This window comes from Triticum aestivum, chromosome 4A (genome assembly GCF_018294505.1).
Source record: "Triticum aestivum cultivar Chinese Spring chromosome 4A, IWGSC CS RefSeq v2.1, whole genome shotgun sequence".
Taxonomy (NCBI): domain Eukaryota; kingdom Viridiplantae; phylum Streptophyta; class Magnoliopsida; order Poales; family Poaceae; genus Triticum; species Triticum aestivum.
This window is the reverse complement of record NC_057803.1, coordinates 9560316-9632404: the sequence shown is the minus strand read 5'-3', so window position 1 is coordinate 9632404 and position 72089 is coordinate 9560316. Positions and strand designations below refer to the sequence as shown.

General features: G+C 42.1%; 4 protein-coding genes and 1 pseudogene across 7 annotated transcripts; 2 read left to right on the top strand and 3 right to left on the bottom strand.

Annotated features, from left to right (window-relative positions):
• Nucleotides 1-317: 317 nt before the first annotated feature.
• On the bottom strand, nucleotides 318-852 carry LOC123088687 (probable F-box protein At3g22720; annotated as a pseudogene).
• Nucleotides 853-34217: 33365 nt separating this feature from the next.
• LOC123084760 (pyruvate kinase 1, cytosolic) lies at nucleotides 34218-36675 on the bottom strand. The gene is made up of 6 exons (XM_044506257.1): nucleotides 36664-36675; nucleotides 36046-36175; nucleotides 35836-35924; nucleotides 35482-35574; nucleotides 35106-35343; nucleotides 34218-34264 (listed from the first exon to the last, which is right to left on the bottom strand). The coding sequence occupies exons 2-5, from the start codon at nucleotides 36107-36109 to the stop codon at nucleotides 35185-35187; spliced, it is 405 nt and encodes a 134-aa protein (XP_044362192.1). The 5' UTR covers nucleotides 36110-36175; nucleotides 36664-36675; the 3' UTR covers nucleotides 34218-34264; nucleotides 35106-35184.
• Nucleotides 36676-44758: 8083 nt separating this feature from the next.
• Nucleotides 44759-45464, top strand: LOC123081567 (uncharacterized). The gene has a single exon (XM_044504130.1). It carries the CDS (start codon nucleotides 44894-44896, stop codon nucleotides 45140-45142), a length of 249 nt encoding a protein of 82 aa, XP_044360065.1. The 5' UTR covers nucleotides 44759-44893; the 3' UTR covers nucleotides 45143-45464.
• A 2353-nt stretch (nucleotides 45465-47817) lies between these two features.
• Nucleotides 47818-48339, top strand: LOC123081566 (uncharacterized). The gene has a single exon (XM_044504129.1). The coding sequence runs from the start codon at nucleotides 47927-47929 to the stop codon at nucleotides 48173-48175; it is 249 nt and encodes an 82-aa protein (XP_044360064.1). The 5' UTR covers nucleotides 47818-47926; the 3' UTR covers nucleotides 48176-48339.
• Nucleotides 48340-50579: 2240 nt separating this feature from the next.
• Nucleotides 50580-56789, bottom strand: LOC123081565 (putative MO25-like protein At5g47540). 4 transcript variants are annotated; one of them, XM_044504125.1, is made up of 11 exons: nucleotides 56161-56789; nucleotides 55256-55417; nucleotides 54984-55102; nucleotides 54713-54787; nucleotides 54409-54502; nucleotides 54110-54169; nucleotides 53607-53675; nucleotides 53015-53113; nucleotides 51217-51261; nucleotides 51016-51118; nucleotides 50580-50942 (listed from the first exon to the last, which is right to left on the bottom strand). In XM_044504125.1, exons 1-11 carry the CDS (start codon nucleotides 56347-56349, stop codon nucleotides 50851-50853), a joined length of 1107 nt encoding a protein of 368 aa, XP_044360060.1. In that variant the 5' UTR covers nucleotides 56350-56789; the 3' UTR covers nucleotides 50580-50850. The 4 variants fall into 4 exon arrangements, with proteins under 4 accessions (XP_044360060.1, XP_044360061.1, XP_044360062.1 ...); XM_044504126.1 differs by having other exon boundaries at nucleotides 50580-50915; XM_044504127.1 differs by lacking the exon at nucleotides 53015-53113.
• Nucleotides 56790-72089: the final 15300 nt, after the last annotated feature.

The following is a 72089-nucleotide window of genomic DNA, read 5'->3' as shown; positions in this document are numbered from 1 at the left end:
TTACACAAGGTCGGTTACAAAGGAGGAGATATCCATATCCATATTGCCTAGCTTGCCTTCCACGCCAAGTAGAGTCCCATCCGGACACGAGACAAAGTCTTCAATCTTGTATCTTCATAGTCTAACAGTCCGGCCAATGGAGATAGTCCGGCTGTCCGGAGACCCCCTAATCCAGGACTCCCTCAGTGCCACCAGGACCTATCCTTGTTCATGGATGGCGAGGCCACTGGCAGCCCGATGCAACTCTATTGCCCCTGGAATGAGCTGACGGTGAGGACGTAGTAGGCAACCCTACAACTCTTGTTGTCTGGATACTTCTAGAAGAGGACACGGTAGTCGCCCGACGGGCGGTGAGGGTACAGGGCCGCCACACTGCCGCCGGTCAGATCCGGGAGCTGGAGCCACTAGCGAGTCGCCGGATTGCAGATGTAGAAGCAGTGGTTGGAGAGGGAAAGGAGGAGGAGCCCGTCGCAGGAGGCGTGGATGGTGAAGCCACGGCGAGATTTGTTGTAGTCGTCGAACCCGAGGACGGGCCGGCGAGTGGCGAGGGTTTGTCGGATATCCAAGGCATCAACCATGGGGTGGGCGGCGTAGTCGTTACTCCTGGTGCGGAAGAAGACCAGCGGGAGCGATGGCTGGCGGCGGTGGTGGGCCATCAGGAACGCGGCGTCGGAGGCAGCGGCGCCAGGAGCGGCAGGCCGCGCGGCAGCGGAGGAGCTCCTTCGCTGGCACACGGACAAGGATTTCCCACTGGACGACCTCGTCAGGGAGGGGGGCAGGGACAGCGACATGGTCACTCCTGCGCCTGCACGGCCTCCTATTCACCAAGGATTCAGTGCCGCCGCCAGCCATCGCAGGCGGCTCGCCGGCGACAATGAATCGTAGGGTTTGACCTGAATTTTGCGGTGATGCGACGAGGCCTGGTGGATAATTGGGCAAAGATGACTTGCACGAATATTAGAGTGCCAACCCATGGTGGATTAAGCCCTCTCACAACTTACTTTGTGCATTTTTAGTTAGTTTTTATTTATTCATTGCCCTAAAGGCTTCTTCAATTGTCTCATCACCTAGGATGATTGTTTACCATTCTCCCTTTGACACTTTAACCAATATTACCATTTTCCCTATCTAAAGAGACGAATCTATGTGTCGGGATGATGTGGTAGCTGGCTCGATGACAACCCAGTCTTCTTCGAAGGAAGGCATATTTAAGCACTATACGTGTGACACATGTGATAAGCAATCCAAACTATTTAAGAAAAAATATATATTGTAATGATCAACTGCAAGAGTTACATGATGAAAGGGGCAAGGATTGTCCAAATTAGGCAGAGAAGTCATGGTTAAATCGATTATCCAAGCCCAACCAACGTATCCTATGAGTTGCTTGCTTTTGTTTCCCCAAAAAACTTTGCAAGAGTCTATCATTGATTTCATTCATTTTATGTACCAGGTCAGGTAGATTCTGGACCCTATCAGATAATTTTCAGAAGGGAACCAAGGTATGTATCTTGCCTGAATCAAAAGTTATATTTGTTCATGGAAGCGTGGAGATTGTGGAACTCTCGGGAAACAAATCAGATAATTATCAGATGGAAACAGAGGTCTGTGTTGGGTCAAAATCAAAAGAGTTTCTATTAGTAAAGGGATTGAGAATGTGGAAACCCCTAGAAGGAAAGCACCATTGATGGAAGGCAAGAAAGTTGAATCATCTGTTTGGATAGTCAATGTTGCGAGGGATAGGAAAACACCTTTTAATGAGATCCTCATGATATATTCTCAATGCTTGGGTAAAGTTAGTAAGGACAAAAGTGATATTTGTTTTATCCCTAACACTCCGAAGTATAGGAGAATTCATGTCAAGCAGTTGTTGGGCATTCCTAGTGAGGCTTTCACGAAGCAGTATCTTGGACTCCCAACGGCAGTAGGGGGATCACCAGTGGGACTTCTGATCATACTGATGAACGATTATTGAGCAAAGATGAATGGCTCATTCGAGAGGAATATGGCATGTGTGGCAAGAGAAACCCTAATCAAATCGGTAATCCTAGTGATTCTGACATATAGTATGAGATGCTTCTTGTTGACTAAGAAGACTTGCTCAAAACACTCCTCGTACATGGCTAGATATTGGTGGACCAGTTCCTTGGATAAGAGATCATTACACTGGCGTGCTTGGGATAAGCTCACAGTACCTAAATGTAAAGACATGATGAGTTCTCGTGACCTGGAATTCTTTAACTTGGCACTGTTAGGGAAGCATGGATGCCGGCTTTTGACCACCCCTGATTCATTTTGTGCTAGAGTGCATAAAGGGAGGTATTTCCCAGACTTAGATTTCATCCATGCTAATACCCCTTCGACTTCCTCTATGACGTGTGATAACCCACAAGTATAGGGCATCGCAACAGTTTTCGAGGGTAGAGTATTCAACCCAAATTTATAGATTCGACACAAGGGGAGCCAAAGAATATTTGAAGGTATTAGCAGCTGAGTTGTCAATTCAACCACACCTGGAGATTAACTATCTGCAGCAAGTAATCAGTAGCAAAGTAATATGATAGTTTTGATAGTAGTAGCAGTAGCAATGGTAACAGTAACAGTGATAGCAGTAATTTTCTAGCAAGTGTAACAGTGATGACAGCGGTACTAACTTAGCAAAAACAATATGGGAAAATTCATAGGCATTGGATCGGTGACTTGTTGGATGATATTCATCATGAGACAGTTATAACGTAGGGCAATACGCCACTAGCTCCAGTTCATCGATGTAATGTAGGCATGTATTCCGTAAATAGTCATACGTGCTTTATTAAAGAACTTGCATGACATCTTTTGTCCTACCCTCCCGTGGCAGCGGGAACCATATTGGAAACTAAGGGATATTAAGGCCTCCTTTCAATAGAGAACTGGAGCAAAACATTAACACGTAGTGAATACATGAACTCCTCAAACTACGGTCATCACCAGGAGTGGACCCGGTTGTTGTCACTCCGGGGTTTCCGGATCATAACACGTAGTAGGTGACTATAACTTGCAAGATCGGATCTAGAACATGCATATGATGATAACATAAGCGGTTCAGATCTAAAATCATGGCACCCAGGCTCAAAGTGAGAAGCATTAAGCATGGCAAAGTCATAGCAACGTCAATCTAAGAACATAGTGGATACTAGGGATCAAGCCCTAACAAAACTAACTCGATTACATGATGAATCCCATCCAACTCCTCACCGACCAGCGAGCCTACGAAAGAATTACTCACTCCCGGTGGGGAGCATCATGGAATTGGCGATGGAGAAGGGTTGGTGATGACGAAGAACGAAGATCCCCCTCTCCGGAGCCCCAAACGAACTCCAGATCTGGCCTCCCGAGGAAGAACAGGAGGTGGCGGCGGCTCCGTCTCGTGGATTGTGATAATTATTTCTCCCTAATTTTTTTTGGAAAAATAGGATTTTATAGCATTGGTTCCACGGTCTGCAGGGCCACCAGGTGGGGACAACCCACCTGGGCGCACCAGGAGAGGGGGGCGCGCCATGGTGGGTTGTGCCCACCCAGGTGCCCCTCTCCGGTAGGTCTTGGCTCCAGAAATTCTATTATTGATATAAAAAATCCTGCAAAGTTTCATTCCACTCCGATAACTTTTATTTTTGCACAAAAACAACACCATGGTAGTTCTGCTGAAAACAGCATCAGCCCGGGGTTAGTTTCATTCAAATCATGAAAATTAGAGTCCAAAACAAGAGGAAAAGCATTAGGAAAAGTAGATATGTTGGAGACGTATCAACGTGGCGAGCAATAATTGCAGGGAGGGATGCATCGAAGGATGGATTGATTACTCAGGTGGACGAAGGATCTAGAATATCTGTGTGGGAGGATAAATGGATCCCGGATACTATATCTATGAAACCAATTTTCAAGTCGGACAATATCATGGTGCAGTTGGTCAGCGATCTGATTGACATTGATAACTGGAAGTGGAAAAATGAGTTCGTCCCTGAGATTTTCCTGTTGTTGGTGCAATAATTTGCCTCCTTATATTTTGGAGATTATTGACAAAAACAGTGAGGGACTAATGCGTTGGCAAGCACACATAGAGATTATAGGTCCCTGGAGTCGATAGGAGTTTCGAACAAACTCCAAAGATAATCTCCTGTGCTGCAGTAAAGATTATCATTGAAGATTATGGGTGACGAAGTTAACCCCCAGAAACTGCTGACACAAAGCAATAATTTCCTACTCAAGTTGAGAAAGAAAGGGATGATCGGGTTGTCACTCTTGCGCTTCAACGGTAGTATTGTCTCCATCTTTCGCCCGCCCAGGGGTTAGGGTAAGGGTTATCTTTACTTGAGGGCACCGAATGTATACAACTTAAGTCATATATATACTTCGGTACCTGGTGATATGTCTCCAACGTATCTATAATTTTTGATTTTTCCATGCTATTATATTATCAACCTTGGATGTTTTATATGCATTTATATGCTATTTTATATGATTTTTGGGACTAACCTATTCACCTAGAGCCCAGTGCCAGTTTCTGTTTTTTCCTTGTTTTAGAGTATCGCGGAAAAGGAAAATCAAACGGAGTCCAATTGACCTGAAACTTCACGGAACTTATTTTTGGACCAGAAGAAGCCCACGGAGTATCGAAGTTGGACCAGGAGAGTCTCGGGCTGCCCACAAGGGTGGGGGCGCGCCCACCCCCCTGGGCACGCCCCCCTACCTCGTGGACAACCCAGAGGTCCACAGTCATACTTCTTCCTCCCATATATACTCATATACCCTAAAAACTTCGGGGAGCACAATAGTTCGGGAGTTCCGCCGCCAGAAGCCTCTGTAGCCATCGAAAACCAATCTAGACCCGTTCTGGCACCCTGCCGGAGGGGGGACCCCTCACCGGTGGCCATCTTCATCATCCCAGCACTCTCCATGACGAGGAGGGAGTAGTTCTCCCTCGAGGCTAAGGGTATGTACCAGTAGCTATGTGTTTGATCTCTCTCTCTCTCTCGTGTTCTTGAGTTGATACGATCTTGATGTATCGCGAGCTTTTTTATTATAGTTGGATCTTATGATGTTTCTCCCCCTCTACTCTCTTGTAAAGGATTGGGTTTTCCCTTTGAAGTTATCTTATCGGATTGAGTCTTTAAGGATTTGAGAACACTCGATGTATGTCTTGTGTGGGATACCCGTGGTGACAATGGGGTATTCTATTGATCCACTCGATGTATCTTTTGGTGATCAACTTGCGGGTTCCGCCCATGAACCTATGCTTAGGGGTTGGCACATGTTTTCGTCTTGACTCTCCGGTAGAAACTTTGGGGCACTCTTTGAAGTTCTTTGTGTTGGTTGAATAGATGAATCTGAGATTGTGTGATGCATATCGTATAATCATGCCCACGGATACTTGAGGTGACATTGGAGTATCTAGGTGACATTAGGGTTTTGGTTGATTTGTGTCTTAAGGTGTTATTCTAGTACGAACTCTATGATAGATTGAATGGAAAGAATAGCTTCATGTTATTTTACTACGGACTCTTGAATAGATAGATCAGAAAGGATAACTTTGAGGTGATTTCGTACCCTACCATAATCTCTTCGTTTGTTCTCCGCCATTAGTGACTCATTGTTGCATGTTGAGGGATAGTTATATGATCCAATTATGTTATTATTGTTGAGGGAAATTGCACTAGTGAAAGTGTGAACCCTAGGCCTTGTTTCAACGCATTGCAATACCGTTTACGCTCGCTTTTATCATTAGTTACCTTGCTGTTTTTACATTTTTAGATTACAAAAACTTATATCTATCATCCATATTGCACTTGTATCATCATCTCTTCGCTGAACTAGTGCACCTATACAATTTACCATTGTATTGGGTGTGTTGGGGACACAAGAGACTCGTTGTTATTTGGTTGCAGCGTTGCTTGAGAGAGACCATCTTCATCCTACGCCTCCCATAGATTGATAAACCTTAGGTCATCCACTTGAGGGAAATTTGCTATTGTCCTACAAACCTCTGCACTTGGAGGCCCAACAACGTCTACAAGAAGAAGGTTGTGTAGTAGACATCAAGCTCTTTTCTGACGCCATTGCCGGGGAGGTTAGGGATCGAAGGTATATCTTTAGATCTTCCAATCGAATCTTTTTGTTTCTTGTTTTAGCACTAGTTTAGTTTATAAAAGAAAATTACAATAAAATGGAATTGAGTTTGCCTCATACGCTTCATCTTTTTAATATCTTTCGTGAGTATGATGGAAAGAAAAATTGTGCCAAAGTACTAGAAGAAGAAGTCTATAAAATTATCGGCACTAAATCTCTGAATGATGAGCATGATTGCAATGTTGTTAGTATGAATTCCTTGAATATCCATGATGCTAATGATATGCAAAGCCACAAGCTTGGGGAAGCTATGTTTGATGAAGATGATATTTTTTGTACCCCCAAGTTTTGATGAGAAAATTTATTGTGATGAAATCATGCCTCCTATTTATGATGATTATATTGATGAAAGTGGATTTGGAGAGGTCATGACTTTATTTAGTGATGAATCCACTATTTCGGAAGAGGTTCCAATTGATTATGTGAACAAAGTTGCTACCTATGATGATTATTGTGATGAAATGTATGCTATAAAGAATAATGATAACCATGAAACTTGTCATCTTGATTTTAATTTTCAATTGGATTATGCCTCACATGATAGTTATTTTGTTGAGTTTGCTCCCACTACTATTCATAAGAAGAAATTTGCTTATGTGGAGAGTAATAAAAATTCTATGCTTGTGCATCATGAAAATAGTGCTTTATGTGATAGTTATATTGTTGAATTCATTCATGATGCTACTGAAAATTATTATGAGGGAGGAATATATGCTTGTAGGAATTGCAATAATATCAAGTTTCCTCTCTATGTGCTTAAAGTTTTGAAGTTATCCTTGCTTTACCTTCCTATGCAAGTTGATTCTTGTTCCCACAAGTTGTTTGATCACAAAATCCCTATGCATAGGAAGTGGGTTAGACTTAAATGTGCTAGTCATATTCTTCATGATGCCCTCTTTATGATTCAATTGTTATCTTTTATGTGAGCATCATTGAAATCATCATGCCTAGCTAGGGACGTTAAACGATAGCGCTTGTTCGGAGGCAACCCAACTTTATTTTTGTTCCTTGCTTTTTGTTCCTGTTTAGTAATAAATAATTTATCTAGCCTTTGTTTAAATGTGGTTTTATGCTTTTAATTAGTGTTTGTGCCAAGTAAAACCTTTGGGAAGGCTTGGGGAAAGTCTTTGCGATCATGCTGTAAAAAAACAGAAACTTTAGCGCTCACGAGATTTGCTGCCATTTTTTATTGGAGAGTGCTATTTAGTTAATTATTTTTGAAGATCATTAAAATATAAATTCCTCACGTCCAGAAATTTATTTTATAATTTTTGAGGTTCCATAAGTTTGTGTTAGTTACAGATTACTACAGACTGTTCTGTTTTTGACAGATTCTGTTTTTCATGTCTTGTTTACTTATTTTGATGAATCTATGGCTAGTAAAAGAGTTTATTGATGTCTACTACACAACCTTCTTCTTGTAGACGTTGTTGGGCCTCCAAGTGCAGAGGTTTGTAGGACAGTAGCAAATTTCCCTCAAGTGGATGACCTAAGGTTTATCAATCCGTAGGAGGCGTAGGATGAAGATGGTCTCTCTCAAGCAACCCTGCAACCAAATAACAAAGAGTCTCTTATGTCCCCAACACACCCAATACAATGGTAAATTGTATAGGTGCACTAGTTCGGCAAAGAGATGGTGATACAAATGCAATATGGATAGTAGATATGAGTATTTGTAATCTGAAATTATAAAAACAGCAAGGTAACGAATGATAAAAGTGAGCGTAAACGGTATTGCAATGTGTTGAAACAAGGCCTAGGGTTCATACTTTCGCTAGTGTAAGTTCCCTCAACAATACTAACATAATTGGATCACATAACTATCCCTCAACATGCAACAAAGAGTCACTCCAAAGTCACTAATAGCGGAGAACAAATGAAGAGATTATGGTAGGGTACGAAACCACCTCAAAGTTATTCTTTCCAATCAATCCGTTGGGCTATTCCTATAAGTGTCACAAGCATCCCTAGAGTTCGTACTAGAATAACACCTTAAGACACAAATCAACCAAAACCCTAATGTCACCTAGATACTCCAATGTCACCTCAAGTATCCGTGGGTATGATTATAAGATATGCATCACACAATCTCAGATTCATCTATTCAACCAACACAAAGGACCTCGAAGAGTGCCCCAAAGTTCTACCGGAGAATCACGACGAAAACGTGTGCCAACCCCTATGCATAGGTTCCCAATGTCACGAAACCCGCAAGTTGATCACCTTAACATACATCAAGTGGCACGTGGTATCCCATTGTCACCACAGATATCCACGGCAAGACATACATCAAGTGTTCTCAAGTCTTTAAAGACTCAATCCGATAAGATTACTCCAAAGGGGAAACTCAATTCATTACAAGAGAGAAGAGGGGGAGGAGAAACATAAGATCCAACTATAATAGCAAAGCTCGCGATACATCAAGATCGTGCCAAATCAAGAACACGAGAGAGAGAGAGAGAGAGAGATCAAACACATAGCTACTGGTACATACCCTCAGCCCTGAGGGAGAACTACTCCCTCCTCGTCATGGAGAGCGCTGGGATGATGAAGATGGCCACCGGTGAGGGATCCCCCCTCCGGCAGGGTGCCGGAACAGGGTCCCAATTGACTTTTGGTGGCTATGGAGGCTTCTGGCGGCGGAACTCCCGATCTATCTTGCGTTCTAGAAGTTTTAGGTCACGTAGGTATATATGGGTGCAGGGGGTACGTCAGGGGAGCCACGAGGGCCCCACGAGACAGGGGGCGCGCCCTAGGGGGGGTGCCCCCACCCTCGTGAGCACCTCGTTCCTTCCTTGATGTGGGGTCCAAGTCCATCAGGTGGGTTTCCTTCCAAAAATAACTTCTCTAGTTGATTTCATTCCGTTTCGACTCCGTCTGATATTCCTTTTCTTCAAAACACTGAAATAGGCATAAAATAGCAAATCTGGGCTGGGCCTCCGGTTAATAGGTTAGTCCCAAAAATAATATAAAAGTAGATAATAAAGCCCAATATTGCCCAAAACAGTAGATAATATAGCATGGAGCAATCAAAAATTATAGATACGTTGGAGACGTATCAAGCATCCCCAAGCTTAATTCATGCTCGTCCTCGAGTAGGTAAATGACAAAAAGATAATTTTTGATGTGGAATGCTAGTTGGCATAATTTCAATGTAATTCTTCTTGCTTGTGACATGAATATTCAGATCCATAAGATTCAAGACAAAAGTTCATATTGACATAGAAAATAATAATACTTCAAGCATACCAACTAAGCAATTATGTTTTCTCAAAATAACATGGCCAAAGAAAGCTATCCCTACAAAATCATATAGTCTGGCTATGCTCCATCTTCACCACACAAAATATTTAAATCATGCACAACCCCTATGACAAGCCAAGCAATTGTTTCATACTTTTGATGTTCTCAATCTTTTTCAATCTTCACGCAATACATGAGCGTGAGCCATGGATATAGCACTATAGGTGGAATAGAATGGTGGTTGTGGAGAAGACAAAAAGGGAGAAGATAGTCTCACATCGACTAGGCGTATCAACGGGCTATGGAGATGCCCATCAATAGATATCAATGTGAGTGAGTAGGGATTGCCATGCAACGGATGCACTAGAGCTATAAATGTATGAAAGCTCAACAAAAGAAACTAGTGGGTGTGCATCCAACTTGCTTGCTCACGAAGACCTAGGGCATTTTGAGGAAGCCCATCATTGGAATATACAAGCCAAGTTCTATAATGAAAGATTCCCACTAGTATATGAACGTGACAACATAGGAGACTCTCTATCATGAAGATCATGGTGCTACTTTGAAGCACAAGTGTGGTAAAAGGATAGTAGCATTGTCCCTTTTAATTATTATTTTATTTGGCCTTTCCCTTTTTTTTATTTGGCCTTTATTTCTTTTATGGCCTTTCTCTTTTTTTGGCCTTTTTGGGACAATGCTCTATTGAATGATGATCATCACACTTCTATTTATTTACAACTCAATGATACAACTTGATACTAGAACAAAGTATGACTCTATATGAATGCCTCCGGCGGTGTACCGGGATGTGCAATGATGCATGAGTGACATGTATGAAACAATTATGAACGGTGGCTTTGCCATGAATACAATGTCAATTACATGATCATGCTAAACAATATGACAATGATGAAGCGTGTCATAATAAACGGAATGGTGGAAAGTTGCATGGCAATATATCTCGGAATGTCTATGGAAATGCCATAATAGGTAGGTATGGTGGCTGTTTTGAGGAAGGTATATGGTGGGTTTTTATGGTACCGGCGAAAGTTGCGCGGTACTAGAGAGGCTAGCAATGGTGGAAGGGTGAGAGTGCGTATAATCCATGGACTCAACATTAGTCATAAAGAACTCATATACTTATTGCAAAAATCTACAAGTTATCAAAGCAAAGTATTACGCGCATGCTCCTAGGGGGATAGATTGGTAGGAAAATACCATCGCTCGTCCCCGACCGCCACTCATAAGGAAGATAATCAATCAATAAATCATGCTCCGACTTCGTCACATAATGGTTCACCATACGTGCATGCTACGGGAATCACAAACTTTAACACAAGTATTCTTTAAATTCACAACTACTCAACTAGCATGACTCTAATATCACCATCTCCATATCTCAAAACAATTATCAAGTATCAAACTTCTCCTAGTATTCAACACACTTATAAGAGAATTTTATTATTAATCTTGTATACCTAGCATATTAGGATTTTAAGCAAATTACCATGCTATTTGAGACTCTCAAAATAATATAAGTGAAGCATGATAGTTCATCTATTTCTTCAAAATAAAACTACCACCATGCTCTAAAAGGTATAAGTGAAGAACTAGAGCAAATGACAAACTACTCTGAAAGATATAAGTGAAGATCAATGAGTAGTCGAATAATTATGCAACTATGTGAAGACTCTCTAACATTTAATAATTTCAGATCTTGGTATTCTATTCAAACAGCAAGCAAAGCAAAATAAAATGACATTCTAAGAATGGCAAACATCATGTGACGAAGCAAAAACTTAGGATCAACCGAAACTAACCGATAATTGTTGAAGAAGAAAGGTGGGATGCCAACCGGGGCATCCCCAAGATTAGATGCTTGAGACTTCTTGAAATATTATCTTGGGGTGCCTTGGGCATCCCCAATCTTGAGCTTTTGTGTCTCCTTAATTCCTCTCATATCACGGTCTCCCTAAATCTCAAAAGCTTCATCCACACAAAACTCAACAAGGACTCGTGAGATAAGTTAGTATAAACCATTGCCAAAACCTTATCATAATCTACTGTAGAAAATCACTAAAATTATTATTCAACATTGCATACTAAATGCCTCTGCATATTTAATAGTCCTATCCTCAAATAGAATCATTAAAGAAGCAAACATATGCAAACAATGCAAACATAACAGCAATCTGCCTAAACAGGATAATCTGTAAAGAATGCAGCAACATCCATACTTCCCTAGCTCCAAAAATTATGAAAGAAAATTCCCACTGTAGTAAATTTATCAGAGCTTAATATGCAAAAGGTTTCAACATTTTATCACATTATGAATTTTCTAGGGAATTATTGCAACAGCAGTAAACTTTCTGTTTTCAAACAGCAACATGTATACTTGTAACATAGGCATAGTAAAGGCTATCAATGCCACTTTTATTGAAATAAAAGATGCAAGACAATGTTCTAAATAACCAGCAAGCAAATCCTAACAAAATAAATTGACACTCCAAGCAAAACACATATCATGTGGCGAATAAAAATATAGCTCCAAGTAAAGTTACCGATGAACGAAGACGAAAGAGGGGATGCCTTCCGGGGCATCCCCAAGCTTAGGCTCTTGGTTGTCCTTGAATATTACCTTGGGGTAACTTGGGCATCCCCAAGCTTAGGCTCTTGCCACTCCTTATTCCATAGTCCATCGAATCTTTACCCAAAACTTGAGAACTTCACAACACAAAACTTAAAGTAGAAAACTCGTGAGCTCCGTTAGTATAAGAAAATAAATCACCACTTCAAGGTACTGTAATGAACTCATTATTTATTTATATTGGTGTTAAACCTACTGTATTCCAACTTCTCTATGGTTTATAAACTATTTTACTAGCCATAGATTCATCAATATAAGTAAACAACACATGAAAAGCAGAATCTGCCAAAAACAGAATAGTCTGTAGTAATCTGGATCAACCGTATACTTCTGGAACTCATAAAATTCTCAAATAAATTTCTGGACCTGACTAATTTATCTATTAATCATCTGAAAAAAGAATTAACTAAATAGCACTCTCCAAATAAAAATGACTGCAGTTCTCGTGAGCGCTAAAGTTTCTGTTTTTTACAGCATGATCAACAAGACTTCACCCAAGTCTTCCCAAAGGTTCTAATTGGCACAAACACTAATTAAAAGCATAAAACCACATCTAAACAGAGGCTAGATGAATTATTCATTACTTAACAGGAGCAAAAATCAAGGAACAAATATAAAATTGGGTTGCCTCCCAATAAGCGCTATCGTTTAACGCCCCTAGCTAGGCATGATGATTTCAATGATGCTCACATAAAAGATAAGAATTGTAACATAAAAAGAGCATCATGAAAAATATGACTAGCACATTTAAGTCTAACATACTTCCTATGCATAGGGATTTTGTGAGCAAACAACTTGTGGGAACAAGAATCAACTTGCATAGGACGGTAAAACAAGCATAACTTCAAAACTTTAAGCACATAGAGAGGAAACTTGATATTATTGCAATTCCTACAAGCATATATTCCTCCCTCATAATAATTTTCAGTAGCATCATGAACGAATTCAACAATATAACCAGCACCTAAAGCATACTTTTCATGCTCTACAAGCATAGAAAATTTACTACTCTCCACATAAGCAAAATTCTTCTCATGAATAATAGTGGGAGCAAACTCAACAAAATAACTATCATGTGATTGAAAATTAAGATCAAGATGACAAGTTTCATGGTTATCATTATTCTTTAAAGCATACGTGTCATCACAATAATCATCATAGATAGGAGGCATGCTTTCATCATAATAAATTTGTTCATCAAAACTTGGGGGACAAAAAATATCATCCTCATCAAACATAGCTTCCCCAAGCTTGTGGCTTTGCATATCATTAGCATCATGGATATTCAAGGAATTCATACTAACAACATTGCAATCATGCTCATCATTCAAATATTTAGTGCCAAACATTTTATAGATTTCTTCTTCTAGCACTTGAGCACAATTTTCCTTTCCATCATACTCACGAAAGATATTAAAACGATGAAGCGTATGAGACAAACTCAATCCCATTTTTTATAGTTTTATTTTATAAACTAAACTAGTGATAAAACAAGAAACTAAAAGACTCAATTGCAAGATCTAAAGATATAACTTCAAGCACTCACCTCCCCGGCAACGGCGCCAGAAAAGAGCTTGATGTCCACTACACAACCTTCTTCTTGTAGACGTTGTTGGGCCTCCTAGTGCAGAGGTTTGTAGGACAGTAGAAAATTTCCCTCAAGTGGATGACCTAAGGTTTATCAATCCGTAGGAGGCGTAGGATGAAGATGGTCTCTCTCAAGCAACCCTGCAACCAAATAACAAAGAGTCTCTTGTGTCCCCAACACACCAAGTACAATGGTAAATTGTATAGGTGCACTAGTTCGGCGAAGAGATGGTGATACAAGTGCAATATGGATAGTAGATATGAGTATTTGTAATCTGAAATTATAAAAACAGCAAGGTAATGAATGATAAAAGTGAGCGTAAACGGTATTGCAATGTGTTGAAACAAGGCCTAGGGTTCATACTTTCGCTAGTGTAAGTTCCCTCAACAATACTAACATAATTGGATCACATAACTATCCCTCAACATGCAACAAAGAGTCACTCCAAAGTCACTAATAGCGGAGAACAAACAAAGAGATTATGGTAGGGTACGAAACCACCTCAAAGTTATTCTTTCCAATCAATCCATTGGGCTATTCCTATAAGTGTCACAAACAGCCCTAGAGTTCGTACTAGAATAACACCTTAAGACACAAATCAACCAAAACCCTAATGTCACCTAGATACTCCAATGTCACCTCAAGTATCCGTGGGTATGATTATACGATATGCATCACACAATCTCAGATTCATCTATTCAACCAACACAAAGGACCTTGAAGAGTGCCCCAAAGTTCTACCGGAGAATCACGATGAAAACGTGTGCCAACCCCTATGCATAGGTTCCCAATGTCACTAAACCCGCAAGTTGATCACCTTAACATACATCAAGTGGCACGTGGTATCCCATTGTCACCACAGATATCCACGGCAAGACATACATCAAGTGTTCTCAAGTCTTTAAAGACTCAATCCGATAAGATTACTCCAAAGGGGAAACTCAATTCATTACAAGAGAGAAGAGGGGGAGGAGAAACATAAGATCCAACTATAATAGCAAAGCTCGCGATACATCAAGATCGTGCCAAATCAAGAACACGAGAGAGAGAGATATCAAACACATAGCTAATCGTACATACCCTCAGCCCCGAGGGAGAACTACTCCCTCCTCGTCATGGAGAGCGCCGGGATGATGAAGATGGCCACTGGTGAGGGATCCCCCCTCCGGCACGGTGCCGGAACGGGGTCCCAATTGACTTTTGGTGGCTACGGAGGCTTCTGGCGGCGGAACTCCCGATCTATCTTGCGTTCTGGAAGTTTTAGGTCACATAGGTATATATGGGTGCAGGACGTACGTCAGGGGAGCCACGAGGGCCCCACGAGACAGGGGGCGCGCCCTAGGGGGGCGCCCCCGCCCTCGTGAGCACCTCGTTCCTTCCTTGACATGGGGTCCAAGTCCATCAGGTGTGTTTCCTTCCAAAAATAACTTCTCCAGTTGATTTCGTTCTGTTTCGACTCCCTCTGATATTCCTTTTCTTCAAAACACTGAAATAGGCATAAAACAGCAAATCTGGGCTGGGCCTCCGGTTAATAGGTTAGTCCCAAAAATAATATAAAAGTGGATAATAAAGCCCAATATTGCCCAAAACAGCAGATAATATAGCATGGAGCAATCAAAAATTATAGATATGTTGGAGACGTATCATTTATAAACCATAGAGAAGTTGGAATACAGTAGGTTTAACACCAATATAAATAAAGAATGAGTTAATTACAGTACCTGGAAGTGGTGTTTTGTTTTCTTTCGCTAACGGAGCTCACGAAGATTTTCTTTTAAGTTTTGTGTTGTGAACTTTTCAAGTTTTGGGTAAAGATTCGATAGACTATGGAATAAGGAGTGGCAAGAGCCTAAGCTTGGGGATGCCCAAGGCACCCCAAGGTAATATTCAAGGACAACCAAGAGCCTAAGCTTGGGGATGCCCCAGATGGCATCCCCTCTTTCGTCTTCGTTCATAGGTAACTTTACTTGGAGCTATATTTTTATTCACCACATGATATGTGTTTTACTTGGAGCGTCATTTTATTTTCTTTTGTTTTGCTTGCTGTTTGAATAAAATACCAAGATCTGATATTCTTAAATGTTAGAGAGTCTTCATATAGTTGCATAATTATTCAACTACTCATTGATCTTCACTTATATCTTTCGGAGTAGTTTGTTGTTGCTCTAGTGCTTCACTTATATCCTTGTAGAGCACGGTGGTTGTTTTATTTTATAGAAATAATTGATCTCTCATGCTTCACTTATATCATTTTGAGAGTCTTTAGAACAGCATGGTAATTTTCTTTGGTTATGAATTTAGTCCTAATATGATGGGCATCCAAGAGGGATACAATAAAAACTTTCATATAAAGTGCATTGAATACTACGAGAAGTTTGATACTTGATAATTGTTTTGAGATATGAAGATGGTGATATTAGAGTTATACTAGTTGAGTAGTTGTGAATTTGAGAAATACTTGTGTTAAAGTTTGTGATTCCTGTAGCATGCACGTATGGTGAACCGTTATGTGATGAAGTCGGAGCATGATTTATTTATTGATTGTCTTCCTTATGAGTGGCGGTCGGGGACGATCGATGGTCTTCTCCTACCAATCTATCCCCCTAGGAGCATGCGCGTAGTACTTTGTTTCGATGACTAATAGATTTTTGCAATAAGTATGTGAGTTCTTTATGACTAATGTTGAGTCCATGGATTGTACGCACTCTCACCCTTCCACCATTGCTAGCCTCTCTAGTACCGCGCAACTTCTGCCGGTACCATAAACCCACCATATACCTTCCTCAAAACAGCCACCATACCTACCTATTATGGCATTTCCATAGCCATTCCGAGATATATTGCCATGCAACTTTCCACCGTTCCATTTATTATGACACGCTTCATCATTGTCATATTGCTATGCATGATCATGTACTTGACATTGTATTTGTGGCAAAGCCACCCTTCATAATTCTTCCATACATGTCACTCTTGAGTCATTGCACATCCCGGTACACCGCCGGAGGCATTCATATAGAGTCATATTTTGTTCTAAGTATCGAGTTGTAATTCTTGAGTTGTAAGTAAATAAAAGTGTGATGATCATCATTATTAGAGCATTGTCCCAATGAGGAAAGGATGATGGAGACTATGATTCCCCCCATAAGTCGGGATGAGACTCCAGACGAAAAATAAAAAAAGGAGAAAAAAGAGGCCATAAAAAAAGAGAAAGGCCCAAATAAAAAAATAAAAATAAAAAAATGAGAGAAAAAGAGAGAAGGGGAAATGCTACTATCCTTTTACCATACTTGTGCTTCAAAGTAGCACCATGATCTTCATGACAGAGAGTCTCCTATGTTGTCACTTTCATATACTAGTGGGAATCTTCATTATATAACTTGGCTTGTATATTCCAATGATGGGCTTCCTCAAAATGCCCTAGGTCTTCGTGAGCAAGCGAGTTGGATGCACACCCACTAGTTTCTTTTGTTGAGCTTCCATACATTTATAGCTCTAGTGCATCCGTTGCATGGCAATCCCTACTCACTCACATTGATATCTATTGATGGGCATCTCCATAGCCCGTTGATACGCCTAGTTTATGTGAGACTATCTTCTCCTTTTTGTCTTCTCCACAACCACCATTCTATTCCACCTATAGTGTTATGTCCATGGCTCACGCTCATGTATTGCGTGAAGATTGAAAAAGTTTGAGAACATCAAAAGTATGAAACAATTGCTTGGCTTGTCATCGGGGTTGTGCATGATTTAAATATTTTGTGTGGTGAAGATAGAGCATAGCCAGACTATATGATTTTGCAGGGATAGCTTTCTTTGGCCATGTTATTTTGAGAAGACATGATTACTTGGTTAGTATGCTTGAAGTATTATTATTTTTATGTCAATATTAAACTTTTGTCTTGAATCTTATGGATCTGAATATTCTTGCCACAGTAAAGAGAACTACATGGATAAATATGTTAGGTAGCATTCCACATCAAAAATTCTGTTTTTATCATATACCTCCTCGAGGACGAGCAGGAATTAAGCTTGGGGATGCTGATACATCTCCAACGTATCTATAATTTTTTTATTGTTCCATGCTATTATATTATCAACCTTGGATGTTTTATATGCATTTATATGCTATTTTATATGATTTTGGGGACTAACCTATTAACCTAGAGCCCAGTGCCTAGTGCCAGTTTCTGTTTTTCCTTGTTTTAGAGTATCACAGAAAAGGAAAATCAAACGGAGTCCAATTGACCTGAAACTTCACGGAACTTATTTTTGGACCAGAAGAAGCCCACGGAGTATCGAAGTTGGACCAGGAGAGTCCCGGGCTGCCCAAGAGGGTGGGGGCACGCCCACCCCTGCCTCGTGGACAGCCCGGAGGTCCACCGACGTACTTCTTCCTCCCATATATACCCATGTACCCTAAAAACTTCGAGGAGCACAATAGATTTGGAGTTTCGCCACCAGAAGCCTCCGTAGCCACCGAAAACCAATCTAGACCCATTCCGGCACGCTGCCGAAGGGGGAACCCCTCACCGGTGGCCATCTTCATCATCCAAGCGCTCTCCATGACGAGGAGGGAGTAGTTCTCCCTCGGGGCTGAGGGTATGTACCAGTGGCTATGTGTTTGATCTCTCTATCTCTCTCTCTCTCGTGTTCTTGAGGTGATACGATCTTGATGTATCGCGAGCTTTTCTATTATAGTTGGATCTTATGATGTTTCTCTCCCTCTACTCTCTTGTAATGGATTGAGTTTTCCCTTTGAAGTTATCTTATCGGATTGAGTCTTTAAGGATTTGAGGACACTTGATGTATGTCTTGTGTGGGATACCCGTGGTGACAATGGGGTATTCTATTGATCCACTCGATGTATCTTTTGGTGATCAACTTGCGGGTTCCGCCCATGAACCTATGCTTAGGGGTTGGCACATGTTTTCGTCTTGACTCTCCGGTAGAAACTTTGGGGCACTCTTTGAAGTTCTTTGTGTTGGTTGAATAGATGAATCTGAGATTGTGTGATGCATATCGTATAATCATGCCCACGGATACTTGAGGTGACATTGGAGTATCTAGGTGACATTAGGGTTTTGGTTGATTTGTGTCTTAAGGTGTTATTCTAGTACGAACTCTATGATAGATTGAATGGAAAGAATAGCTTCATGTTATTTTACTACGAACTCTTGAATAGATAGATCAGAAAGGATAACTTTGAGGTGATTTCGTACCCTACCATAATCTCTTCGTTTGTTCTCCGCCATTAGTGACTCTTTGTTGCATGTTGAGGGATAGTTATATGATCCAATTATGTTATTATTGTTGAGGGAAATTGCACTAGTGAAAGTGTGAACCCTAGGCCTTGTTTCAACGCATTGCAATACCGTTTACGCTCGCTTTTATCATTAGTTACCTTGCTGTTTTTACATTTTTAGATTACAAAAACTTATATCTATCATCCATATTGCACTTGTATCACCATCTCTTTGCCGAACTAGTGCACCTATACAATTTACCATTGTATTGGGTATGTTGGGGACACAAGAGACTCCTTGTTATTTGGTTGCAGGGTTGCTTGAGAGAGACCATCTTCATCCTAGCCTCCCACGGATTGATAAACCTTAGGTCATCCACTTGAGAGAGATTTGCTACTGTCCTACAAACCTCTGCTCTTGGAGGCCCAACAACGTCTACAAGAAGAAGGTTGTGTAGTAGACATCACCTGGTCCAAGTCTTTTGACTACAGTCGAGAAGAATGAAGATGGAGAAAACACGTAGTATTTTCTTTCATAGGTCTTTTTTCTCTTTCTTGAGTCATAGTGTAACATCCCAAAATTCTAAACTTTGGAATGTTATATTAAATAGATAGTTCTGTTTGATTGTTGTGTGTTTGATTGACTGAAAGTGAGTGAATTCGAAACTTTTGTAAGTTAAATGAGAGGGAATAAAATGACTTTCCCAAAACTTTCATTTTTGCATTTATGATCTCCATGAATTCAAATTCTTTTTAGATACAAAACCCTAGAGAGAAGATGACATGACTTCTTCCATTTAAATTAAATGAAAAAGGGTTTTTAAAAGATTTGAATTTCATTTTGAAATATTTCAAATTCAGAAAGTTCAAGCAACTCAATGATTTTCATGAGAGAAGATAAAATGACTTCTTCAAAGCATATGAAATATGAGTTGGAAGTTTAAAAGGATCAAATTTAAAATCCTTTTAGAAATTAGTTTCAATTTGGAGAGTTATTTGGCTTTTATTCAAATTTTTTTTTTCAAAAATAAAATATATGGAAAATAGGGTAACATGATTCCCTACAATAGAAAATTGAATAGAAATAAATTTAAAATCATTTTGGTACTTTTAAAATGATTTTATTGGGTTTTATTGTAGCAGTAGCACTGTTTGAATTATTTAAATGTTTGTGGATTTTATTTGATGCTAGAAAAATGTTCACGTCGTAGAAAATCTTTTTCTGAAAATTTTGATATATAATATGCCTATATAAATTTTAATTTTATTTTCGTTATTCCTTTTTTCCTTCTGTTTCTAGTTTAAAAAAAACAGCGCATGCGCCTGGAAATAACTGTCGGCTACGTGCGCAGCATAATGGCATCGGGTGCCCTATCATTTTTTTCTTCTCTTCTACATGGGTCAGGCCCAGCCAGCCTTTTTTTATTTGACCGAATTTTGTTTAAAAAAGTAACTACAGCGCGCGGCCGGGCCTAACTTTTAGCCCATGATTTTTTCGAATCTCATCTACGTATGTATATGTTTAATTCCACATTGCCTAGTCTTTGATCCCTAAATCTCTTTTCCACCTATAAATATAGACCCATAGAGTCTCCAAAAATCATCCGATTTGGGTTAAATCAATATTTTGGTTTGACTAGATTCATTAAAGAAAAAAATTCTCCTCTTCAGCGGGACTTCTGAAAATTGTCTTCTCTCTCCAAAGTCGTCTTTTCTCTACCTTATAAAGGTATCTTTCTTCGTTTTTTTCTTTTCTTTTTATACTTCCGTAGTTTATTATTTCTAAACTAGTACGGTAGAATAATTAAATTATCAATTAGTCTCTGTATTTATACATTAGACCTAAAATTCTTTTAGCTGTAGCTACCTTTTCTTCCGTAAAACAGCTTGGCCCTGATTTTTCAAATAACTTCTTAATCGTTCATCAAAATTAGATGAAACCAGTGCCTATAGTTTTGTCTTGTTTTCACCGATCCAGTGAACCTGTCACATCAACTTTTTGAAATTTTCAAATTTCAAAATTTGTTCAGAATCATATTCAAACTTATTTTGATCATAACTTGAGTTTTATAACTCTGGTTTAATTGATTCTTTTTGCAAATCGAAGCTTTCGATCTAAACTTTCTGATAAGGCCAAATTCACATAGTTTTGGTACTGTTAGAAATTGTTTTATGTTGCAAGAGTTATTTGCTTGGTTTTGATGTTTTCTGAATTGTCTTCTTCTTTCTTTCCGATCTTTTGAGTGATTGCTTATGTGTGGTTACTATTGCTTGCTCACGATAGATTGAACGGAGTGTGACGAGTAGAACTATCAGGAGTTATGAGTGTGAATCATCTTTGTCAACTGTACAAGGCAAGTTCACACTTTGATCATACTTTTCATTACCAAGTTTTTATGCATTAGTTTCATCCTCAAACATTGCATGGTTAGGAATTTATAACATGTGGGTATTGGGAAGTAGTTGATGAGGTAGGAACCTATTGCCCTTTTATATCAAACCCTTGGGAGTTACTTCTACGCTATGCTTATACTGTCATGCTATGCTCGTAGACGTGGTTTGGTTGAGTGTATCCATGACAGATGTGAGAGTTGTTAGTTAATGGTTAACTTAAGGTGGCTACTTTAACACACATCTGGGTGGATTGGTTGAGGCACCCTGGAGCACCCAGTGGATGTCTGGGCACCTGGAGAACCAGTGCTTGCCCAAGGGGATCCCGGAGGACCCGTGTGATCACCCTATGGAATGCCACCCAGGCTCAAAGGGATCATAAGATTATTCATGCTAGAAACTTCCGTGTGCAGCCACAAGCTATTTTGGGCTCTAGCATAGTTGAGTATATTGCATGACCTCTTTCAGTGGTGGGCTAGCAGATGTAGGGGAAAGTAGGTGTAACTGTCCACCCAGAGTAAAGAGTTAATGTTTCTGAAAGACTGTGTCTCGATCATCCGTTTCTCAAACACCATGTAGTGCGAGAAATCCAACAGAGGAGATCGAGTCTTGTGGGGAAAAGTGCACAAAACTCTGCAGAGTGTACAAACTAATCATGATTAGCCGTGTCCCCGGTTATGGACATCTTGAGTATCTGGTACTTGAATTATTGGTTTGATCTCATCACTTTACTTAATTAATTTGTTGGGTTATAACTATTATTTTGGGATTGAGTTGGAGGAACCTTCTCAATGATTTTTTTAACAAAACTTTGTAGTTACATAAAAATATATTTCTATGCAGTAGGGAAAAATTGGCTTTATGCAAAAATAAACTTAGGGCTTTCCACCAGCCAAATATGCATGTAGTCATAGCTATTATTCATCATTGTCCTATGGCGTGAATTTGCCAGTACATTCAATGTACTGACCCATTGTGGCTGCAACGTCTCATGTTGCAGGATTCTTACAACGAGTAAGTGATACGTTAGGGTTGCGATTTATACACTCAACTTTGCCGTTGGTGTTGATGGTAATCCACAACCTTTGTTACTTCCGCTATATGGATTGAGGTGGTATTATTTATGTTACTTTATACATGTGATTTACCTATGTTATAAATCCTCAAGTACTGTGTGTGTTAGCATACCGATCCAGGGATGACACTTATGCACAGAGACTTGGCCGTTTGAGATCGGGTCGCTACAAGATGGTATCAGAGCACATGTTAACTGTAGGACATGACCCCTAGAAACTGGCAAGCCCATAGGAAATAAATATTTTCTCTACAACTTTATTTTCAAAAGGATCTTTTTCCTCTCTTCTTTTCTGAGTTTTATAAAATATTTTCCCCTTTTAGTTAGACTATACCCATTTCCCCTTTTGACCACGCGAAGATTCGACTGATGAGATCACTCCAAGAAGGACAAGATATCAGACAACAAAGACCACTTCGGAATGAAGAGGATTTCACGAAGCATTATAATAATGGAAACTACAACGGTTGAAGACTCCGAAGACTAGGAGAATTTGAAGGCTCTGTAGAATTTCTAGATTTGTATGACCTAGGAAAGCTACCTTATGGAACTTATTAGACTATTGAAGATGTCAATACCCGAGATCAAGGTGTCGGAGAGAGACCGGAACATGGAGAGTTAAAGACTCGAAGTTTTTGTCAAGAAAACCCTAAGGCAAGAGATATCAATTATGAAATGATAGCTCATGGCAATGACAAGGGCAGAAACACGGTTATCCGTGATGTCATCGCCACTGATGCTATGGTCACTGTGCTAAGTTAAACATACATTTCTTCGGAATGGTTGGATGGTAGAAGGCTGATGGAGCATTTGTCAGCAAAGGATGCAGATTTAGCCTTAGCTGGTGTATCGCCAGGATCTGGAGTATTACATCAAGAATTTTAAGATGGACCTTCAGGAAGCTGTATTTGACAAGGAAGCATTTCGTGAAAAACTCAGGACCCAGAAGCTGAAAGTAGCCAAGGTGGTAGAGCAAAACCTCGAGACACCGGAGATTCGTTAGGAACTGAAGGACAGTAGGACCATGGTTCATGACAAGGATGTTGAAACCTAGAAGTTTGGAACGCAACTCCAGGAATATTAAAGGATGTCATGAGAGACTTCGCATCAACAGAGATGATCTGGCAAAAGAACTTGAGAAGGACAAGCATGATCCGAAGAAGCCATCGGAGACATGAACAAGACTTGAAGAGTTTGGTGACCTTGAAGATTTATTGACCTTAGAAGACCCAACCCTTGTTATATGCCTACGTTAGATGCAACATTTGTGAGCTGTCATTTGTTTGATGTTTTTCCGATAGCCACAGATAAAAGCTGTCTTTACAAAACCATTGTTTGTATTGTGTGCATCCCTCTCTATCTCTCTTATCTCACCCCAAACCCATGGACCCAATAGAGGATGAATGGAGATGAAATCATGTTTCCTGGACCGATAAGTCAATTGGAGACGGATCAATGGATTCAGAACATGGAGGATCACATGAAGAATAACCCTATAGTCAGAAAGGATATGACCCAGCATGCTCTTCAGTGCTTTGATAGAGGTGCTACTACTTGGTGGAGGATGTACCAAACCATCAATGGATGGCAAAGAGCAACCACTTGGAAAGAATTTAAGTTGACTCTGCCAAAGTCTCGGTTTGTGTCCCAGAAATTGAAGCCTGATGTAAGTGATATGAATAAACCTTGTGCATGCAAGCTCTGTGGAAAAATAGGACACAACCATAGAGAACACAAGGGATGAATGCCCTAATTGTGAAGGAAGTCACCTACCTGAAGAATGCCCAACTAGGCAGAATAGTTGTTTCTTGTGTGAAGGGACTACCCACTACCCTGCTCAGTGTCACATTTACCTCGTGGTTCAAAGAACCATCCAACAGAAGAAAGAAGCAATGAAAGGAGCCCTCGTGGAAATTTTAGAAGAACTTATGGTGAAGGAAGAGGTGGAGGACACACCTGAAGAAGATCAAATTCAACCTTGCACCAAGTCATGCTATTCATGTGGAGAAGAAGGACACATCTCCCAGAATTGTATGAATGGGGATCTAGTAGAATTCCTGATAGAGGAAGTAGAGTATGACCCACAGGAAATAGAAGCCCTGATTGGAACGGAAAAGTCCAGGAAGAGAAGTAGATTGGATATCAGGAAGGACCTGAGTCATATCACATGTTTCAGGTGCAAGAAGTCAGGACACTACTTCAGCGGTTGCCCAAAAAGGAAGCCGAGGACCCAAGGAGGCTTTGAAATCACAAGGAAACCTCAAGACTTGTCAGAAGTAATATATTTTCGTTGTAATGAAGTAGGAACACTTTGTCAGAGATTGTCCCAATGAGAAGGAGGCTTGTGCTAAATAGTTGTGTCTGTAAGTAGTAGTAGTGAGAACATTTTTCCTTTATATCGAGGCGATGAGTTGAGGCATGTAATGGAAAAGCAAGAGATTGTAATCATTGGAGAATCAATAAAGTTAGTATCATGGGTACTATTTGGATTTTATGAGTAGTTACTCTGAAGAAATTTTTTGACCATTTTCGAGGATATGAGAAATCTGGTCTATGGAAGCTTTGTGCATTTTAAGGGTGGTAGTACCCTGTGAGGACACTTGACCTCTGGAAAGGATTATGATATTCCATAGAGTGGACTTTGGACAAAATAAGTACGAGATTTATCTCGATATGTGGGATACCCCAAGAATATGAAGGGATGAAGTATTATTGGACGTAAAGGAGGTATAATGTTGGTAATATGGAGCAATTGTAACTCCATGATGATTAGTTTGGTGCCAGTAGAAGGAAGGGAGACAGTAATATTCGATGGAATTAAGAATGCTAGGAAGCTGGATGTTGGAGTAATGATCAGTTACCCCGATGATGAGTTCAAGGATTACAAGTGATGATATGGGCCATAACCCACAGGCCCAAGGACCTGCCAAGAAGCAAGCACATTCTTGCTGAAGGAAAAACCCTGGAAGAAGTTACGATTTTATCGACAGACGATCTTATAGGAGTTTACGCAAAACCTGAGAGTTGTGAAAAAACGATAGATGTTTGATTGTCTTGCAGAATCAATGGATTTATCCGAACTTGGTTCGTCGACAAGAGAAATTCTGCAATGCTTGTGAGGATGACCGAGTGTTAGAATGCGAGATCCGCTAAACCATATACAAGGTAGTGATTTGGGTGCGGGATGGATTGATCACCATACCGACTTACTCTTATTATTCGCCTTGCTATATGGGATGGTAAATCTGAGTGACTTACCCATAGTAGAGCAACGACGATCAAAACCTTGTTTGAACCTTAGAATGGTATGACAATTTTTCCCCTTGTACAAGGCAGTTGTTGCCAACCGTAGGTCATACGGTGAGGTTCAAGCCCAGACCCGTTTTTTGCAGGGACCCAGTCAAATTGTTTGATGACCACCATGAGATATCGATAGTTGTTTAGTATTGGCGCCAGACCCGTCAGCTAAGAAGACCCAGTCTCAAAAGAACCTTACCAAGATGAAAGGACACAAGAATTGAGGAAAAAGGTTAAGCCACTACCGAAAGAGCCCCAAGAAGGAATTATCCTAAAGATCTGAGAAGATCGACACTGCCAACAATGAGGACGGAGTATATGAGTTTCGATGGAACCGTAACAATGCTTCTAAGGGTGGTAGCACCCGAGGCCCCGGAGACGATCGAGGGATTTTGAGAAGACCCCAAACCTAACCTATTTCTTGCTAGCCTCTCCGAATCTCGAGGACGAGATTCGTTTTAAGGGTGGTAGGTTTGTAACATCCCAAAATTCTAAATTTTGGAATGTTATATTAAATAGATAGTTTTGTTTGATTGTTGTGTGATTGATTGACTGAAAGTGAGTGAATTCGAAACTTTTGAGAGTTAAATGAGAGGGAATAAAATGACTTTCCAAAAACTTCCATTTTTGCATTTATGATCTCCATGAATTCAAATTCTTTTCAGATACAAAACCCTAGAGAGAAGATGACACGACTTCTTCCATTTAAATTAAATGAAAAAGGGCTTTTAAAAGATTTGAATTTTATTTGGAAATATTTCAAATTCAGAAACTTCAAGCAACTCAATGATTTTCATGAGAGAAGATAAAATGAATTCTTCAAAGCATATGAAATATGAGTTGGAAGTTTAAAAGGATCAAAATGAAAATCCTTTTATAAATTATTTTCAATTTGGAGTTATTTGGGTTTTATTCAAATTATTTTTCTCCAAAAAGAAAATATATGGAAAATAGGGTAACATGATTCCCTATAATAGAAAATTGGAGAGAAATAAATTTGAAATCATTTTGGTATTTTTAAAATGATTTTTATTGGGTTTTATTGTAGCTGTAGCACTGTTTGATTATTTAAATTTTTGTGGATTTTATTTGATGCCAGAAAAATGTTCACGTTGTAGAAAATCTTTTCCTGAAAATTTTCATATATAATAAGCCTATATGAAATTTTACTTTTATTTTCGTTATTCCTTTTACCTTTGGTTTCTATTTTAAAAAAAACAGCATGTGTGCCCAGAACTAACTGTTGCCTACGTGCGCAGCATAGTGGCATCGGGCGCCCCATCATTTTTGTTCTTTTCTCCTACATGGGCCAGACCCAGCCAGCCTTTTTTTTACTTGACCGAATTTTGTTTAAAAAAAACTACAGCACGCGGCCGGGCCTAACTTTTACCCCATGCTTTTTTTCAAATTTTATCTACGTACATATATATTTAGTGCCACATTGCCTAGCATTTGATCCCTAAATCTTTTTTCCACCTATAAATATAGACCCATAGAGACTTAAAAAATCATCCGATTCGGGTTAAATCAATATTTTGGTTTGACTAGATTCGTTAAAGAAAACTATTTTTCTCCTCTTCGACGGGACTTCTGAAAATTGTCTCGTCTTTCGAAGTCGTCTTTTCTCTACCTTATAAAGGTATCTTTCTTTATTTTTTTTCTTTTTTTATACTTCCGTAGTTTATTATTTCTAGACTAGTATGGTAGAATAATTAAATTATCAATTAGTCTCTGTATTTATACATTAGACCTAAAATTCTTTTAGCCGTAGCCTTTTTCTTTCGTAAAACAGCTTGGCCCTAATTTTTCAAATAGCCATAATTTTTTACTCGTTCATCAAAATTAGATGAAACCAGCGCCTATAGTTTTGTCTTGTTTTCACCTATCCAGTGAACCTATCACATCAACTTTTTGAAATTTTCAAATTTCGATTTTGTTCAGATTCATATTCAAACTTATTTTGATCATAACTTGAGTTTTATAACTCCGATTTAATTGATTCTTTTTGCAAATCGAAACACCTGACCTAAACTTTCTGATAAGGCCAAATTCACATAATTTTGGTATTGTTAGAAATTGTTTTATGTTGCAAGAGTTATTTGCTTGGTTTTGATGTTTTCCGAATTCTTCTTCGTTCTTCCCGATCTTTTGAGTGATTGCTTATGTGTGGTTACTATTGCTTGCTCATGATAGATTGAACGGAGTGTGACAAGTAGAACTATCATGAGTTATGAGTGTGAATCATCTTCGTACAAGGCAAGTTCACACTTTGATCATACTTTTCATTACCAAGTTTTTATGCATTAGTTTCATCCTCAAACATTGCATGGTTAGGAATTGATAAATGTGGGTATTGGGAAGTAGTTTATGAGGTAGGAACCTATTGCCCTTTTATATCAAACCCTTGGGAGTTACTTCTACGTTATGCTTATACTGTCATGCTATGCTCGTAGACATGGTTTGGTTGAGTGTATCCATGACAGATGTGAGAGTTGTTAATTAATGGTTAACTTAAGGTGGCTACTTTAACACACATCTAGGTGGATTGGTTGAGGCACCCTGGAGCACCCAGTGGTTGTCTGGGCACCTGAAGAACCCAATGCTTGCCCAAGGGGATCCCGAAGGACCCGTGTGATCACCCTATAGAATGACACCCAGGCTCAAAGAGATCATAAGATTATTCATGCTAGAAACTTCCGTGTGCAGCCACAAGCTATTATGAGCTCTAGCATAGTTGAGTATGTTGCATGACCTCTTTCAGTGGTGGGCTAACAGATGTAAGGGAAAGTAGGTGTAACTGTCCACCCAGAGTAAAGAGTTAATGTTTCTGAAAGAGTATGTCTCGATCATCCGCTTCTCAAACACTATGTAGTGCGAGAAATCCAATGGAGGAGATCGAGTCTTATGGGGAAAAGTGCACAAACCTCTGCAGAGTGTACAAACTAATCATGATTAGCCGTATCCCCGGTTATGGACATCTTGAGTATCTGGTACTTGAATTATTGGTTTAATCTCATCACTTTACTTAATTAATTTGTTGGGTTATAACTATTATTTTGGGATTGAGTTGGAGGAACCTTCTCAATGATTTTTTTAACAAAACTTGTAGTTAAATAAAAATATATTTCTATGCAGTAGGGAAAAATTGGCTTTATGCAAAAATAAATTAGAGCTTTCCACCAGCCAAATATGCATGTAGTCATAGCTATTATTCATCATTGTCCTATGGTGTGAATTTGTCAGTACATTCAATGTACTGACCCTTTGTGGCTGCAACGTCTCATGTTGCAGGATTCTTACAACGAGTAAGTGATATGTTAGGGTTATGATTTCTACACTCAACTTTGCCATTGATGTTGATGGGAATCCATAACCTTTGTTACTTCCGTTGTATGGATTGAGGTAATATTATTTACATTACTTTATACATGTGATTTACCTCTGTTATAAATCCTCGAGTACTGTGTGTGTCAGCATACCGATCCAGGATGACACTTAAACACGAAGACTGGACCGTCTGAGGTCGGGTCGCTACACATAGGACCACCATATTATTAAGAGGGGTATAGTGTTCAAATTTTTTGTTTCTTTGATGCTAACCTATGATAAGTTGAGAGAAATCTATTTGTGTTCTGAGTAAATACTCGTCGGCCAGAGAAGAGACATCGTTCTTTTGGGCTACGAGAGATTTACTTCAGACCGAGGAGTCAGCTTACTTGTTCCTCAAGTAAAGTTGTCGGGTGCGTTTGAAATACGATCGTTGGAAATGTGCCGGTTGGTCATTGGCTAGTTTTCATGTCCAAAATTGTATTTCCCCCTTAAGAAGGCCACAATTATAAATAGCCACCCACTCCAACATGAATCATTGGCTGCTCCGTGTAATTTGATAGTTTGTTAGAGCACCCCTCTCCAAGAGATTTTAGCTTAAAATCCACTCATGGTAGATATCTAAGTTTAGTACACTCCACATGTTACTCTTGAGAGCTGACAACTCTTTAGATGGCTAGGTGTCAAGTTCTTTGGTGATCAAAAGTAATTGTGGTTCACGAAGACAAAGTATATGAAGGTTTGGAGATCGCCTCAAGCATCTACCATGAGTGATCGGCACAACTTCACAAACTTGTTGTTGAGGAGAATAGGACGAAGAGAGCTTATCTTCTATGTTCAATCACAAGTCCCTCTAACCAGATGTGTCTCTTTTGTAGAAGAGTGAACTGGTCTACCAAATTCTCTATCGCCATCGACCATCACTGGTTTCATCTTAACCTACTTTATCTTCATTTGTTTATCCTCGGTTAAGTTTTGATCATGTGGATTATGTTCAACGGCTGCTCTTGCATTGCTTTGGTAGTTTTCTATAGTGGTCTTGTATCAATTTAGTCCTTTTCCACTGCTGTGTACTAAGAGATTTGAAGTTTACCGGACAAAATTTTAAATATCACATTCATCCCCCCCTCTCCCGCGGGTCGACATATTTCCTTCCTATGCCTGCCACTAGATGTGATGGCAATTTTCAATATTCCAATACGGCACGGTGGGGCGTGGGCTTTTGAGAGAACTCAGGTGTCTACACTATAAAGTCATCATACCTGGCTCTAATGACTCAAAAGGAGTGAATGCTATGGAGGATAGATGAACAGTTATGTAATGTCAGGTGGAAACTAAAGGTGGTGCCAAAAATCAGTGTGTTTCTAATGGAGAGTGACTAAATGAATTCTACCAAATGCTCATTGCATAGATGGCATATTCATGATAGATGTCAATGCAAGCTTTGTTTGGCAATGGACGAGCAGCTGATGCATATATGCACTGATTCACTGTTCACACGCCAAATTCTTTTGGGATGAAGCTCAAAAGTGGTTTGCCTACCACGACTTCACCCGCTTACTTGGTCACGCGGCATTGTCAGCGTCCCAATGTTCTCGGATGGTGATAGAGCAGAGATAGTGTTGATCATGTGGTCTATTTGGCATTCCCGAAATAGATGGACCCACGAGGGCGAACATGTTGATTCTACAAATTCATTACGAACTATTTGAGAAAATTTGGCAATCCTGAAGCTACCACAGGAACATGCACTCACTAGTAGAGAAATGGGTAGCCACAACTTTTGTTGGTGGTACACCATTTCCAACCAACGCCACCACTACTTTTTTCAAATAGTGGTGGCATTTTGCATATTTGGCACGTCACCACAAATTGGCCCATTTAGTTAGTGTTGGTGTTGCCCTTTTTCTAACACACCACAAATCGGCACATTTGTATTGACCGGACAATCTAATGCTTGCGCTGTATTTCTATCAACGTCGTAGGTAATTAATTTAGTGTTGGCATGGTAATTCCTGGTACACCATAAATAATTTTGAATCTTTTATAATCTGGAGTATTTGTATTTGTCTTTTGAGTGTTTTTACTTTAAGTTTGTTTATTGTTTTTAAGTATTTATATAATTCTGACTCTTTTTTAATGTTTTCGAGTCTTTTTTTAAAACTTTTACAGTTTTGAGTCTTTCCATTATTTTGAGTGTATTTATTGTTTTTTAGTTTATTTATTTTGCCTCTTTTTTTATTTTTTAAGCATTTTATTATTATGAATCTTTTACACTTTTGAGTCTTTTTATAATTTTGAGTCATTTATTATTGCAAGTCTATTTATTGTTTTAAGTCTTTCTATTATTTTGAATCTTCTATAATTTTGAGTCTGTTATTTTTTTAGTATTCTATTTAAAAAAAATCTTTTATATTTTTGAGACTTTTATTTTTAGAATATTTTAATTCTGAGTTTGTTTATTGTTTTTACATCCTTTTTATCAAAGGATGCATTCCAAAGCTTGCCACCACATTGTGTGACTTCTGCTCACTTCATTCACTACTATTCATTGAAAAATATTTGGAGACCATGAAAGTTCTAAACAGAGGAGCTAACTGCAGTCCCCTCCACATTTTCTCATCTGGGCTTGGGACCGGCAAAGGCAGTGTTAAACTACAAAACTACTAAACACAAAAAAATTAGCAAACACCACAACCAATTATTCAGCTAAGCAACAAGCCACACAATCAACCAAGGGCAGTATTGGCACGGCACACGATTGGCAATAAATATTCACGCAACATTTTCACAAGATCATAACACAGACATAGTTCAAAATCACATGGAAACACCGCTGAAATCATGCTTGCTTCACTAGCAGAATCACAGCTCACAACTCACAAGAGCACAACCAGAGGTTCAAATTACATAGAAACAAAGAGCATCACACGTAATGGGGATTAAAAATTAAACACACACAAGAAGTACTAAAGACCCAATGAGGGGCCGCGGCATCGAAGACAAAGTAGTCAGACGGCGTCTAATCCATATGGAACACACAACATGGACGACCTACTGACATGAAAATAAAGGTGAATCAAAGAAACTGAACACACAACATGGACAACCTGCTGCATCTAGGAAGTGAAGAGGCTCCATTCTTGAATACAAGTAAAACTGCATATTGTAAACTATCTGATTGTTCAAAAGTAACTAGCTAGTCCTGTTAAAGTAACTAGATAATTGTGGTCGCGGGGCGCATACTCATACAATGAGCTCCTGCAGCCGCATGTCTGGTACAATCTAATCACATCACTCATCTCAAATATACCATTGGCTTCAGTGATGTTATAGTACAAAATGACACTGAAATAGATATACATTGGTACTAGGGTGGGTACAGATAACTTCCACAAGAGTTCCAACACACAAAAATCAGTAGTAAAATCACCATTGGGATGAATAAAATGTACTGCTGCAAACAAAGACATTTATCTCTGAACTATATATGCTAACCATATCTTACAATAGATAATCAATTCAGAAACACAACAAATGCTAGTTAACATCCAAAAGAGGAAAATAGAGGGGGAAACGGGCCACATCTTTAAAAAGGTGCACAAAACCATTTATCATGCATAGAAACTAAACACTACATCAGCTAGATTTCAAGTCTTGCATGCACAAAACTAATTAACAATCTAACCATCTACGTAAACTAGAATGCCATCAGCCACAAAATCCAGAAGGTAAATGCAACTCCCTCCACATTTTCACATCCGGGCTTGGGACCGGCAAAGGCAGTGTTAAACCACACCAATCATCATTCAAGCATACAGGCCACACCATCAAGCAAATGCAACATTCACACACATAGAGTCAAGCACACACAGAGTCACACAAACAAAGAGTCAAGCACACACACAGTCAAGCCACACACAGTCACACACGGTCAAGCCACACACACACACACACAGTCAGGCCACACACACAGAGTCAAGCCACACACACAGAGTCAAGCCACAGAGTCACACACACATAAAGGAGCGCTTGCACACAAGAAACAGACGTGTAGAGTCAAGCACACACATAGAGAGTCAAGCACACACAGAGTCACACAAACAAAGAGTCAAGCACACACACAGTCAAGCTACACACAGTCACACACAGTCAAGCCACACACACACACACAGAGTCAAGCCACACACACACAGTCAAGCCACAGAGTCACACACACATAAAGGAGCGCTTGCACACAAGAAACATACGTAGATAGGGGCACAGATAGAAAGCTAATACATGCAAAGACCGAATTAAACTCAAAAAGCTATAAAGAATTCCATAACTTGAATGAGTAAACCGATCTCTCTAGAGTGGTGAGGGTGATTCTGATCTTCATTCCTGAAAATAGGAAGCTAGTTTTAGAGGCTGATTAAGTGTTTATCTTCATCCCACAAGTTTGTAGGCACATAGACGCATGCTTATTTATTTAGAATTTGGTTTGTAATTCAAATATCATGAGCGTACACATGGACATAAAAGAAATGTTAAATGTGTTCTTGTTCTACTTACTAGAGAAAGGAAGGCATGTAACATGAGCAACATTCTTATAGAAATTTTGGCTAAGGTAAGAGCAACCTTCAACACTGATTCATTTGTAGTGCTAGAAGATTCCAGCCTGCAGGGCAGAGAAACAATGTCAGTACAAATCACCAGGCAAACCAACCTTCTTACTTGTTGGGTCCAAATCAAGGAATTCTAGCTACCAAATAATTCAAGGTGGATGCAAGATGAGACACCTCCAAACATCAGCCTCACTGGTGCACACCAACTTATAAGCTCAGGTATTGCGTTTATATTATACAGAATAAACAAACCAGCCTACCACCAGTCAAGTTCGAAACAATGTACTGATTAACCGAGCTTATGATGACTTGCCAACAATTCGAAAGTGAACTGAAGTCTAGTGTTTATTCCATTTGTAAGTAGAAGATGATGCAAGCAAAAACCCTAAAAGCAAAATTAATTCACTGGCCTGGTGTATGTAAAGCATCCACTTTTCACATATTGGGAATATGCACTAACGCCAACTGCCATTATTCCCTTTATGTTCAGAACAAAGATGTTGATATTTATAGGTAGTTCCTATTTTTCATATTATACAAACTAGGCCATGTATTCTAAAATTGAAAAGAACCACCAAAGAATGGTTAATGTAGCCAACCGATGAAAGCCAGGTTAACTCACCGGGTGACGTGGATCAGCAAGCATGGGAAAGAGGCCTCTAACTATGAGTGATTGTCTTGCCTGCAGGAAGACAATGCAACAAATATGAGTTATAACAGTGACACACTGCCAAACACCAGAGACAAGTCTCGGTCCAACATAAGCAGTGTTGTTTCTTATCGAGCAAAATTCTATAGTACTCATTCCGTCCCAAATTACTTGTCCCAAATTACTTGTCTTAGATTTGTCTAGATAGTGATGTATTAGACACGTGGTAATACATGTTAATTAGTGAATCTTGTTGAACACCACACTATTTCTCATCAGGGTAAATTCTGTAATACATTAGCGAGTCCAGTTGAACAACATACTCCCAATCTTTTGGTTTGTTAGGCACATGCGTATTTTCAGATCAACGATTTGGCCAATGAAATATGAGGTATGCTACAAAAGGTACACCATGAGAAACCTATATCAAATACTAATTTCAATGGTATACTTCAGCATTTAATACATATTTCGTTGGTCAAACTGATGATCTAGAAATATAGGTGTCCCTTATAAACTGAAATGGAGGTAGCAGTAGGAATTATGCACCAAGTAAAAATAAAGGAGAAATACATATCATCAATCTTTTGCTGAGAAAAAAGAAGGATGTTGTATCAAGGCAAAACCATGAAGGTTAAATGCTAAATGAATTTTTTAGCATTACATGGCAAATAATTATGTATTGTTCCTCTGTATTGAGTTGCACAATTGTGCAAGGTTCAGTGTTAGATTTGTCATTAACAAAAACTATAGCCTGAACTTATCTTTCAAAGTTTGAAGATCAGCATGCTAGTTCTGAATCATTATTACCTAGATATAGCACACACAGAAGGAAGTACTAAAAAGGTTACAAGGAAACAGGTTGTTCACATACTTCAAATGCGCTTGTGAAGCTCCACTTCAATTGATTTGTTTTTAGACGAGGAACGGCATGGTGGACCTGTACTTGACAATTAGCCTGCAGATACTCGATACGGCATAATATATGAATCAATTTCCATTAAACTACAAGATGAGGTGAAGCGTCTATAAGAAGAAATACTCTTTTTCTCCTGTCCAGATGAGGTGAAGCAAATGATGACCGAAGCCTTAACTTTGATAGCAGCCCGCACCTAGCAAATATGCAGTGAACTATTTCAGACTTATAAACCCAAGTGTCATAGACTGATATTCAATCAACGGAAGACAGAAATTGTTCCCCTGTAAACACTAACAAAAGGTTGGAAAATCCAAGGTTCCAAAATACGCACTGCAGAGGAAGCAATAGACTCCAAGTGGGTCATGGGTTCTCCCACGTATTTCATGGTTCGCTTGAAGTACAAATCCTGGTTGAAGACCTCAGCCTGTGAAACAATTCATGAAAATATATCACCAAATATGAAGAGAGAAAAGGCAGGAAGGAGCGAATTTCCATTAGATTCCATTAGAGCACCAAAGATATACTTGTTGAGAACACATTTAGGGGCTGTTTGGAAGAATAGTATTTATTTGTAACATTTTAGTATTAAAGTCTGATATAAACTACAAAAGGGAACCTATCAACAAATGCCCTCCCAAACGCCCGTGTTTATCAAGAGAACGTAGACCTCCAAAAGAAAGTTCACCTCAGCACAAATTCTGCCTACTGTTGACATAGTCTCAACTGGATACAACCCACGGAGAGTCTCAGCACTAAGGAGAATGGCATCACTACCTGAACAAAACAATTGTGATTCATGTTACAACTTGTGTAATTATAGTTTGTTTGGGTGCAGTAATGAGCAGTTGTACAGGATCACCAAAGTATAAGATATCTGCAAGAGGCAAAAACTAACCGTCCAACACTGCATGTGCCACATCAGTTGCCTCCACACGAGAAGGCCTTAGGTTGTCCGTCATACTGTCCACAACACGAGTAACAACAACAGGCTTTCCAGCCTTGTTGCACTTGTGCAGAGCAGACTTCTGAAATAAGAACACCGAAAGAACGAATAAAGCAGTACTCAATAGAGACCCTTGATTTTTGTTTTAAAAAGAGCAAATCTAACTAAAGCACATAAAATCACCACCAAGCTTCATGCAAATGGGGAAAATACATGTTAATCCAGCAAAATGCCTTCACAACTGCCAAGGGCACTCACAATGCTTGGCTCTTAGCACGTTATCATAGTCAAAATGCTGATGTGGCACTGTAATAATTAAGAAAGAATGAGAGTGGAGCTATATGTTCATATAGATATGGCTCTTAGCTCGTTTTCCTGCACTCCCTGTTTTCCTATTCTTTAATTTTCTCCACAACTAGGCCACTGAGATGTAAAAAGGATCCATAAACTAATTAAATGCAATATCATTTAGATACGACCCCTAAGAATTGGGGTGATTCTCTCTAATTTTTTCACCGCCTAGGACGACATGTTTAGAGATAATGCATTGCAAAGGTTGAGATAACCAACCTTTTTAGGTGGAAGATCAATTCCAAGGTTTCCTCTTTACAGAATTATACCTCTGCTTCTTCCAGGATCTCATCAAAATGGTTCAAGCCCTGCAAGGAATAAGTAGACAATAGGCGGTAAACAAATCAAAGTTGCTCAGGAATGTTGAAAGAATATCTTGAAATTACCTCTACATTCTCAATTTTGGCAAAAATCAGAGTTTGGCTTAGATCACCTAACTTTGAGAGGAACTCCCGTGCCTATTGCTGGAAAAATACTATCAACATTAGGAACATTTTTCCAAAGTATGAAATGCAAACAAACATGTGATACTATTTCAACAAAATATCAATATAAAAAATTCATTCTGTTGGGAAAGATGGAACTGTAAAGTAGTACACCTAAATATCGACATAATGTGTTACTTACTTGCCGCACATCTTCTTCATGCCTTGTATAAGAAAGAGAGAGGAAGTCAACCTTGTTTTCCCCATTTTTTCATAACCTGAAAGTGATGCACGCTCATAAAGTCATATGATGGGTTACAGCAAGGAGCTCCAGTTTCACGAAAATAATAATTTAACATGTAAATCTAGTCGCCAAGTTAATACAAGGAGCAAGAGAGATTCTTGGGAGGAGTTCCTTACATCTTTATCCCCATCAGACAGGGTGGGCATGTCGATATGGATCTAGGAGCAGTGCAATGTGAAGGCATAATAATCACAAAAAAGTTCAGAAAAAAGAATAGCGCTAGGTCTGTTACCTATGATCAGGTACTAAGAATACCAAAGTTAGATACCAAGCAACAAACAGCAATGAATCATAATAACCATAAACAAACAGCAATCAATCGTGACATATAAACATGTACCATCTCAATGCAACAAACAACAATCAATCGGCCTACATGGTTTTTACCTTCTCAAGGCAATCAATCAAACAACAAACAACAATCCATCTCAAAGCAATCAATCAAACAACAATCCATCTCAAGGCAATCAATCAAACAACAAACAACAATCCATCTCAAAGCAATCAATCAAACAACAATCCATCTCAAGGCAATCAATCAAACAACAGTCCATCTCAAGGCAATCAATCAAACAGCAAACAACAATCAATCAATCATGCCATATGGGAAGATAAGCAAATCATGATAGCAAGAACACCATCAGAACAACCGTAACAGACAAGAACAAGATTTGCTGCATCTAGGATGGGAGCACACACGCCTGCCGGTAGAACAAGAATCAACAGAGGGCAACCAGGGTATCACAAGGGCGCATGAGTTTGAGACCTGAAAATAACTACTGAACAACGCAGGTGATGGAACAGAGGAACGGATTTGACAATGCTCCAATTTCGAAACCAGAACCGATCGTTCCTGCAACCGTCGCCCCGACGCGAACACGAAACGCAGGATCGTCAGATAACAGAAGCGCATGCACAAGTTTCTCAAACAAGAAACATAGGAACCATCCCTTGACCGCGAACACGAAACACAGGGACTTGTTAGCTCGCAAACAAGACGGTGACCCAAACCGACGGACCGCTCGCTTCCTCCCAGAGTCGCAGGGATGGAGAGCCCCGACGAGACGGCCCTAAGAACACGCGGGGCAACGGCAAGGATGAGCAAGAATCAAAGCACACGCGACTCTGAACTGACGATGACGGCGAGGGAGAGGAAATCAAACCAGACGCGCATTTCTATCTAAACGGTCGAATCGAGGATGAGCGAAATCAATTGAATCAGTCAAACGCGCTTCAGAACAGAGGAACCAAGGACGAGCAGAATCGAACAAATCAGAAGTGATTCTTCTATTCTACTCTAAACGACGGACGAATCGAGCGAGGATGAGAAACACAGAACCAAGTGCGAGAGGAGGAGAGGTAGGAACCGAGGACGAACTGCCTCACCGGACGCGAGACGAGGAGAGGCAAGAACCGAGGACGAGTCGCCTCACCAGACGCGAGAGGAGGAGAGGCACGAGTCGAGGACGAGCGCACGCAGCTGGTGCACGACGCCGGTGCCCCCGCCCGCGTCCTCGGGGAGCGGCGCGGCCCCGCGGGTGGAGAGGAGAGGGAGCAGGGCGCGAGCGCGCGGGTGGATTTGGAGTCGGCGGCCGAACGGAGGCCACCACGCGGCCAGGACGGGCCGAGGACGAAGGAAGGAGGCGAGAGGCGCGGCCCGGACGGAGAGAGGAGGAGCAGGCCGGCCAAAGGGCGGAGCAGAGGCGGTGGCGGCGGGCGGAGGCTTGTCCTTGCCGAGGTGCGCGTGGCGTGGCTGCGGATATGAAAGGCAAGTGGGGCGGGGCTGGATCCGGCGGCGAAACGGGAGTTTTCCACGCAGCCGATGCCCCTGCGTACCGTTGCGGTGTGTGTCTCTTTCCTTTTCTTTGTTTCAGATCAGAAGATTGATTGAGCGGTGAAAAAAATGTGTTCATTTTTTAGTGCTGAAAGTAAATGTGTTCGTGTTAGAAACACCTACGTATCCGAGTTGATCGAAAACTCGTCTCGCCCGCTTTAGCTTCTGCCGCTTCCCTCCCCTTCCTCGCCTCTCCTCCCCTCCCGCCGTTGGTGTAGGCGGCGGCGCGGCATTTCTCCCCTTCTGATGGTGTGCGCAACGTGGGATGCGGCATCGTGCCGGGGGCGCGGTGGCAGCGAGTCAGACGGGCGCGCCGGTGGCGTGAGCGGATGGCAGCGTTGCGGCGGCTGTGCGGATTCCGAAGGTGGGTGCTCAGGGTGCTCGATGATCTTTCTTTCAGATTTGATGAATTTTCTTTCAGATTTAATCCAGTGTTTTTCAAATTTGATGAACCTTTTTTCAAATTCAATGAACTTATTTTCAGAAATCGATAAACTTTTTTCAATTTTTGTGAACTTTTTCCCAAAATCGATTAACTTTTTTTCAAATCCAATGATTTTTTTCCAATTCGATGAGCTTCTTTCAAAATCAATTAACTTTTTTTAAAATATGTGATTTTTTTTCAAATTCAATATTTTTTTCAAATTCGTGATCGTTTTTCAAGTTTGTGAACTTGTCTTTCAAAAACCATGGACATTTTTTAGTTCACTATTTAAAAAAAGCTTATTTTTTCAAAAATCAACTGGTTGACCGCGACCGGTCTAACGCGATCAAGAGAACTAGGAAACCAGTCAACCGCTATTTTCTTCTTGAGCTGGCCCATGAGCGGGGCGCATGGGCGCCAAGAAGCTCAACAAGGCGCCCTATAGGAACTCCCCTGGACCCAAAGGGCGGCGGTCTGTTCCCGCTTGGCGCCATGCGCCAAAGCGGTATGGCTTGCGACTATTTGTTTTCTTCTTTCTTTACGGTTCTTTCAGGTCTCGTGCCTTGCACTTCAAGGGCACATCTCCGTAAGATCACCACCTAAATGACAACAAAGCGATGCTCTGAGTAGGTCGAACTTTTTTTTGCAACAACAAGCTATATTGAATTACTCAGAAGGATTACAGTGTGTGTGAATACATCCTAGAGGAAAAGCAGGGGTGTAATTCACCCAAATACTCTTCTATGATCCTCCCTAGCCTATTTGGCACACCTGTGTGCCGCTTCATTTGCTTCTCAGATGATATGGATAATGAAGTAAGATTGAAAACTGGATCTCGCGTCCACATTTGCTTTTCGGTTGATATGGACAATGGAGCCAGGTCTGCTTTTGAAAAATCTGCCTCATTTAGCATACGCACATCTTGAGCATCACTTTCATGATCACCTTGAGATGTTCAAGAGTAAGACGAATGCCATCACGGAGCGCCAAGGCTTTCATAGTGCTTGCATTTTGTGCAAATCAATACCAAGTTGCTTGGTCCCGAAGAACAACTCTCATACTACCATAGCCATCTTGCTGATAATAACTTGCGTCAACATTGACCTTGATGATCTCAGGGCGTATCCAGACCGATTTCTCCCTTGGCTCTCATGCCGTCTTTGAGCCCACTAGCATAGCTAGATCGTGGATGGTACCAATGGCCCATTTGAAGTTCTCTATGCTCTTTCAGTCAAAATTATCCTGCACCCACACAAAATGATAACAGCATGCGGTTCTGAAACTTGTTTGACATCAACAATATCTACAGCCCTTGAATCCGGATGAAGAGAAGGGATCCTGACCAGAAGGAAGCAACGATGTTCAATCGTCTCCTCAACACCACAATTTTCACAAAACAAAATCTTCTTAACATGTCGTTCTTGCAGAACATGGACATGCCACCGACCAAAGAACGCTTTCAGGTTCCATCAAGCACATGGATCAAAAAGACAAAAATCATGAGATCTAGCCTACGTCACTTTGCCAGCAGGCTAAATTGTCAAGCGGGGCCGTAGGCTGTTGGGGCCCGCGACGCTCTGCACTTGCCCTTTGGCTTTGTCTCGAAGCCAAGCCCGAGCGCGTCTTGGGCCCGGGGGCTATTATCGGCGTTCTGGGAACGGGGGTCCCCAGACTTGCCTGCCTGCGGCCCGCAGCGTGGCTCCACCAGCGGCCCTGTACGACCCATCTTCACTAGCAAACACTCAAGACCCTCGCGAGGCGGACGATGCAAGACCTCCTCAGGGGCGGCCTCACCAGGCTGGCTCGCGAGGGGCGGAGAGATCAAGGCAAGGGACACCTCGTGAGGCTTTTGTGATGCAAGCCATGACGACTGGAGCCAGGCGGGCGCCAGCGCACGCAGTGTCCTCATTTCCTCTTTGGTGCTAAAGGGGCAAGCGTAGGCGAGGAGTCCCGAGGCATCATGCAAAGGTTTCCATATTGGTGCAACAAGACCAAGACCAGCAGGACGGCAGGACGGAGGTCACCGTGGAGCCCAAGACGGCGTCACTATCAGAGCCTTTGGCAGGCGAAGACTACTCTTGTCAGGATAGCTTGTACTAGTTGTCTCCCTTCAAATTTGGCCGTTGTAGGATCCCTTCCCGCTCAATATTTAGGAAGAGGACTAGTGCCTCCATAAATAGGACTAGCCACCACTATAGCAAGGGGTGGGGAATCTGAGAGAGAGAGAGAGAGAGAGCATCACTCATCAAGCGCAAGAACACCTCACCTCGCGAGGTTGTTCTTCCCTTGTAACTGTCCATCCTCAGCCCAAGAGGCAATCCACCACACCACACTGGAGTAGTGTATTACACCACAATGGTGGCCCAAACCAGTATAAATATTGTGTCTCGTGTTCTTTGGGTTCGTCGAGTTAGGCCGTGAGATCGTAGAGTGTGCGAGCTAGAGAGGGGGAGAGATCTTTGTGCGCACCCCAGTGTTCGAACCTTAAGGGTTTTGCCAGAACCCGAAATCCGACAGTTGTATTGGCTAGAGCATGCACTTCTACATGCTATCAGAGTCAAGAGGTCCCGAGTTCAAGACCCGGCTGGCACAATTAAATTGCAGCCCACTTTCGGTTCATGTTTAGGCTTGAGGGAGCCACACGTGAGGAAAAGTATTGACATATAATGTGCTGCCTAGTCTCTTTCATTAAATTAGTCTTTTGATTGTATTAGTTAGAGCATGCACTTCTATAAGGGCCATGACGAAGGTGTGTGGCTTCTGGGCGTCGGGGGTCAAGGTGCGCGTCGCGCTGCTCGTCAAGGCCGACATGGTGGCCGAGCCCAAGACCCCGGTCGCCCTGGCAGCCTTCGACGACTTCTTCTCTGCTTGATGAGTGTGAATTAGTAATTCGGAGGAGTTTACCGTGTGGAGTACCTCTCCCCCTTAAGCCAGTGTCATGTAACTCCGATTTGCTTTACTGATTTGCAACAAGGAAGAAGTGTACCTTTTGTACCGCTCTTCGCTTGGGCGGCAACTATGCGTTTTGACATTTTATCTTTGGAGTTGGGCGCTGCTGCTATGTAGGCGCGGGCCCACCGCCCGAAAACCCAAACTGATGCCCTCCGGCCCCGTCCAGTCGCAGTCCCATGTACGTCATGATTCGTACGACTCAGTTGTTTAATTGCTAACCACCGGTATGCTCCTCCATGGACAGCCATGACAGCCTCAGCCCGTCTTCGCAGCGCCATTCCAAGGTCGTAACACCACCTCCCCCTGGCTGGCACCCCGCCACCACCGGTGGCAGGTGGGAGGCGCCGACGGGGTTCGCGGTCGTTCTCCTTCGAAAGACAAAATCAAATTAATGCTGACTGGCGGTGGTGCAGAGTTTGGGGTTCTCGAATGCCAGAGCGATGGCCCCGGAAGGCGAGGCCACATGGTTGGTTGTACGACGAGAGACATGGCGGCAATGGTGGTGTTTCTCCTTGGCTGCATGGGAGCGAGGTGGCGCGGATCCTGGCGGTGGCGGTGCGTCGGCAATGACATCTCCCATATCATGGTGTGGAGGCTTGTTTTGGTGGCGGTGGACCGGTACCGTGGTATCCCGGGTGGCCCGCGTGAGACTCCAGGTGAAGGCTCCGTGGTTCGGCGCCGGCGACGATGATACATGTGTGTGTCATGTCCCTCTTGGGGGCGTTGTTGTGCCCCCCTCTCCGTGTTAGAGCTTTGGGTGAAAACTCTTGACTGTCCTTCAGTCGCGGCGGCGACGGCATGGAGCTCATGTACCCTTCGGTCGCGTCCCTTTGGCATCGGCGGGCGAGCTTGGATCCTATCTCGGGGCTACTTTAGCTCTGGTTTGGGGCAGCCTTGACGGCTTCCTATCCTTTGCACGTGACGTTGTTGACATCACTCTCGGTCCTCGTTGTCTGCAAGCAGGATCAGCGCTCTGCTGAAGAGAGAGGGCAGGGGGTCTTCTTCGGCGACAACTTGGTGTGCGTGGTACATTGATGTCTGGTGGTTTCTTTTGGAGGTGTGGTCTTCCTTCCGATTAATACCCTCAAGTGCTTCTTGATAGGGTGTGGCCACTCTCGCCAGTGGCGGAGCCAGAAAAATTCTTCCAGGGGCAAGTGCTCTTAAAACTGATCGGGGAGGGTCAAACCACTGGAAAAATATACTTTACAGTAAATCATCACTAATTTTGCTCTATTCATTAGCAATTATGCAGCAAATCTATGATGTTAGGGGGCCTAGGGCCCTGTTAGTCCCCTATGCCACCACTGACTCTTGTAATCTTGTTTTATCTTTAATCTGCTTTATAAGAGGACTCCTCACCTTGTATCGGTTCGGTCGTGTTGCTTTGTATATAAAACGAGATGAAAGCCTTTTTTGGGTTAAGACCCAGGAGCCTCTTTTCATGGTTTTGGTCCACACAATGTGTGTTGGCACACATTTCTAGACTTTCATTTGAGAGAATTTTTACACTTGAAACTTACTTTTTTCGGTTTCTACATAAAAATAGGTGCTTCTTCTATCTACAGATAAAAGCAGCCGAGCTCGGGAGCAGAAGCGCCGCATTCCCTGTAATTACAGATATTCCGTATGGCTTATCGTCAAGGCAGGAGACAACAACGTTTCTCTTTGATTATCTCTTGTTGCCACATCAGGTTCTCAAGTTGCTACGACATGGCAGACGTGATAAGCGACCCAGTTTTGCTATGCGAAAAAAAGGTTCTCAAGTTGCTGCAAAGCATCCACCCACCGGCACCGCCCAACAGTATTTGAAAAAGGGGACTCATCACCCGAAAAGTGGCTGCAGAGGCCGAGCTCCACTGAGCTCTATAGATATTTCTCAGTTAAAATACCTTTTTCATAACTCAAAAAATCTGAAAAAATGTTTTCATGTAGACATATACTTGAAGTATACGTGTACAAATTTTCATAAATATATGTATTCATAAGTCATGTATATAAAAAAGACAAAATACACAGATTGAAATAGGCTTTTTCTTTGTTGTATTTGTGTCAGATATTTATCTTTTTTGTGTAGCATGCAAATGATCAAATTAGTTACTGAAAATTTGTACATACTTAAAGAATATGCATATGTATTTGTACAAAAAAATTGGCATTTTTTGAAACTTTTAAATATATTTTGATTTTTTTTTTTTTTTGCAAAACAAGCTCCATGGAGCCCGGTCTTTGCAATGCCACATTCACTCATCACCACCGAAACAGCTGCAGCAGCGCGCGGAGTCGTCAAACAAAACAAGCAAACGGCACCCAGTAATAAACAAACAAAACCGGCGACGGAGAGGCTTATCCGAACCAAGCAAAGCAATCAACACGCAGCGAGAGCTATCCTATATAATACGCACCCCACGGCCAAAGATCCATCCAACCCCATTTCACAGCATCCATCCATTCCAGAGCAATAACAGCTTCCTGACTTCCCATCTCATCGAGTGTTTTTCGATCGGTTGCCAATGGCGGACATAGCGATGCTGGTGGCCGACGAGGCGTTCGAGAAGAGGCTGCAGCGAGGGGCGCCCTTCGCCGGCGCCGGCGAGGAGGCGTCCAAGGGACGGGAGAACTTCGGGGCCGTGACCAAGGTGTGGGGCTCCTGGGCGTCGGGGGTCAAGGTGCGCGTCGCGCTGCTCGTCAAGGCCGACATGGTGGCCGAGCCCAAGACCCCGGTCGCCCTGGCAGCCTTCGACGGCTTCTTCTCTGCTTGATGAGTGTGAATTAATTCGGAGGAGTTTACCGGGTGGAGTACCTCCCCCCCTTAAACCAGTGTCATGGAACTCCGATTTGTACATAACCGTGTGCTTTACTGATTTGCAACAAAGAGAAGTACACTTTTTGAACGGCAACTATGTGTTTTGACATTTCGGGGCTGTTTGGTTTAAGCCCCAACTAGCCCCATCAAAAATTTGCTATGATCAATGTAAGGGCATGACCAAATTTTTGGCAAGTCCTTGTTGTTTGGTTTGTAGCCATTGTACCATCCCCAAAAACTGTCAAAATAGTCCTTTGTGTGGTTTGCAACCAATTATATCGTGGTGGTACAAACATATATTTTTTGCGAAATTAATACTCTTTTCGTCCCAAAATAAGTATCTTGACCTAAGATACTTATTTTGGGACAGAGAGAGTAATTTATATATATTAAAATTAAGATGTAGTTTCCTATAAAAAATTGTAAGAGGCATCCAACAAGAAAAACAAAAACAAAAAAAGGCACGTGATTGTTGTAGCCTGCACTTTGTATGCGAAGAGAGCTGCGTGCGTTTGCTAATCGCAAAAGGACCCACCGATTAATTACTAGCTAATGCAGTTGTAAGTGGCAAGTTTGGAGTAGTTGTTGCGTACTTGCGTGCGACGCCAAAACATTGGCGAAGCTTTTCCGCGCCGGCGGAAATTACACGGGCGGACCACGGGCGCTCGGGGCGAGCCAAATTTTGGCAGCGATCCAAACTACCACCAAATATTGTTGGCTAGCCAATATTTTGGTAGGGTCGACATTGGTTGTAATCCAAACAGTCTTTTTGTTTTTGAAATTGGGCGTTACTGCTATGTAGCGCTGGCCAACCGTCCGAAAACCCAAACCGATGACCTCCGGACCCGTCTAGTCGCAGGTCCCATGCACGGTCACGATTCGTACGACTCAGTTGTTTAATTGCTAACCGTCGGTATGCTCCTCCATTGACGGCCATGACAGCCTCAACCCGTCTCCGCAGCAGCACCACTTCCCCCTGGCTGGCAGCGGAGCGCCCCGCCACCGTCGGTGGCAGGTGGGAGGCGCCGACGAGGTTTGCGGTCATTCTCCTTCTAAAGACGAGATCAAATCTGTGCTGACTGGCGGTGATGCAGAGTTTGGTGTTCTTGGATGCCGGAGTGGTGGCCTCGGAAGGTGAGGCCACACGGTTGGCTGTACGACGACAGATATGGCGGCAGTGACGGTGTTTTTCGTTGGCTGCGTAGGCAGCGACAAGCGAGGTGGCGCGGATCCTGCCGGTGGCGGTGCGTCAGCAATGCCATCTCCCATATCATGGTGTGGAGGCTTGTTTTGGTGGCGGTGGAGCTAGGACCGTGGTATCCTGGGTGCCCCGCGTGAGACTCCACGCGAAAGCTCTGTGGTTCAGCGCCGGCGACGATGATGCATGTGTGTGTCGTGTCCCTCTTGGGGCGTTGTTGCCCCCCCCCCTATCCGTGTCAGAGCTTTGGGTGAAAACCCTTGACCGTCCTTCAGTCGCGGTAGCGACGACATGAAGCTCATGTACCTTTCAGTCGCGTCCCTTTAGCATTGGCGGGCGAGCTTGGATCCTATCTCGGGTCTACTTTAGCTCTGGTTTGGGGCAGTCTTGACGGCTTCCTATCCTTTGCACGCGATGTTGTTGACATCACTCTTGGTCCTCGTTGTCTGTAAGCCGGATCGGCGCTCTGCCAAGAGAGATGGCAGGGGGTCTTCTTCGGCGACAACTTGATGTGCGTGGTACATTAATGTCTGGTGGTTTCTTTTGGAGGTGCGGTCTTCCTTCCGGTTAGTACCATCACGTGCTTCTTGATAGGGTGTGGCCACTCTCGTCAGTGGCGGAGCCAGAAAAATTCTACCAGGGGCAAGTGCTCTTAAAGTTGATTGGGGAAGGTCAAACCACTGAAAAAATGGTTTTTACCAGCAAATCATCACTAATTTTGCTCTATTCATTAGGAATTATGTAGCAAATCCATGATGTTAGGGGGGCTAGGGCCCTGTCTCGGCCATTGACTCTTGTAATTTTATTTATCTTTAATCTGCTTTGTAAGAGAACTCCTCACCTCGTATCGGTTCGGCCGTGTTGCTTTGTATATAAAACTGGGTGAAAGCCAATTTTTATGTTAAGACTCAAAGCCTTTTTTCATGGTTTTGGTCGATACAGTGTGTTTTGGCACACGTTTCTAGATTTTCATTTGAGAGAATTTTTACACTTGGAACTTACCTTTCTCAGTGTCTACATAAAAGTAGGTACTTCTACAGATAAAAGCAGCCTGTAATTACAGAAACTCAGTATGGCTTATCGTCAAGGCAGGAGAGAACAACATTTCTCTTTGATTATCTCTTGTTGCTACGTCAGGTTCTCATGTTGCTACCACATGGCAGACGTGATAGGAGACACAAATTTTGGTATAAAGAGGAAAGTTCTCAGGTTGCTCCAAAGCATCCACCCACCGGCCAACGGGATTTGATTGAAAAAGGGAACTCACCACCAAAACAGCTGCAGCAGCGCGCGGAGTCGTCAAACAAAACAAGCAAACGGCACCCAGTAATATACAAAACCGGCGACCGATCACCCACAACGGAGAGGCTTATCCGAACCAAGCAAAGCCAAGTAAAGCAATCAACACGCAGCGAGAGCCATCCTATATAATACGCACCCCGCGGCCATAGATCCATCCATCCCCATTTCACAGCATCTATTCCAGAGCAACAGCAGTTTCCATCATATCCGAGTGTTGATCGATCGGTACTTCGGTAGCCAATGGCGGACATAGCGATGCTGGTGGCCGATGAGGCGTTCGAGAAGAGGCTGCAGCGAGGGGCGCCCTTCGCCGGCGCCGGCGATGAGGCGTCCAAGGGCAGGGAGAACTTCCGGGCCGTGACCAAGGTGTGTGGCTCATGGGCGTCGGGGGTCAAGGTGCGCGTCGCGCTGCTCGTCAAGGCCGACCTGGTGGCCGAGCCCAAGACCCCGATCGCCATGGCAGCCTTCGACGGCTTCTTCTCTGCTTAATTAGTCATCTTTTTCTTTCTGAAATGGAGTTAATTTCGAAGAGTTTTACCTGTATCTCCCCCCCCCCCCTCCCCTGAGTCAATTGCAGTATTGACTTGTCACCTGTACATAACCATGATGTAGTTTACTGATTTACAAAGAGGAAGCACTAGCTTATATTTGTACTGCACTTATTCCTGAATTGGAGCATTTTTACTGTTTAATTTGCCTTCGAAATTTAGTCCAAAGTCCAAACAAACGAACAACAAGACAATCGACACCGCGATTGCTCAGCAGCTGATTTTTTTTTTCAACGACGCAAGTGAGCCGCATGTACTTCATTAGGGAACAGAACGGAACAAGTTATATGGTACAGGGCAACAAGCCGATCTAGGGCCAACCGAAACAACTGCAAACTGAAAGAGAAGGAACCGGAAGCTAAACGGCCACCAAAACCAAGGCCATACCCAACCCGAACTGACAAAGGACAACCCTGCCTAAAGGTAGGTAGCATGCAGGCCAGCTCCATTGCCTGCAGTCAGATTTTAGCTTCTCAATCGTGGATTTAGAGGGAGATCGCTCGGTTCTTTTCAATTCTCTTGGAATAAGATTTCGTCTCGCTTTATAGATAACCCTTGTGCTAAGCACATAAAAAAAAGGAAAAAGGGAGAGCATCCCACGATCCGTCCAAGCCGAAGGGAGTCACTTGATTAAGAGAAGATGTGGAGGTAGCCACGGTGGCCTCTGGTTTGAAGGACCGCCGGGAAAGAGGAAAACCTTAAGTTGGGACGGTCGTGGGATGCTCTTAAAAAAACAAATAGTGTGATATTGCGGTGTGTATGTTTCACAGTATGAACCTCGATTTGAATTCTTGTGGTAAAGTTATTGGACATATTTTCTAGCTCAACTAAAAGATGGAAGTTTACCTTGCCTTATTCAAAATTTCTTATACTAGGTGTACTCGTTGGGAGAATATAATTAAATGCATCAAGGTTATTATAGTATCAAACTCCTCAATTAAGGCAACCCTTGTTTGAAGTCTAGAGTATGATTCAGTGTGTACTTTTGAGTTTTCCTTAGTATTGCAATTTGGAATGACAGTTTATTTTCGGTAAAATATGATGAGCAAAAACTTACAAACCCTATACATGTGCATCAACTCTACATTGAACAAATTGATGGCACAATTGATTTTCTGATGATTGTCACCAAAGGACTTGTAGATGATATGAATACTATGAATATGAAATCATCATTTCCAAAAAAGCGACATGTTACTTGGAAGAAAAAATGATGATGCAAATAATAATTAAAATATTCTAGCAGTGGAGAATATTCTCTAAGTTCAGTTTTTTTATGATGGAAATGACAAGTACTTCACTAAAGAAAATTGAGGAACATAAGATTTTCAAAAGTATATTTGAGGTCTTCTTTGATCGACAAACTTGAAGTCATTGGATGATGTTGAGCTATGTAAGTGATGCACTAAATTTGCTGAAACTTATTCTTACAGTTGTTTATCCAATGTCTATTTGGATTATTTTTCTGATTTTTTTCTGAATTAAGAATATTGCAAATAACCTTACTAGAGGAGCCAATGTGCGCTATTAGATGTCTGGATTTCTTAGAAATATAGTTTTTTAACGCATCTACATTGCTTATCAAATTAAATTTATACCCATGGTTGTAGTTTCAGTTGAAAACAGTTTCCCAAAATTGAAATTATTAAAACATTATTTAAGATCATCAGCGTCACAAGAAAGATTCTAGCTACGGTATGCATTGATAAAGATCTATTAGAATAGATTAATTTGATATAAACGCTCTTATATTTCTTTATAAAGGGAGTATTTTGTATCAAAAAATGTTAGAAGAAATTCCTTCAAGTGACCAGTGCAGTTGTTTGTTTTGAATCAAAGGGGCTCGCTTTGTTATCTTGCACCAAGGCCAGCCTAGTCATATCAAGACCAGGTCTGAATGTACCTGGGCCATGCCCCCGATAGACTGCTGAACTCTGTTCAAGGATCATTTTGCCATTTCTCAAAAAAAAAAGGATCATTTTGCCATCAGATTGAGAAAAATGAAAAACCTATATTCATTCCAAACTAGCATTATAAATGAAGCAAAGCATAGCAACCAACACGTATGGAGACCAACCATATAATGCACCAAATCCAAAGCAAAGCACATATAGCAACAAACTAAGCTGTGAGATCAAAGCTAGAGAACCGATGAGTTATTGAAGTGCTTGAGACTTAGGAGTCAAGTTTTTTTTTACCTAGTCGCTGCTGCTGGGAATGGCGGACATAGCGTCTGTGGCGGAGGAGTTCAAGGCTAGGCAGCCTTTCGTGGCTTCTTCACTGCTTAATTAGTTCAATCTTTTGCTTACAAAAAGTAACTGTTATCTTCTACTAATGCTGAAATGAAATTAATCCCCAGAGCCAAAGTCAAAGCTATTTGTACATGACCGTGTGCTTTACTGATTTGCAGCAAGAAGTCTATTGCACTACTCTTAAATTACTCAGCAAATCAAATTAAAAGCAATTCCTTCTTTTCTGCTCTGCTCAAGGATGAAACAGGGCAACATGTTGCCCAAAACAGCTAGGCATCCTAATCCAACTTCCCAGTCGGTTTTATGGAGTATTATAATTAAGGCAAAAGAACAAGAAGAAGGCATGTCGACACTGCATCCGATTCTACAGCTTCAAGGCCGTGATGTCGACGAGTACTTGGGCCTTGTCCGACTCGAACACCCTATCCTCTGCATCGATCAGCGCCAGAGAAACCCCTTTAGGATAACCACCTCCGGTTAACTGTGGAGAGATGTAAGTAATTAAGGTGCAAACCTAATTTTTTTTTACCTTTTTCCAGAGTGAAGGCGTTGAGGAACCTGATGATTTTGCTCTTGTTTGCCACCAGTATGCTGATGATGTCACGAGGCTTATTTTTATTTGCAGTGAACAGCTAGACACGCAACCAAGAAACAACATGTTTAGTTTTATATATACATGCAAATTAAAGAAAATAGGTAGGTGGAAAAAAATGGGCACTTGGCATTGTACCTTGAAAATATGAAATGCCTCCACTTGTATAGGTTGGCTTGGATCCTAATGATACGAACAATTGAAAATTACAAGTTGAATAAAGTTTCTCATTTTTCAAAAGCCTGGCTAAGGGCATCTCCAACGCCGACTCTCAACCCGCCCACATACATCCGGACCGCATTGTTCGGACGTGTTGTGCCATCCAACGCGGGCTTGTATCGGTCTTGTCAGTCCGCAGGGCGGTCCGTATGACAAACGTGAGGCGGCGGGGGGGGGGGGGGGGGGGGGGCTTGCGGACGTCTGGACCGCCGCCACGCCCACGCCTAACCGTCCTGTCCCACCAAAACTCCCTCACTCGTCCGCACGCTTCCCGCCCAAAACGATCAGCGCCGCTCCATAGCGTCAATGCCACATTCATGCCCGGCCAGAGCAGACGTGACCTCTCACTGACCGGCATTGAAGCGGCGCACCGGCAGAGATAATGCCGCGCGCGCCGCTTCCTGGTGTACGCGACTGCTCTGCATTCAAACAACACCATGGCCGTCCGTCCGTCCGTCTCCCGCCAACATTAATGACACGCACTTGCCGAAGAACCTACTCCGGCGCCACCCCTCCGTCCCTCTACCGCCTACCATTGCCATTCGCCCGCTATATAAACTGCAGCCTCGTTCATAGATGCATTCATCCTCCTCCGGTCCCTTTCTCCTCTTCCGCACAACTCCCACCATGGCCTCTTCACACTCCAAAGCTCTCTCGAACAGACTATCGCCGGAGCAGAAGGAGATGGCCGCCATTGCTGCCGGCGCCATCCTCATCACCATCGCCACCCTTAGAGGTGCATTGCACCATGATCATCGGCTAGGACCATGATCATTACATGGACATGGTGCAGGAGGAGCGGGAGGAGAAGCCGGGAGGCGCAGGTCAACGCGACCTACAACATCCAACTCCTCCAAGAGTACCAGCCCACGGAGGAGCGGCTCAACGCCGGCAGGCAGATCGCTAGTCCAACCGCTCCATCTGCCAGATCCGCCTCGATCGATGGCTATACCTCCAGCGTCAGGTGGAACTGGAGGCCGCCTGCAAGGAGCTCGACGAGGCGACAAACGAGGTGTGGGGTAAGACCGACATCGCCGGCTCCGCCCCGGCCGTGCCCCGCCGCCACGACCACGAAGCCGACACATCCACCAGCACCTCCGATAGCGAGGAATAGTTCATGGCAGGTTACCACCGCTCTGGTCCCAAGAAGATCACCGCTCCTACCCTCCAGTTGCAGCCAAGCTTGGTGGGCTGAAGATCATTGGCCGATTAGCTGAGGTGGAGGCTGGCAGCTTCACTCCCGGGGGCTCCGGAGGAGGAGCTAGAGAGCGCCGAGGTGAAACTAGAGAAGGCAAAGCTTCAGTTCTTAGGGCTCATGACCGGATACAGGGAACGGGCGCCGACGTTCATTTAGATTAGGTATTATACCTCGAGATTCAGACGAACACCGCTTTTAGTTCAAGTATGTCCGAAATGTAATGAATTCCAACATGTTTATATGAAATCCGCCGTGTTTGCATGAATCTCTTCTGGTTTATATGAAATTCAGTCATGTTTGCACGAATTTGGTCATGTTAGTTCGGATAGTAGTTGAAATGTATGCGGGCAGCGTTGATGGCTGCCTCCCGCATCCGTGGCCGCGGGCTGGCCCCCCTTGTCCACGGACGGATGCGGGAGGAAATTTGCGAGTCGACATTAGATATGCCCTAAGGAAACTTGTAGCGGCTATAAGCATGAGTTTCTATTCAAGCATCAAAATGATAAAATGGCGTGTTACCCTTAAAAGGTTCATTAGAACTATGAGGTTTTCCTTTGAGCTGACGTAACGCAGCATCACTGATGAATTTGTTCTCTCCAATAGAATATCTCCCAATAGCTGAAAGAAATACCATGCAATACAAGTTTAAGGAAAACCATTATCGCTTAGACGCGAGAGATCAAATTGTCGGTGTTAAAAGGTCAATAAGCATAAGCAAAACTATTGTCGATTAAATGTGATACAAAATGCCTTCCTTCCCAAAATATAAGACGCGCATTAACTTTTTTGGTCTTCATTGCACAACTTATGAGTAAGATTTTCACTTTTGTATACAATAAAAACAACAACAACAAAGCCTTGAGTCCCAAACAAGTTGGGGTAGGCTAGAGGTGAAACCCATAAGATCTCGCAACCAACTCATGATTTCACTTAGAGACAAATACCATGATACAATTGATAAATGTTCAACGTATGCATTTCGGTATATATTAATGGTCAAAATCATGCATCAAAGACCATGCAAAGTCAAATGCGCCTTATATTTTGGGAAGGAGGGAGTAGAAAATAAACAATTGGAGATACTGAAGCACAAGTGTAGAAAAAAGTATACCTGAATAGACTGCCTTTTGGTGACATAGTTGGAAGAATGTAGCAATTTCGTGTGAAAATCTGAAAAGAACTGAAATATGATTTGTACAATTAGAATACATGCAGCTTCCCAAACGGAAATTCTCACATATTATGAATAATCATTGGGTCCCCTATCAAAGATTGGTGATTTAGGACAAATTACGTTTGAGATTGGCCTATGAATTCAAGCTTCTATTTCTGTATTATAAACAATGTTCATCTTTGTGTGTGAGTTCGCTTGTGTGCAACCTCATGATAAACCACGTATCACTAGTAGTTTTTGTTTTTGTCAAATAAATGGTAGGCTAACAAAACATATCACAAATATTGCAATTATTAGACCAAGTAGTAAAGATGCATAAGTTGGTTCGTTGAGATTGTCAACAATAATCTGATTACTAGCATCATTTCAGTTTATGACAGGATATGATTATCGAATTAATTTTCTGAAATGTTAAAAATCTATCAACCGGAAAACCTTACCCAATCATAGTTCTTCGTGAAGAATTCAGCTGCTGATGATTTATGCCTTGTCAGGAGTTCCTATTACATGTGTGATGAGAGCAATTGTCATAAAAAACACTACACAAATACTTGATTTGAGAATGCCACCTCGCTGTTCAGATCCAAGTCTATAGATCAAATGTTATAATTGTTCAGAAGACTCAGTGAAGAGACAATTCAAATGAGGATCTACTGAGAGTAAGGGGCTGCTTTTGGGGCTGTCTTTTAGAACAATCCCCTCTAATAGTAAAGATTAGGTTCCAAACTTACGTACTAACCTTAAATGTCTTGAAGGCTTCTGATGATGGACTGAAGTCAGGAAACTGGATATAATCAAAGAATTTCTTCATATGCTGAGAATATAATACATACCTGTAAAATACTATTGAATATTTATTACTACAACAAACCAAAAAAATAACCTTCAAAATCAGTAGTGATAATAGTCATCAAAGCAAATCATGATGTTTGGATAACAGAAATACTATTGTTTATACATAACTTTGTTTGGCCATGAAAACGAGTTACTGTATAGATAGATTCCTTTCTCCTAAGATAATTATATGTAAATCATGGCCATACCGTGCAGCAACTTGGTGGCGTACGCAATCCCTCAATATTGTACTATAATGTATCGCAATGTCCCTGTTATTAAACCTGCGCAAAGGATACAGAAATAGCATGTGTTCAGTTCAAACTTATTATAAATTAACATCACAAGTAAGAATCTGACAAATATGATGAAAAAATAAAGCACTTCTATGAATTATAAATAGTTGGTAATTAAGAGCAGATGGACACAACTTTTGACACACAATCAAGGTGCAAAAAAGGAAGCCGAATGGTTACTGACCCAGCCATTAATATATCCAAAAGATCTTGGTTAACTTCCAAGTAGTCAGAGGCAGGGATCCTTGAATCTACCTTTTGTCTTGCCAGATTTGCAAAAACTAGAGTTACTTCCTTTTGAGTCTGAGAAAAGAAACAAACTTCCACTTACAAATAATTAGAAGTTTAAAAGCCAAATCTATATTAATAATGATAGGATCCAATGTTGTTCCTGATTGGAAAAACGAGGTTTCTATAGGTTGGAAAAAAAAGGTGTCCTGGAATCCTTTAACTTACTTCCAGGTCCATATGTGGAACGCAAACAATTACTAGACGTAAAGTATTATCCTTGAAAAACTCCCTTGTCAATTGCGTACATGCTTCGGCAACAGGATCACCGTCGCCATCTCCATAGAGAATGGATTTCATTGCCCTAACACTTATGCTTAGATCTGTAATCTGCATATTCAGTCAAGTGTAGATTTAATCATTTGACATGTATCATAGTGTCAACTACGAATAAGCTTACTGAAAGAACCAAATGACATTTATAATTATAACTATAAATGCACTGTTCAAACTTAACTTTCATCAAACACAGACCCTCTTATTACACATAAATCAATGTAACGAAAAGGTTGTCCTATCTTGACTTAGTTTATACCATTCTACTTCTGCAGTTCTGCTCATTATAAACATAAAAGTGCACCGCTCAAACTAAACATTCTCACTAGACAAAGAACTCGAGCACGAATCTCGGCTGCCCGCCTTCTTGCTTTCATGCCCACCTCTAATGTCTCAATGCAGCCATGCTCTTTTCAGGCACTCGCCTAGTTTACTCCACTCTAGCGTTGTCACTGAAACACAAATACTAGTGATGTCCTGTTTGCTCCTATATAATCACCCTCACTGAAACACAAATACCAGCTGTTTGCTCCTTTTATACTTCCATAACCCCCCCCCCCCCTAACACACACACAAACTACCAGCATGACCACTACCATTTCTCTGTGTTTTGATATATGTCTACATGCTGATCACAGAGTGAGCAGAGTCGACTGATTTCTAAAAGTTTTGCCAACACCGAACTACTGTGGTCCATATATAATTATATATAGATAAACACCAATATATTTTGCATCTGTTGTTAACAATAAATTAACGACGGAGTAACATAGATTGAGCAGGCAAAGGCGCAGCACCTTTTGTTCGCGCTTGGCTTCTAGTTTGCCGCTGCAGGGTTCCGGATGGTCGGCGATGAAACGGAGGAGGTCGCGCGTGTGTCGCACCAGCTCCGCCGGGCTCCTGGCCTTGGGCCCGAACAACCCCCCGCCCATCCCCCCCGTCATGGCATTGGCGCTGGACACGCACGGCCACAGGCACCCCGACATGGATCGATCTTGACCTGGACGACCGATGGACGTAGCCACCACGGCTGCACGCCGGCCGGCTGGCCGCCCACCGTCGCACAGATCGATCGCTTTCCACGATAGCTCTGCGGTGTCCACCCAGTGATTTTCTTGGCGCTGCCGCTGGTTCCCTGCCGGTGAGTGCGTGGGGATCGGATTGAGAATTAGGGCTCGGGCGGGACACTCCTCTACAGTGTGACTGCGCCGCAGGTAATTCGTCGCCTCCCGGGGGGTGGGCGTAGCGACCGGTAAGTGGCCGGCCTGCGGCGGCGCGGGGAGGAGGAGGGCGAAGGGACTGGATGGGATGGGTAGTGAATCAAGACGAATGGGATGGGATGGAATCGGATCGGATCGTGTTCATTCCATTTTGTGGGAAGATTACAACTGATCGCGTGAAATCTGGATGTTTATCGCGCGGCTGCCTGCGGGTTTGTCTGCATGCACATGCGCTGTCGCTCTGATTTTTATTTTCGTAGTATGGCTATGGGCCCAGGAAGATGACGGGCCTTCGGCCGTAGTTTGACCTCACGGAGTGGTATGGGCCCTGAATTCTAGTCCGGCGGGATCTCCTCATAAATAAAAACTGTCACAAAAAAAAACTGACCCACCCGTGAACAAAATACTAATTTTATACACCAGGAGAAGAGAGGGGAAGCGGAAAAAAAAGTCGAAGCAAAAAAGGACATACCCAGGTAGAAAAACCCTCAAATCCAGCAATATAAACACCCCACAAAAATTTAAAAGGTTACATCAAAGTCCATGGGATTTGTCTTCATCCTCCTGAATGGTCATTATGCCGCCACATGCCGTTTCATCACTCGAGCCTACCTGTTGACAGTCCTACCTGACCAGCGTCCCACAGACAGACCTTCGGCGCTGGAAAAGTTGTACTCCCTCCGTTTCAAATTACTCGTCACAAAAATGAATGTATTTACAACTAAAATACATCTAGATACATCCATATATATGATAAATAGTTCAGAACAGATGGAGTAGATCCAAGAACCAAACGTCCATTATTTTTCACATGTCTCATGACAATACTAAAGGCTACACCGATATGACGGAAACATGGGGGAGGGCCAAACTATAGAAAGACCTAGATGTTGGCAAGCATTCTTGTCAACCCATCTAGTCTTTGAGACCTACTATGCGCCAACGGGTGGGAATAACCACAAATGAAATGATGACACTTTGGCAACGAAGTATCAGCGGTGGCACGCAACACAAGAAACATTTTTAGATACATTAAAACTGAGCACCCTCCTAGCCCTCTCAGGTCATCAATATTTCTAATCGTTGGATCGCCACTTTTAATCATTTTGCCTGTCAGATTTGTCGTTAGTCTCACCTAAATCTCGTGTGCAGACTAACTCGCGCGTTAGGTTGCGTTGAACTTTTCGGGCTGCTGCTCCGGTGGCTTTTTTGGGCGTCTTACGTTTAATTGGGTCTACTGGCCTACTGTGCTTGTACTACCATCATAAAACAAAATGTAAAAATTGCTCGGTTGCTACGTCTGTGAGAGAAAGGAGAAGAGGATCTGGCTGCTGTGAATCCGGAGTGTTGTTGTGACCAAGTGCAGCCACACACCTCACAAATACTTCCTCCATTCACAAATACAAGATGTTCTAACTTTTTTTGTTGAGTCGGATGTATATAAACATGTTTAGAGTGTTTGTTCACTCATTTAAGTCCATATTAGTCCATATTGAAATATCTAAAACATCTTATATTTGTGAACGGAGGAAGTAGTATTTTTGCAGTGTTTTTGACTATTGTTATTTATACTAAATTTTCATTTTTTGTATTGATCAGAACAGAAAGGTTATTGTTGTGTTTTGGTTCAATATATGTATTATTTTTATTTTCATTTTCTATACAAATATACATGATTCAAGCATTGAGAGTATCAAGCGCACCAATGGTTGGAAGAGCTAATCCATCCACTGAGAGCACTGGGAAGCTTTCCACAGGCCCATTGACTAATGCATCTGCTACTTAGTAGTATCAGATATTCCATTCTCTAATGGTATTGCTTATCTCCTTTACATATATATAACTAAGGGAAAATATGACTTTATAAGGATATCATGTTACTGTATCTTGCTTAGAAGTTTTGTCAAGAGTAGTACAATAGCAGTGTCATGGAATGCCATTGGGCTCCATTTTCCTTCCATGGCCACCTTTTGGCACATTGGTTGTCATAAATGTTGGGTTGTAGATTTATGATCCAATTTATGAGATGCTAACAAAATCTTGGTAGACATGAAACCAAGAAAATGGCCAATATCATCTAAAAAAAAGAGAGTGGCCAACATGACATGGAAATTATAGAAGATGACACTTGCCAAAAATGATAAATATTTGGTTCGCCTACATGATGGTTCAGAAGTTCTTTCACTGAAAATAAGATTTTTTTCTTCCAGATCTATATATTTGTAAAGGTTACTATCAATATATTGGAAAAATAGATAGGCGCAGCAACACGTGCCAATTATGATCTAGTTAGTCTCACAACTATGCGTCCGTCCTGGTTCGACCTTTATGGCCTACTCCATGCATCACCAAGAGATTATGTGGTCTTTTGTTGATCTCACGAATCTAGCGGATTCGCGTCTGATGCTTCAGCCTGACTTGGTGATTGGTGGTACCGACTTTGATGCCATGATTGCTTTGGTTTGTGGTTCCCACACTCCATTATTTTGTGCTTCTGATGGTGAGGCGACGAAGTAGTAATTCAACAAGCTTGCATTGCAAAAGGTGTGTCAGAGCAACTTTAATGGGGCGACTCATTTCGTCCGCCCGCGTACGTTTGGGTCGGCGCGGACAAAAGTGGCGGCCCAACGCGCCGACTCAAACGGACACGCGTCCGTTTTTCGTCCGCGGGCGACCCATTTCAGGCTCTTTTTTAGCCGGATTTGCGTCGGCGCGGACACGAGACGGACGCGCGCGCGCTCGCCCTCTTTCCTCATCGGACCCGCTGGTCGGTGGCACATTGGATTCACGCCCTCGCCCGCCTGCTACGTCGCCGACGCCACCGGCCATTTTTTCAGATAAAAATGGATACATAGATAATTCTAGCGTACACAGATAAAAAGAAAAGACCACTACTCGTCGATTTCTGACTCCGACTCGGTAATGTCCTCCTCCGATGTCTGAATGTAGGCGTCAGCATACGCCTTGTCTTCAAAGTCCCAACCCGCTGTTTCTCGTAGCTTCAATTTCAATTGAGTTGTCTGCTTCCGCGAACGCTTGTCCTCCCGATAGGCGGCTCGCTCCCTCCTCCTCGCGTCCCTCTCCGATCTCAATTGCTTGTAGAATTGGCGCTCGTCGACGATGTCCTGCGGGTAGCCTCCACGCCACAACACCAAGGCTTCCACGTCCTTCTCTGCGATGGCGAGGCGATGCTGCCGACTCCGGTGGACACGACGATCCTCGTCGGTGAAAAGCCGCGGGAGAGGCGCCACATCATGCGCCCGCTGACTCGACACGTTGGGAAAATTCATATCCCGACGAGGCCTCAGGAGGCGCCATGCCGCCGCATCATGCGCGCGGGCCGCCTCCTCTGCGGTGTCGAAGGTGCCGAGGGCGAGACGTTTCTCGCGAAATCAGATCTCGGCGGAGAAGACGCCGGAGCGGCGCTCGCGGACTCCGCGAAAATCCGGAGCGCGTAGGCAGCGGATCGACATGGTGGCGCAGAGGCGGCGAGAGTGGGCGGCCGACAGAGTGTGGAGAGAGCGTCGGCCGCGGCATGCGCGCGAACCTTTCCTGCGCGCTGGAGCGTCAAAACCAGCGCGCGCGAACCTTTCCGGCGTGCTGGAGCGTTAAAATTAGGGCGACGATACGATGTTAAACGCGCGCGGTCATGAAAATGGGTTGGCCCGTTGGGCGCACTGCCGACTCAAAACTAAAAGAAGGAGGACGGCGGGTGGACGGCCAACCCAAACGGATAAAAAGCAGACAAAAATGCCGTCTAGCTGGATTGGTCCGTTGGAGTTGCTCTCATTGGTCAGGCTGCATCCAGTGATGTTAAATTCTCGTATGTTGAGGTTGGCGTCTATCACTTGTTGAGGCGGGCAACTCATGTGTCTATTCAAGGCATTTGATGTTAGTCAATCTAGTTCAACTCTAGTCTTCTTCTCCCAAAGCATGGAGGAAGAGTTCAATATGTTGTGAAACTTAAATTTTTATCAGGCTTTTTGTTGTTTGTGTTTTTTTCACCTTTTATTTGACCCAACAGAAAATTTTAGTTAATCAATAAAATCAGATTATTTACTATTTCTTCCCACTATTTCCTTGGACAACAATTTTGAATTCAACATATGCACCACTTATATATGCACCCACGTGAGTGCGCTTCAACCTCATGCTAAAATATACAAATCATATATACGTAAATAGCCGATCTTCGATATATCTATTTCTCTTAACACACATGCTAACTCACTAATATGTCTCAAATGTATCTATAAATTTTGATTGTTTCACGTTATTATGTTATCACTTTTATGTTTTTATATCATTTTATATTATTTTTCTGGACTAACCTATTAACTTAGTGCCCAGTGCTAGTTTCTGTCTTTTTGCTTATTTTTGGTTTCGCAAAAAATCATTATCTAGGAAGGTCCAAATATGATGCCAATTTTTGACCATTTTTTCCGGACTAGAGGGAACATTAGAAGCTTCGAAAGACATCAATGGGACCCACGAGGTTCCGACATGGCCACATGGCGCAGACAGGTGGTTGCTGCGCCACCTATCCATGTGGGCCCCCTAAGCCTCTGCTTGACCTAATTCTTCCACCTATAAATCCCATAAATCTTGAAACCACTCGTGAGCCATCCAGAAAAGAGAAAATAGTGCCACCGTAAGCCTCTGCTCTGAAGCGATCCCATTTGGAGCCCTGTTTCGGAGCTCTGTCGAAGGGGGGGGGGGCATTGCCGGAGGCTTCTTCATCAACCTTGCTACCTCATGATGACACATATTGAATTGTTGCCACTAAGGATAAAATGACAGGGAATTGTCTTATTGCTAGATTTCTTTCTGTCTACATTATGTCATCTTGCTTATTGCGTTGCTCTGTTTTTTTATTAAACTTAATACATTAAGATGCAAGCTGGATAGCGGTTTTGAGGTGGAGTAATAGTAGTAGATGCAGTTGGATAACAGTCCACTTATCATGGACGTAATGCCTATACAAGATTATGCCATGAATGATCATCATTATAAATTGTTGTTTTTTTGTTTATTGCCCAACAATAATTTGTCTACCATGCCACTACCTGCTTTCGAGAGAGATGTCACTAGTAAAGCTATGCCCCCTAGGTCGATTCTCTATTCATACTTATGTTTACACAATTGCTCTTTTATTATTTTTATTATTTTCCCATTTTGCCATACCACTATCTATCACAGTTTGCTTTTAGTCTTGCAACTAGCAAGATGCAGATGCCGCTTATCTTGTTAGTTTGTTGACTCCCGCTGGTTCGCTTAAACCTTGGTTCTTAACTAAGGAAAATACTTTTTGCTAGTGTGCTATATCATACTTCCTTTTTGGGGAAATCCAACAACTCCTACGGGAGTAGCACTCACCACACATGCCACTATTGGGGAATGCAGTAATTTCAAAAAAAAATCCTACGCACACGCAAGATCTATCTAGGTGATGCATAGCAACGAGAGTGAAGAGCGTTGTCCACGTACCCGCGCAGACAGTAAGCGGAAGCGTTATGACAACACGGTTGATGTAGTCGTACGTCTTCACGATCTGACCGATCCTAGCACCGAAGGTACGGCACCTCCGCAATCTGCACATGTTCAGCTCGATGACGTCCCGCAATCTCTAGATCCAGCTGAGTGTCGAGGGAGAGTTTCGTTAGCATGACGGCATGATGATGGTGATGATCAAGCTACCGGAACAGGGCTTCGCCTAAGCACCACAACGATATGACCGAGGTGGGTTATGGTGGAGGGGGGCACCGCACACGGCGAAGGCAATTGTCAACTTGCGTGTCTATGGGGTGCCCCCCTCCCCCGTATATAAAGGAGTGGAGGAGGGGAGGGCCGGCCCTCTCTATGGTGCGCCCTAGGAGAAGTCCTACTCCCACCGGGAGTAGGATTCCCCCCTTTCCCAAGTTGGAGTAGGAGAGAAGGAAGGGGGAGAGAGGGAAGGAAGGGCCCCCCACCCAATTCGGATTGGGATAAGGGGGGCACGCCCTCCACCTTTCCCTTCCTCTCCTCTATTCCACTAAGGCCCAATAAGGCCCATATACTCCCCGGGGGGTTCCGGTAACCTCCCGGTACACCGGAAAATACTCGATACACTTCGGAACCCTTCCGCTGTCCGAATATAACCTTCCAATATATCAATCTTTATGTATCGACCATTTCGAGACTCCCCGTCATGTCCGTGATCACATCTGGGACTCCGAACTATCTTCGTTACATCAAAACACATAAACTCATAATACCGATCGTCATCGAACGTTAAGCGTGCGGACCCTACGGGTTCGAGAACTATGTAGACATGACCGAGACTCATCACCGGTCAATAACCAATAGTGGAACCTGGATGCTCATATTGGTTCCTACATATTCTACGAAGATCTTTATCGGTCAAACCGCATAACAACATATGTTGTTCCCTTTGTCATCGGTATGTTACTTGCCCGAGATTTGATCATTGGTATCTCAATACCTAGTCCAATCTCGTTACCGGCACGTCTCTTTACTCGTTCCGTAATGCAACACGCCGTAACTAACTCATTAGTCACATTGCTTGCAAAGCTTATAGTGATGTGCATTACCGAGAGGGCCGAGAGATACCTCTCCAATACACGGAGTGACAAATCCTAATCTCGATCTATGCCAACTCAAAAAACACCATCGGAGACACCTGTAGAGCATCTTTATAGTCACCCAGTTACATTGTGATGTTTGATAGCACACTAAGTGTTCCTCCGGTATTCGGGAGTTGCATAATTTCATAGTCATAGGAACATGTATAAGTTATGAAGAAAGCAATAGAAACAAACTAAACGATCATCGTGCTAAGCTAACGGATGGGTCAAGTCAATCACATCATTCTCTAATGATGTGATCCCATTAATCAAATGACAACTCATGTTTATGGTTAGGAAACTTAACCATCTTTGATTAACGAGCTATTCAGGTAGAGGCATACTAGTGACACTCAGTTTGTCTATGTATTCACACATGTACTAAGTTTCCGGTTAATACAATTCTAGCATGAATAATAAACATTTAACATGATATAAGGATACATAAATAACAACTTTATTATTGCCTCTAGGGCATATTTCCTTCAGTCTCCCACTTGCACTAGAGTCAATAATCTAGTTCACATCGCCATGTGATTTAACACCAATAGTTCACATCTTTATGTGATTAGTTCATGATGTCTACTATACAACCTTCTTCTTGTAGACGTTGTTGGGCCTCCAAGTGCAGAGGTTTGTAGGATAGTAGCAAATTTCCCTCAAGTGGATGACCTAAGGTTTATCAATCCGTAGGAGGCGTAGGATGAAGATGGTCTCTCTCAAGCAACCATGCAAGCAAATAACAAAGAGTCTCTTGTGTCCCCAACACACCCAATACAATGGTAAATTGTATAGGTGCACTAGTTCGGTGAAGAGATGGTGATACAAGTGGTATATGGATGGTAGATAAAGGTTTTTGTAATATGAAATTATAAAAACATCAAGGTAACTAATGATAAAAGTGAGCGTAAACGGTATTGCAATGCGTTGAAACAAGGCTTAGGGTTCATAATTTCACTAGTGCAAGTTCCCTCAACAATAATAACATAATTGGATCATAAAACTATCCCTCAACATGCAACAAAGAGTCACTCCAAAGTCACTAATAGAGGAGAACAAACGAAGAGATTATGGTAGGGTACAAAACCACCTCAAAGTTATTCTTTCCAATCAATCTGTTGGGCTATTCCTATAAGTGTCACAAACAGCCCTAGAGTTCGTACTAGAATAACACCTTAAGACACAAATCAACCAAAACCCTAATGTCACCTAGATACTCCAATGTCACCTCAAGTATCCGTGGGTATGATTATACGATATGCATCACACAATCTCAGATTCATCTATTCAACCAACACATAGAACCTCAAAGAGTGCCCCAAAGTTTCTACCGAAGAGTCAAGACGAAAACGTGTGCCAACCCCTATGCATAGGTTCATGGCCGGAACCCGCAAGTTGATCACCAAAACATACATCAAGTGAATCAATAGAATAAGCCATTGTCACCATGGTTATCCCATGCAAGACATACATCAAGTGTTCTCAAATCCTTAAAGACTCAATCCGATAAGATAACTTCAAAGGGAAAACTCAATCCATTACAAGAGAGTAGAGGGGGAGAAACATCATAAGATCCAACTATAATAGCAAAGCTCGCAATACATCAAGACGTACCACCTCAAGAACACAAGAGAGAGAGAGAGAGATCAAACACATAGCTACTGGTACATACCCTCGGCCCCGAGGGAGAACTACTCCCTCCTTGTCATCGAGATCACCGGGATGATGAAGATGGCCACCGGAGAGGGATTCCCCCTCCGACAGGGTGCTGGAATGGGTCTAGATTGGTTTTTGGTGGCTACGGAGGCTTCTCGCGGCGGAACTCCCGATCTATTCTGCTCCCTGAAGTTTTTAGGATATATGGGTATATATGGGAGGAAGAAGTACGTCGGTGGATCTCCGGGCTGTCTGATATGTCTCCAACATATCTATAATTTTTGATTGCTCCATGCTATATTATCTACTATTTTGGACATTATTGGGCTTTATTATCCACTTATATATTATTTTTGGGACTAACCTATTAACCGGAGGCCCAGCCCAGAATTGTTGTTTTTTGCCTGTTTTAGGGTTTCGAAGAAAAGGAATATCAAACGGAGTCCAAACGGAATGAAACCTTCGGGAACGTGATTTTCTCACCGAATACAACTCAGGAGACTTGGACCCTATGTCAAGCCAACTAACAGGAGGCCATGAGGTAGGGGGCGCGCCTGCCGGGGCGCCCCCCCAGGCGCGCCCTCCACCCTCGTGGGCCCCCTGTTGCTCCACCAACGTACTTCTTCCTCCTATATATACCCACATACCCCCAAACGATCAGATACAGAGCCAAAAACCCTAATTCCACCGCCGTAACTTTCTGTATCCACGAGATCCCATCTTGGGGCCTGTTCCGGAGCTCCGCCGGAGTGGGCATCGGGAGGGCTTCTACTTCAACATCATAGCCTCTCCGATGAAGTGTGAGTAGTTTACTTCAGACCTACGGGTCCATAGTTAGTAGCTAGATGGCTTCTTCTCTCTCTTTGAATCTCAATACAAAGTTCTCCCCCTCTCTTGTGGAGATCTATTCGATGTAATCTTCTTTTTGCGGTGTGTTTGTTGAGAGCGATGAATTGTGGGTTTATGATCAAGTCTATCTATGAATAATATTTGAATCTTCTCTGAATTCTTATGTCAATATGAACTTTTGTCTTGAATCTTTTGGATCTGAATATTCATACCACAATTAAGAAGAATTACATTAAAATTTTGCCAAGTAGCACTCCGCATCAAAAATTCTGTTTTTATCATTTACCTACTCGAGGACGAGCAGGAATTAAGCTTGGGGATGCTTGATACGTCTCCAACGTATCTATAATTTTTGATTGCTCCATGCTATATTATCTACTGTTTTGGACATTATTGGGCTTCATTATCCACTTTTATATTATTTTTGGGACCAACCTATTAACCGGAGGCCCAGCCCAGAATTACTGTTTTTTGCCTGTTTTAGGGTTTCGAAGAAAAGGAATATCAAACGGAATGAAACCTTCGGGAACGTGATTTTCACACCGAATACAACTCAGGAGACTTGGCCCCTACGTCAAGCCAACTAACAAGAGGCCACAAGGTAGGGGGTGCGCCTGCCCCCCCCAGGCGCGCCCTCCAGCCTCATGGGGCCCCTGTTGCTCCACCGACGTACTTCTTCCTCCTATATATACCCACATACCCCCAAACGATCAGATACGGAGCCAAAACCCTAATTCCACCGCCGTAACTTTCTGTATCCACGAGATCCCATCTTGGGGCCTGTTCCGGAGCTCCGTCGGAGGGGGCATCGATCACGGAGGGCTTCTACATCAACACCATAGCCTCTCCGATGAAGTGTGAGTAGTTTACTTCAGATCTACGGGTCCATAGTTGGTAGCTAGATGGCTTCTTCTCTCTTTTTGGATCTCAATACAATGTTCTCCCCCTCTCTTGTGGAGATCTATTCGATGTAATCTTCTTTTTGCGATGTGTTTGTTGAGAGCGATGAATTGTGGGTTTATGATCAAGTCTATCTATGAATAATATTTGAATCTTCTCTGAATTCTTTTATGTATGATTAGTTATCTTTGCAAGTCTCTTCGAATTATCAGTTTGGTTTGGCCTACTAGATTGATCTTTCTTGCAATGGGAGAAGTGCTTAGCTTTGGGTTCAATCTTGCGGTGTCCTTTCCCGGTGACAGTAAGGGCAGCAAGGCACGTATTGTATTGTTGCCATCGAGGATAACAAGATGGGGTTTTCTTCATACTGCATGAGTCTATCCCTCTACATCATGTCATCTTGCTTAAGGCGTTACTCTATTTTTAACTTAATACTCTAGATGCATGCTAGATAGCGGTCGATGAGTGGAGTAATAGTAGTAGATGCAGGCAGGAGTCAGTCTACTTGTCTCGGACATGGTGCCTATATACATGATCATACCTAGATATTCTCATAACTATGCTCAATTCTGTCAATTGCTCAACAGTAATTTGTTCACCCACCGTAGAATACTTATGCTCTTGAGAGAAGCCACTAGTGAAACCTATGGACCCTGGGTCTATCTTTATCATATTAATCTCTTACTACTTAGTTATTTACTTTGCTATTTACTTTGCCTTTATTTTACTTTGCATCTTTATCATAAAAATACCAAGAATATTATCTTATCATATCTATCAGATCTCACTCTCGTAAGTGGCCCTATAGGGATTGACAACCCCTATTTGCGTTGGTTGCAATGATTTATTTGTTTTGTGTAGGTACGAGGGACTCGCGCGTAGCCTCCTACTGGATTGATACCTTGGTTCTCAAAAACTGAGGGAAATTCTTACGCTACTTTGCTGCATCATCCCTTCCTCTTCGGGGAAAACCAACACAGTGCTAAAAGAGGTAGCAAGAAGGATTTCTGGCGCCGTTGCCGAGGAGGTCTACGCAAAAGTCAACATACCAAGTACCCATCACATACCCTTATCTCCCGTATTACATTATTTGCCATTTGCCTCTCGTTTTCCTCTCCCCCCAATTCACCCTTGCCGTTTTACTCGCCCTCTCTCTCTCTCTTTCCTCCCTCTCTTTCTCTATTTGCCCCTTTTTGTTCACTTGCTTTTTGGTTTCTTGTGTGTTAGTTCGCTTGCTTGTCGTTATGGCTAGTCCCTTATCTTCTCCGTTGTCTCCCGAGAATGAAATTCTAAATTTTAAGCAAAGGGAGGGTGAAAATCTAAAAGATGCTTGGTATAGAATTTGCAATGCTCAAAATAAATCTGCTAGGAAGCAATCTACTACCATTCTCCTTCGCAATTTTTATGTAGGCATTACTCCTTGGCACCGTTATGTTCTTGATACTATTATCGGAGGGAATTTTTTGGGTAGCCATACTTTTGATTCTTATAATGTTATGTTAAATTTATTTGGCTCCCCCCTCTTTTGGTTAATGGAACTATATTAACTTTGGAGCATGTAATGAAAAGGCTTGAAATTATTGAAAATAAGGTTGCTACCGTAGAGTTAATTGAAAATTTGGATAAAAAGATCCACAGCCGAATCTCTCAATATGGATCTAAAGTAGGAGTTACTTTGAAAGATATTAAAGAAAAGGAACCCATAGTTAATGAGAAAATAAATCACGATTCCGTTAGGATCGATAAACTTGAGAATATTATTACCAATTTAGGAACCAATTTTTCTTCCGTAAAGAATACTCCAAGTTCCTCTACTAAAGTTTCCAAGCTTATGTATGTTCCTAAAAATAAGGGTGAATCATCTAGTAAGGAAAATGCGGATCTTAAATCTATAAGTGTTCATCCCAATCTTTTTGCTATCATTAAGGAACCATTTGTTACAAATGAATTTTTCGATCTTGTGCCTAAAAGTTTGATAATTAATAAAAATAAAGAAACTCCTAAAGATGGTAGATGCCTCACTTATGGATTGCCTACCAAAGATGGCAATACCTAGATCTATTCTTGCTTGTTATGCCTAGCTAGGGGCGTTAAACGATAGCGCTTGTTGGGAGGCAACCCAATTTTATTTTTATTCCTTGATTTTTGCTCCTGCTTAGTAATAGATAAATTATTTAGCCTCTGTTTTGGTTGTGTTTTTTGTGTTTAATTAGTGTTTGTGCCAAGTAGAACCATTGGGAAGACTTGGGGAAAGTCTTGTTGAACTTGCTGTAAAAAACAGAAACTTTAGCGCTCACGAGAACTGCTTTCATTTTTATTTGGAAAGTGCTATTTAGTTAATTCTTTTTGAAGATGATTAATAGAAAAATTCCTCACGTCCAGAAATTTATTTTAGAAATTTTGGGGTTCCAGGTCTTGGCTAGCTACAGATTACTACAGACTGTTCTGTTTTTGACAGATTCTGTTTTGCGTGTGTTGTTTGCTTATTTTGATGAATCTATGGCTAGTAAATTAGTTTATAAACCATAGAGAAGTTGGAATACAGTAGGTATAACACCCATATAAATAAATAATGAGTTCATTACAGTACCTTGAAGTGGTATTTTGTTTTCTTTCGCTAACGGAGCTCACGAGATTTTCTACTTTAAGTTTTGTGTTGTGAAGTTTTCAAGTTTTGGGTAAAGATTTGATGGATTATGGAACAAGGAGTGGCAAGAGCCTAAGCTTGGGGATGCCCATGGCACCCCCAAGTTAATCTAAGGACACCTAAAAGCCAAAGCTTGGGGATGCCCCGGAAGGCATCCCCTCTTTCGTCTACTTCTATCGGTAACTTTACTTAGAGCTATATTTTTATTTACCACATGATATGTGCTATGTCCATGGCTCTCGCTCATATATTGCGTGAAAGTTTATAGGTTTGAGATTACTAAAGTATGAAACAATTGCTTGGCTTGTCATTGGGGTTGTGCATGATGATAGCATTCTTGTGTGACGAAAATGAAACATGACTAAACCATATGATTTTGTAGGGATGAACTTTCTTTGGCCATGTTATTTTGAGAAGACATAATTGCTTAGTTAGTATGCTTGAAGTATTATCATTTTTATGTCAATATGAACTTTTGTCTTGAATCTTTTGGATCTGAATATTCATACCACAATTAAGAAGAATTACATTAAAATTTTGCCAAGTAGCACTCTGCATCAAAAATTCTGTTTTTATTATTTACCTACTCGAGGACGAGCAGGAATTAAGCTTGGGGATGCTTGATACGTCTCCAACGTATCTATAATTTTTGATTGCTCCATGCTATATTATCTACTGTTTTGGACATTATTGGGCTTTATTATCCACTTTTATATTATTTTTGGGACCAACCTATTAACCGGAGGCCCAGCCCAGAATTACTGTTTTTTGCCTGTTTTAGGGTTTCGAAGAAAAGGAATATCAAACGGAGTCCAAACGGAATGAAACCTTCGGGAACGTGATTTTCTCACCGAATACAACTCAGGAGACTTGGACCCTACGTCAAGACAACTAACAAGAGGCCACGAGGTAGGGAGTGCGCCTGCCCCCCAGGCGCGCCCTCCACCCTCGTGGGGCCCCTGTTGCTCCACCGACGTACTTCTTCCTCCTATATATACCCACGTACCCCCAAACGATCAGATACGGAGCCAAAACCCTAATTCCACCGCCGTAACTTTCTGTATCCACGAGATCCCATCTTGGGGCCTGTTCCGGAGCTCCGTCGGAGGGGGCATCGATCACGGAGGGCTTCTACATCAACACCATAGCCTCTCCGATGAAGTGTGAGTAGTTTACTTCAGACCTACGGGTCCATAGTTGGTAGCTAGATGGCTTCTTCTCTCTTTTTGGATCTCAATACAATGTTCTCCCCCTCTCTTGTGGAGATCTATTCGATGTAATCTTCTTTTTGCGGTGTGTTTGTTGAGAGCGATAAATTGTGGGTTTATGATCAAGTCTATCTATGAATAATATTTGAATCTTCTCTGAATTCTTTTATGTATGATTGGTTATCTTTGCAAGTCTCTTAGAATTATCAGTTTGGTTTGGCCTACTAGATTGATCTTTCTTGCAATCGGAGAAGTGCTTAGCTTTGGGTTCAATCTTGCGATGTCCTTTCCCAGTGACAGTAAGGGCAGCAAGGCACGTATTGTATTGTTGCCATCGAGGATAACAATATGGGGTTTTCTTCATATTGCATGAGTCTATCCCTCTACATCATGTCATCTTGCTTAAGGCGTTACTCTGTTTTTAACTTAATACTCTAGATGCATGCTGGATAGCGGTCGATGAGTGGAGTAATAGTAGTAGATGCAGGCAGGAGTCGGTCTACTTGTCTCGGACGTGATGCCTATATACATGATCATACCTAGATATTCTCATAACTATGCTCAATTCTGTCAATTGCTCAACAGTAATTTGTTCACCCACCGTAGAATACTTATGCTCTCAAGATAAACCGCTAGTGAAACCTATGGCCCCCGAGTCTATCTTTATCATAATAATCTCTTACTACTTAGTTATTTACTTTGCCTTTATTTTACTTTGCATCTTTATCATAAAAATACCAAAAATATTATCATATCATATCTATCAGATCTCACTCTCGTAAGTGGCCCTATAGGGATTGACAACCCCTATTTGCGTTGGTTGCGAGGATTTATTTGTTTTGTGCAGGTATGATGGACTCGCGTGTAGCCTCCTACTGGATTGATACCTTAGTTCTCAAAACTGAGGGAAATACTTACACTACTTTGCTGCATCATCCCTTCCTCTTCGGGGAAAACCAACACAGTGCTAAAAGAGGTAGCACTGTCCACGAGGCAGGGGGCGCCTAGGGGGGTGGGCGTGCCCCCCACCCTCGTGGGCAGCCCGGGACTCTCCTGGTCCATCTCCGATACTCCGTGGGCTTCTTCTGGTCCAAAAATAAGTTCCGTGAAGTTTCAGGTCAATTGGACTCCGTTTGATTTTCCATTTCTGCGATACTCTAAAACAAGGAAAAAACAAAAACTGGCACTGGGCTCTAGGTTAAAAGGTTAGTCCCAAAAAAATCATTTAAAATAGCATATAAATGTTGGAAATATGCCCTAGAGGCAATAATAAATTGATTATTATTATATTTCCTTGTTCATGATAATCGTTTATTATCCATGCTAGAATTGTATTGATAGGAAACTCAGATACATGTGTGGATACATAGACAACACCATGTCCCTAGTAAGCCTCTAGTTGACTAGCTCGTTAATCAATAGATGGTTACGGTTTCCTGACCATGGACATTGGATGTCGTTGATAACGGGATCACATCATTAGGAGAATGATGTGATGGACAAGACCCAATCCTAAGCCTAGCACAAGATCATGTAGTTCGTATGCTAAAGCTTTTCTAATGTCAAGTATCATTTCCTTAGACCATGAGATTGTGCAACTCCCGGATACCGTAGGAGTGCTTT

What these genes read in the sequence shown, in the direction of transcription:
- LOC123084760 (XM_044506257.1), bottom strand. Translation starts at nt 36,109, where the DNA reads ATGACGGACAACCTAAGGCCTTCTCGTGTGGAGGCAACTGATGTGGCA. An exon ending in GGCACATGCAGTGTTGGACG is followed by an intron (nt 35,925 to 36,045) that starts GTTAGTTTTTGC and finishes TGTTTTGTTCAG; the next exon opens with GTAGTGATGCCATTCTCCTT. An exon ending in AGTCTATTGCTTCCTCTGCA is followed by an intron (nt 35,344 to 35,481) that starts GTGCGTATTTTG and finishes CATATTTGCTAG; the next exon opens with GTGCGGGCTGCTATCAAAGT.
- LOC123081567 (XM_044504130.1), top strand. Translation starts at nt 44,894, where the DNA reads ATGGCGGACATAGCGATGCTGGTGGCCGACGAGGCGTTCGAGAAGAGG.
- LOC123081566 (XM_044504129.1), top strand. Translation starts at nt 47,927, where the DNA reads ATGGCGGACATAGCGATGCTGGTGGCCGATGAGGCGTTCGAGAAGAGG.
- LOC123081565 (XM_044504125.1), bottom strand. Translation starts at nt 56,349, where the DNA reads ATGTCGGGGTGCCTGTGGCCGTGCGTGTCCAGCGCCAATGCCATGACG. An exon ending in TTGGATATATTAATGGCTGG is followed by an intron (nt 54,788 to 54,983) that starts GTCAGTAACCAT and finishes TCCTTTGCGCAG; the next exon opens with GTTTAATAACAGGGACATTG. An exon ending in TCACGAAGAACTATGATTGG is followed by an intron (nt 53,676 to 54,109) that starts GTAAGGTTTTCC and finishes ATCATATTTCAG; the next exon opens with TTCTTTTCAGATTTTCACAC.